This window comes from Triturus cristatus, chromosome 11 (assembly GCF_964204655.1).
Source record: "Triturus cristatus chromosome 11, aTriCri1.1, whole genome shotgun sequence".
Taxonomy (NCBI): Eukaryota; Metazoa; Chordata; class Amphibia; order Caudata; family Salamandridae; genus Triturus; species Triturus cristatus.
This window is the reverse complement of record NC_140594.1, coordinates 76,240,698-76,312,786: the sequence shown is the minus strand read 5'-3', so window position 1 is coordinate 76,312,786 and position 72,089 is coordinate 76,240,698.

Genomic DNA, 72,089 nt, shown 5'->3' with positions numbered 1-72,089 from the left:
GTTTTGTAGGTAAATTCTAGCCATTTCAAAACAAATGTGCACATATTCTAAAATAGCATGACAAACCTCAAAACACTTTTGCATACCTTTTTATACCTTCTATACGAGAATTCTTGAAAAAAATGAAACGTCTGCAACTTTGTTTTAGAAATGTCAAATATTTGTGTTGGATGCCACATACATAAATTACTGTTATTATAATGAACGATCAAAATAGCATAATTTCCACTTCTATGTTAACTCTACAAATGCTACTTGAGTTATCCCAACCTTATAAAACGAGGGAAAAACTCACTCTGCAACTTCCCTTTTTCAAATTGTTTTAAAATTCAACAAACGTTTTTGAAATAATTCTGCACACATACGCAATTTTAAACATTTCTGCACTTTGTACAATGGAGTCAAAATAAATCTGCATATTTTTCAAATATATTTGCATAGGTTTCTACATAGTTTTAAACATAATTCTGTAAAAATAGTTTTGCTGAATTATGCTCCTGAAATCATTCTACACATTTTTTAAATAATTCTACATATGTTTCAAATGAATTACTCGCACCTTTAATATGGGGCTGATTTTCAGAATAATGTATGCTTTGAAAAAGTATTGTGCCCACATTTCTAAAGAATTTTGTATGCATGATAAAAGAATTGTGCGGATTTGAAAGGATGGTGCTAACATTTTTAAATAATGATGGGCGTTATTCTATAACTAACATCTCCTATTTACAAACGCCAGTGCCTGAATAAGAGACCTTCTGTGGTTTTGAACACTAACACATAATACCACCACAGAAGTTCACTTACTGGCAATAAATATACACTACACACAGAATCATTTATTTTGCAATGTAGTTAAATCAAATAATCACAGGATCATCAATGGAGGTTGTAGTTATTTGGCTACATTGAGAGCCTATAACGACCTCTTTTGCTGGTCCTGTGGGAAGCTTAGAAATGCTGCAGCTAACTGGGGTGTGAGCTGGCAGGTGGTGGCCACAGCTGTAGAGAGAAGACCTCTTTTTGGCAGTACCAGGAGAACTTTGAAAGAAGTCCCTGATACCGGTCTCAGTGGTCACTGACAATTAGGAGATGAAGAAAGCTTCATGAAGACCGAGTGGTGAGATGACGACGGAAGAAATGTCCAAGCCCAGCCAGCGACCATCATCTCCGACACACACCCCGACAGGGCAGTTGTCTGCGTAACCAAAGGGATGAGTCCATGGACTACAGGTCCTCGATCACCCCGGCAGGGTAGTTATGGTGCTACCGGTAGACTGGGTAGATCTAATAATGAATTGTAATAATTCTTCATATGTCATTTTTAGCTGATTTCTTCAAGTTCCCAGAAGGGTCAAAAAGGACCAGCAAGTTTACCAAAATGTTTCTGCCCTGAATCTGGGGTCCCATTTCAGTGGAGACCTTGAAACTGCACTTTCCTTGCCTTCCAGGAGAAGAGGTGCCTTGAACCTACACTGGGGGAAAAGATCTGACTGAATGCTGAGTAGGGGTGCTGTAGGTGCCCAGTGCATGAAGAAGATGCTGCCTAGAAGAGGAGGGATGAAGGGAGCCAAGACAAGAACAACTGAAACCTTCCCACTGCATCTGCATCTGCATCCCAGGGAAGGAAGTGCACCCCCTGGCAGTGTGGGGAGGCTTTGTGAACCTGGTGCCTCTGGGGCTCACCAAGAAACAGAAGTGCTTGTGACTGCATGGTGCTCAGGAAAACACATTTCACAGGTTTCCCACTGAAAACAGTGCTTGTGATTGCTCTGTGCTTAGAAAATGTCCCTATATTCAGCTTTATCCGAAGAACCAAAGCGCATTGAAGAGGCTTAGCGCTAAGCTTGGATTGCTTACCACGTTGCACGGTTGCTTCAATCTCTGGCTCCTGATCACTGCTGTGGTTTGGGGTGGGCTCTTTGCTATGAGTGGGTGATGGGTTTGTGTATGGACCCGAGGAAGATTTACGAATAAATGTCCACTAGACAACAATAGGCATGAGAGGGTTATGGCTTGTTCATCATGGATACTGCTCTGCCTGCCTCCATCAGGCCAAGAGTGCACATGTGCACCAGACACAGAGGTCAAAGACCATGGCAATGTTGGCTGGGTTGGAGCAGAGTCCGCACAGTCTCACTCATTAGGCTGATTAGCATCAGACCCCACCAGGAGCGGTGCAGCCTCCACCTGGTGCCGGCACTCGCAGGACCAAGGAGAACTAATGCTTGGGGCGATCCACGCTCTACTTACCCAGGATCTTTGGGTAGGGGAAGATGGAGCGCAGAAGACTAATACAAGAATGGTGCCCAGAAGGGCGATTGTCCCAACTTGCATTGTATAATCATACAATACCTTTGCCAGAGAAACAGCCTATGTTGTTCCCCCTCACACCAATTACTGCATTGATAATTGTGGACCATTTTGTGTGCTCTATTATATTGTGTAAGTATTGTGTTAGGTTTCATTAGTAAGGTACTTTTTATTTTCAAATAAAAGCAGTGACTGAACCTTAATTTCTTCACTGTCATTAGATGTCTCATTAACTTCTGAGTTTCTACCAAACACCACCTACCAGAAGAGACCTTGGACTGCTTGACTTCTCCACCCTCGGGGTCTAATGCAAAAAGGGGTAAACTTTGTGCTAAATCTTGGATCCAACACCAAAGGGGTGAACTTTGTGCTCAATCTTGGATCCAACACCAAAGGGGTGAACTTTGAGCTCAATCTTGAATCCAACACCAAAGGGGTGAACTTTGTGCTCAATCTTGGACCCAACAGCAAAGGGGTTAACTTTGTGCTCAATCTTGGATGCAACATCCAAGGGGTGAACTTTGTGCCCAATATTGGATCCTACACCAAAGGGGTTTACTTTGTGCTCAATCTTGGATCCATTTGTAAGGTAAAGCCCCAGTGTACCAGCTGTAAAGGCTCCCACTGTTACAGTGTGACCCTAGTAGTCCCTCTCTGCCTTACGACTCCTAAAGGATTTCCCATACATGCACAATTTTGACTGTACTGTGTCATCAGTGTAAGTATATACAAGCAAATATAATTTTACTGTTATTGACTCCACATCTGTTTACCTTGACAATCGAGTGGTGGCCGATATTGTGGATGCAAAATGTTGACTACAATATAGTTAACCCGTCCCACAAATGTCATCTAGTAAAAAACATATGCGCATATCTCATGAACAGGGACAGCAATAAAGATCAAAAGCAACAATCTGTGGGTGCTCAGAGTGGATACGAATAATGCGTAGTCAGATCCTGTTGGTTAGAGTGGACGGAAGATAGCCAACCGAGGTTGCACAGATACTTCAGTCCTGGAGTTTTCGGCCATTCTTGGCCTCGCAATTCAAGAACCCCGGCATATTATGAGTATTGTTAGGGTGGAAAATTGACAACTTCCTGTTTTTGTCTGGCCACTTGTCAGCTGGATTATACTATAGTAAATTCAAGCACTAAGACATAATATTCTGGCTGTCAGGATGCAGTCTCATCTTTTCATCTCTGTGTGCAGCATGTAGGCGAAAGTGGTCACTGTGGTGATGATGCTTTTTGATGTTGCAAATGCAGACAGAAGAGCTACAGTGGATTTTGAATGCACAGCCTGTGCTTTGATATTGGGATCTGTGATCTTCAGCAACTTTGGCCCATCTTTGTAGACTGTTCTCCTAGTGGGCCTATTCAAGCATACCTCTGCAAGAAGGAGGGAAGGAGATGATAAAAAAAGATGGCTCAAGTCCAGCATTCCCCACACAGTCGACTCACCGAGGAGCAGTTACTGTGTCCCAGGAGTGATTACAAGGATAATGCAGCAACTGAGTGAGAAGTTTAGAAAGACTAGTCTAGTTTTTGAATAACAGGTGACTACAAAGTAACATAATTGCCACCTGAAGCTGACCTTATTGTGCTGCCAGACATGACTATGACCAATATAGTGTATGTTTACGCTATATGAATACAACATACAGAGATACATTTGTGGGAGAAATGATAGAGTTAAAAAACAGCAGATGGCTTAGCATCACTTACTGCAACGTGAAAGGGACTATGGGCCATATGTATCATTCAAAATTACAATCGCAAATGCCGAAATTCGCAGAATTTCTGCGTTTGCGATCACAATTTAGCTAAGTGGGATGTATGAAAGGAAAACATCCTCGCAAAATAAGGAATCGCAAAATTTGCGATTCCTTATTTTGCAATTGTATTTAAGGAATCTCAAATTGCGATTCCTCAAATGCAATGTAAGAGGCCCAGAAAAAGTGCAATTTGGTCTTAAGGAATCGCAAATTACCACCAACTTCAAGTTGGTGGTAATTTGCGATTTCTTTGAAAAATGCACTTTTTTGCATTTTTCAAAGTGCCATGTGGCACACATACATGCCCTTAGGGCATGTATGTGTGCCACATGTGCACACTTGTACATTTCAGGGGTGCAACAGGGTGTCCTTTTGACACCCTGGCAACCTTGAAATTGCATTCTCAATTTGCGATTCTCTAATTGAGAATCGCAAATTGAGAATGTCTTCCCCTTCATTCCTATGGGCCTTTAGGCCCATAGGAATGAATGGAGAGGTATTTCTTAATTGTGAATTGCAATTTGCAATTCGCAATTAAGGAATATGTAGGATTCGCAAAATTATTTGCAAATCCTACATACATAGCATTTTGCGATTCACAAATAGCGATTCTCTAAAAATCGCTATTTGAGAATCGCAAAACCAAAGTTTCATACATATGGCCCTAAGTGCTTAGCACGCTGTGCTGTGAAGGTTCTGCAGATGTTTTGGTGGATCACGAGGCATTTCCTATTCAACTCCTGTAACTGCTCTCGCAGACTCCTTAACAATTTAAGTATTGCAACTATACTTCCTTACAAGATTTAAGTTGAAGCAATACCATGCTTTTTGGGATGCGCGATCATGGGCTACTTTGGGTTAGTCTCTAGAAAAACCTTACCAAGAAGCAATGCTAAGTCTATAACTTTGGATGTATTCTTGGCCTTTGTTGGCCTACCAAACCCACCCAGCACAGATGTCGCAATAGTATTATCAGTTCATTCAGTGATCACAGCTAACAAACTGGATCACCAGGGTTGGATGATGGGGCATTCCCCACACCATAAGAAACAGTCTGCTGATTCTGTCCGGTGTCTCGGGCATGATGTCACCAGTCCTGGATAAATTTTCACCATTCATGCTGAGGAGAAATAAATACAATATAGGAAGTTGAGGTGTGTGTATTTAAAACTGGGATTTCTGTTTACCACATTAGTGTATTCCAGAATCCACATCCATTTCTTATCAAATATGTCTGCCTATAGTCTCTGCTCCTATGTTGTCCTAAGTGTGTCCGTAGGTGTGTGAAATGTGGGGGCTAAAGCTCTGTGCATAAGCGCAATGGACTTACATTGTACCCCATGAGTCAAAAGAGTAGACAAAATATCTGTTAGAGCTCTATATGTCAGGAACTGGCCAGTGTGCAACGCATATGTATCTATGAGGTCTTCAAATTTAAGCAGCAATTCAGCATTACAGAGGTCTCCCAGACTGGTAATCCTCGCCTTTGTCTGGGGCTGAATAGCAATGGGGTTCTACCATGATCACCAGTCTAAGCAAAGCCCACAGTGGGAGTTTGGGGTAGCAAAACCCATCCTTTTCAGGTATCTGGTGGTGATCTCTGGTATGTGTCTCTTGTTTTGTCTTGCTTGTAAGAGAGTCTCACTACCGAAACAGAGTCACCGCGCCCATTCTTTCATGGTCTATCTTTAATGTTAACCATCTTGACATCCAGACCAACTGGGCAGCCACATAGTAGATCTCAAAATTGGGTACTCCCACCCTGCCCCAATTTAATGGTCACTTGGCCTATTCCATTGGGATAAGTCTTCTCTGGTGACCACATACGAGATCGGTCAGAATAGATCTTGAAAGGATGATCTTGGTAGGATCAGAGAGAAAGCCATGTATTAATACAACCTCAATTTCAATATAGGCCACAGTCGGGGAAGCCAGATGCGGAATGCACTTGATGCATGATGTGCAACAGGTGATGCTAGATAATATGATTATTTTTGTCTCGGAACGAATCCGCAATGATGTTGACGGACCAGATCAGGCAGGTAGAACAGCAGTTGGTTCGCAATAATTTTACCTAAGATTTTACATTCTGCAGTGAGTAATGATAGTGGCCTATATGACCGGACGACTAATGGGTCTTGGTCAATTCCAGCACTCCTACACAATAGGTCTCTGTATACATGATGTGGAGTCGAGGGGCAAGTTGTGTTCTGTAGGTAGTATGAGACTCAGGGGATTAGTCTGGTGTTTTTTCTGGGCCAGTTGATCTATAGCAACCTTAATCTCCTGTATATCCAAGCCTGAGTTGAGGATACCCACGTCTGAGTTGAGGATACCCAAGTCTGAGTTGAGGGAAACTGTTTTGTCAGGTGTAAGTCTCTGCAACTGACTGAGGACGGAAAATCAATTATAAGTGTGTCGTGGGGGACTTCAGGGGCATCATATAAAGTCTTGTAATAGCCAGCAAACACCCTATTTATAACCGCCTTTATCGTGGCAAAAAGGCCAGGGATCTTCCACACCCCACTGATTGGTTTGCATGCAACCTCCTTCCTCACCAACCACGCCAAGAGTCAACCCGCCCCATCACCCTCCCACGTTACCATACTTGGTTCTCGTAATAGTTTAAACATCAGAGAAGTTCCATTAATGTCTGGTTGTTTTTGGTTATTTCCAGGAGTTTCGTCTGTTTGTCAGGGTCGTAACTATGGAGATTTCTAAAATATGGATCTGTTGTTCGGCCTCCATGACTTCTCAAACCACAGTCTATTTTATGGTATAGAAGGTCTTAATACACAATTCCCTTATAACAGTTTAAAATGTGTCTCATTCCATATTTGGATGGGAGGTGGTGCCCTTGTTTTCTTGGAAATAACAGATTATAGCTTTGCATATTGGAGACCTACTCCAAGTAGGCACCGCTGGGAGTAGCTTCCAAACACTCTCGATCACTCAGGTGGACTTCACTTCACAAGTCTGCTAAGTTCCATCAAGTATCCTCGAGCCAACTGTCTGCGTGTAGGTGCCTGAAGCAATGGCTGGGAAGGATCTCATTACAGTGGAAGACCAAGTTATAATCTACCCCCCAAAGCCAAAGACCAGGGGTCCACAGAGCGTCCAGGCATTTCAGCGGTCCGGCGTTGGGTGCGTAAGCTCTAGTGATAGTGAGAGGAGCACCATCTAAGAAGATATTGCAAGATGTTATTAAGATTTTGGTGAATGTAGTAAAATCAATTTTAAAGAGAGTGATTCAACCTTTCTGTAGCATGATTCCTTACTATTAGTACTTTGAAGGAGGGTAGGAAACCTCAAAAGTGCGTGGGTCATAAATACCAACTTTTAGGTTAAATGTGCATCTAAAAACTTTTCCAAACTAAGGGTAAATGGGCTCTTAAAGAATATCCATGCTCTGGTAGACTATTTTGCTTTAGAGGGTTATTAAATTAGTCATTGAGTAACAGGACCATGCTCACCATGCAATCTTAGCAGAGACAGCCAATCAAATGAAAATATAGAGCAGACCCTGTATTCCAGTTGCAAGTCATAGATTAGGTACTTTTTACAGCCTTAGTAAAATGTCTGCTTGTTTTGGATCTATCCAACAGTAACTGTTCAGCTTGTTTGGACTTGATTAAAGCTACTCACCCAAACGTTTCCTTCCGGCGTATAAGCCAATGAGATTGTCCAAGGCTTGATGTAGATCATATGAGTTTAGTCTTCTTTAATGCAGGAATGTTTAAGAATAATTTGTCTCAGCAGTCAAACAGTCATATCAGTCACTCAGGGTGAGGTCACTGTGGAGTCTCTAGACAACATGCATATCACTAGATTAAAAACAAGCCACACTCATTAAAAGACAGTAAAACGTCATGTATTTAGTACTTGTAACTCGAATAAATAAATCTCATCTAAAAGTTAATTTGACCAGGTATCTCAACCAAGCCTGAGTGGTGTGAGTGATCCTTTTCCTGATTGATCAAAACTTAACTGGGCTGCAGGGCCTATACCCAGAGGATCAACTACCCCAAAAGACCTCCTCAGGACACTGCTACGGTGGTGGTCATTGGGCATCTCAGTTTTATAACCTACTAGACAAGGCTGCCTCTTGTACCCCAATTGTATGCAGCGAATATTACAGCTTTTGTTCTGCTTCACACTCTTAAAAACCAAACATTTGTCTAGGTTTGTTGCTTACAATTTCTAGGTGAACATTTCACTGTAAGAAGATGCTGTGGTGACCTTCTCTAACTCCCCTCAGGACAAGATTAACATCAAAGCAGAGCTGAAAGAGTTTGCTTGCTGAGGTTTTTCTGGATTGAAGATTAAAAATAGCTAAAACAGATGCTATGCCCAATAATAGCTTGGCATATGTGGAGAGCAGCACTAGAATCTGAATGTTGAGGGATAGGTGAAAGTTAATATTCATCGTCAATGAGGACCCCCAGGAGGAAGAATTGTGCTTCTAGAGGGCTGGACACCTCTAGAATTGCTTTTAGCATCCTGACTATGGTGGGCCAGTATCTTGCTATTGGGGGCGTGTGGGGGGGGGGGGGCATTCTCATAGTGCAAGTATGAATGTGCCCTCACTTATCCCACAGCACAAACACTGTGGATTCTGGGCCCTGCCCATTTTGAATAGTCTACTTTTATTATAGTAAAACCTATGAAGTATTTTAAACATAATTAGTCAGTTTAGATTTAATGGCCACCTCCCAGGGATGCATTAGGGCCGCTTCCCAGTCGACGTCTCCCATCAGTGCATGCGCTAGTTGGAGATATTTCTATCGTTGTGTGTGATGCAGGTCATACTCCATTTGCAGGGTTTCAAAGGATTTCAGCCTGCCTTTTTCTATTCGGTCCTCCACAATGGATATCCCATTGGTGCCCCACCCTCGAACCTAGTCAGTTTTCCTACTTTGCTCCACATATGCCCTTTCAGATCATGTTTTCCTTGTGTCGCCATACCGTGCAACCCCATGCTCCTGTTAGCTTTATCCCAGGCTTCCAGTGTTGCATGGGTCGGGCGAAGCAGGCGCTGTCAAATTTTCCTGCTATAAAGGTAGTGTCCTTATGAGTTGACTTCTCTTCTCTGCCTCTCCAGCCTCGTTGCTGGGTCTGTTCTCAAGGCAAACTCCCATTGGGTTATCGTCTGCGACACCCACCAGTAGGCCTGAATGTCTGGCAGAGTAATACCCTTAATAGAGAGTTGTAGGGTATGACCAGCAATCCTGGGCCACCCCATCCTATAGAAGGCTGCGTGTAATCCTATCTATCCTATCAAAATATGTCTCTGGCACATTAAGTGGAGTGTTTTGTAGGATGTATAACAGTTTCGGAGTGTGATCATTTTAAATAGTGCCGGTCTCCTCAGTAAGGACAGTGGCTGTTGTCTCCACCTATCTGCATCCGCTGCAGTAAGAATATAGTGGCTTTAGTCTGCATTTGCTTTGCAAAGCAGAACACTGTTAATCAACCTATCCAAAATCCAGAAGGAATTGTAACAACCCATCTGGGAGATGAAACTCCTTATCCCCCTCCCTTCCTAGACAATTTAGAAGTAGAAGCTTCACAGCTGTGCCACCCAGATCGCAGAAATGCTGTCCCACATATTTTATTTAGCACAGAGAACCATTTTCTGCTCCAACGCACTACTCTCTCTTCAGATCAAGAGTTTGGACCATCTCATCCCCATAGCGTATTCTTCATTGACTGGCCCTCCAAGCCTACATCAGGTTTAAATTCGATCACATGACCTATAAAAATCTTGACCGCCACCAACCCTTCTGCCTGGAGGACAACAAACATTCTCTCACTGTGTTATTTTATGTTATGTGGATTTGTTAGTTGAAGAGCCAGGGCTTCAGCTTTTTGCAGAATTCACTAAGTGAGAAGGCCCTAATGTGTTGAGGGCGGTTGTTCACGCCTTGTGTGCATTATAGGAGAATGCTCGATTTCCTGTTCTGCTTTTTTGGATGCCGGGGTTGTGTACGAGTGAGAGAGTGGCTGAATGTAGGTGTCTGGTGGGTTGGTGAAAGTGCAGAAGGTTGTTCAGGTATGCTGGACCAGTGTTGTGCAGTGTCTTGAATGTGTGCATGAGGAGTTTGAATTGCCTGCATTTGTTGATGGAGAGCCAGTGCAGCTATCTAAGGGATGGTGAGATGTGGGTACACGGTGGGAGGTCGAAGATGCACCTCGATGCGGATTCTGGACGATATGGAAACAGTGTAGGAGATGGTTGGAGATCCTGGCATAGAGTGCATTGCCATAGCCTAATCTCCTTGTTATGAGGGCTTGTGTGACGGTGCATTTGGTGTGCAGGGTTATCCATTTGAATATCTTGCGAACAATGCAAAGAATGTGGGAGAAGGGGGAGCCAAACGCGTTGACTTGCCCTGTCAAGTTGAGCTTGTCATCCAGGATGATTCCCAAGTTTCTGGTGTGCTCGGTTGGTGTGGGTCCAAGCTCTGTGCAATGAACCCTGAGGGACTCCGCAGATCAGAATCTTGAATTCCATTTGTGTCGGGTGGTAGTCTGACCTGTGCTCTTTCTGTGAGGAAGGAGCCTATCCATTTGAGAGAAGGTCCTTGGATGCCTATGTCATGCAGTCTTCTGACAAGGGTGTGGTGGGAGACTGTGTTGAAGACTGCAGAGAGGTCGAGTAGGATGAAGTCTGCTGTTTCTCCACAGTCCAATATAGTGTGGATGTCGTCTGTGGCTGTGATCAGTGCTGTTTTGTGCTGTTGTTGCTCTGGAATCCTGATTGGGTGTGGACCAGTAGGTGGTGTTCAAGGTGGCTGGAGAGTTGTCTGTTGATGGCCTTCTTCATCACTTTGGCGCAGTAAGAGGAGGAGATAGATGAGAAGAAAGTTGCACGGTTTCATTGGGTCAGCCGATGGCTTTCTGAGGAGGGCATGGACTGCTTCATGTTATCAGCCTTCTGGAAAGGTGGCGGATTTGATGGAGGTGGTGATGATGTGGGTGAGGGTGTTGCTGATTGGTAGTCCTCCCATTTAATAGATGTGACGGGGGTATGGATCTTTTGGGGCCCCAGAGTGTGCCGTTTTTATGACTGCTGCAGTGTCTTCTTCTTGAGAGATTTCCATTCAGTGAGGTGTCCTTCTCAGTTGGTGGCAGTCAGGTTGGTGATGAGACCTTTAAGCTCTGATTGTTGTTCGAAGTTGCTGTAGATCTTTTCTATTTTGTGGTGGAATAAGTTTAATAAGTTGTTATCCTTTGATGGGGTGAAAGTGTTGGTTGCGGCCTTGGGGTGGTGAATTATTTGATGATTGAAAAGATCTCCTTGTTGGAGCATGCATGCATTCGGTTAGTGCCCTTTGTAGTTCTCGCCTAGGCGTCGTTTGCCCTGTCTCTTCAAGACATCCTGTATTCAGGATATGGGCATGAAGCAACACCCATCTTTCTAATTGGATCATTTTACTTTCCTATGTAAATGATTACTTTGTATTGGTTATTATGGCCACTAGTCCCTCCTTTTTTTACTTTTGTAAACTCCCATGAGGACTGCCCCTCTTACAAATGGTGTTACTGATCATGTTATGTATTAGTGTCTGAGCACTCTTTTTTTCGTTTAACGCTCGTTCCCCCACTTTGGCTACAGCTGCTTTGGAGGTCGCGCTTTATTTTACGCTTTATATTTACAAAAAGCACTCGCCACATGCCACAACGTCACTCGTTAACTTAAAATATGGTGGCAGCACCTCTTCTGTGACCGCTTTATGTTTACAAAAAGCCCTTGCCACACACCACAACGTTGTGCTTTAACTTTTAATTATGTTTATTTTTAGAATGCACAGTCCTTCCGCAGCGCGAGATAACTCCCGAGGTAGCTTCCTGAATGAGGATGCATAGCCTACCATGAATTAGTGCCAAGATAGAGTTGTTATCGATTACCTGACTAAGCGTGTGAAACACAACCACCAGTGGACACCTGTCAGGGCGAAGACTCACTTCAACTACTGGGGGAGTATTTCATGTTTAAAGGTTGAGAATTGTGGTGCGAAATTCGCATGACTATTTTACCCTTTCTTTTCTCTCCCGTTATTCACTACTTTTTCCTTCTGATCCTGGCGAAAGCTGCTGCACCTTCGCTGCTGCACTATGCAGAAACCTGTTGACCAACACATATCTATGACAGGTTGAATTCCCTCCTCTCATAGTATTTAGTTTTTATTCCTAACCTATGGAGGCCCCAATAAAACTCTCTGGCCTACCCTAGAGTTAGTTTTATCTTACACACATTTTGATCTTGCTGACCACACTCTGCCTACATCATTGGTTTTAGGAAACCTCTTGTGAACACATTGAAAATATCCCAGAGCTCCTCCCTCTCAGAGAGGGGGTTGTAGCACACATTCCAACGAGGTTGTGATGTGAGGAGGTTTGCCTATGATGAAGCATGCCACTCACGGGTGGGTGAGGGGAACCGTCCTGTAAAAGGGATATCCCAGATCCTTTAGTCTCTTATCTCTCTGTGCCACACCGCCCTTCACATTTAACATGGCAGCTGCGCGCCTTTCTTTTGTGCTGCGACTCAACTTTTAAAACATTCTTTAATTTTTGTCAACAACGCGCCATGCCGCGTTTTAACTTTAACAATTGCACCTGTGCGCCTATTCAGCAGATCACCATCCCTTTAACATGCATGCTGTCCTCCCAGCTCGCTCTTCCAATTAGCCACTCAATGTGCCTTTAAATATGTCTAACTTACGTCTTGCTGCAAAGACTACCCGCATCACATACCGCAGCTGCTTTTCAGCATTTTCAACACCAAGAGCTCTAAAATTCACAAATGCGATACCTAGTGCATTGCACATTCTTGTTTTTTAAGTCTCTCAGAAGTTGGTGGTAGTGTCTGTTTGCGGCCTTGTAGGTGGTTGTGGCATCGACATCAAGGCTATTTCTTCATGTTTAGATTCTTGGAGGTTGTCTGTATTCCAGCTGGCTCGTTTGTTGGTTCTTTGTTTGTTACTTTGGATGGGCGCTAGGGAGTCTACGAGGTTCCTGACCTCTTTGTTGAAATTGGTTACGTCTTTGTCGAGGTTTTTAGTGGTGTTGGGTTTAGCGGTTAATTTGTAAAACAATAAGCGCTGGAGCTCTCGTCAGGAGGCAGCTTGCACCAGCCCATTTCTTCTGTTAGCGCTGCCTAAAACAGCGCTTTTCATGAGCACCCTTTAAGGATACATACCATAAATGCATGTGTCCTTAACTGGTGCTCATGAAAAGCGCCGGTGTTGATGATTAAGTGCCGGTGCTGAGCAATGGAAACCAACGGCTCAAATTAAGCACTGGTTGGGTTCATCCGTTTTGGGGGCTTTGAGCCAGCTTGCCTCTGTTATTTTGCTTCATCTCCAGCTGGGTAGGTTGGTGCTTGTGGGTGTGTTGACTTACGGTGAGATGATTTGGAATTGAATGAAGGAGTGGTCGATCTATGTGAGCTGTAAGGCGGAGTTGTATGTTATCCTGTTGCTGGTGGCAAAGATTGGATCCAGGGTATGTGACTGTGATGCGTGTACGGTCTGTGATGACCTGTTTGACAGCCTCTATGAGCAATGGCTGTCTTAACTCTACACAGCCCTGGGTACTTGGAATTTACATCTCAGCAATATCTGATCTCATCTCCATGAGAAGCCTTCCTGTTCTAGGCCCTTCTCTAGACTTGTTGTCTCCCAATGTGTCCAGCGTCTTTGTCTCCTGATTTGCCTAATGATTCCTGATGGCCCAATATGTCACCTGATGCCTTTGGATATCTGTCAATCTTCCCCTTTCTATGAACTTTCAACGTATGTGCTAATTATGCTCTATCCTCTGCATCCTCTCTTGTTAGGCTGGTAACACGCCCTCTTGAACTCACATCACGTGCAACCAGACACAAGGTTAAACCATGGTCCTTCTAGGCCAGCAATGTCCAAACAATTTATAACTATGCAAAGGGGGAGGGAGCACACTACCTCTCATCTCAGCACAGTTTACCCCGTTGCATTTTGGTAAATACAGTACGCTTACTTCAAAGTTCCTGTAGTTTTTCATCAAAGTTGATGCAGGAAGTGCTGTTATCTCTAAACACACGTGTTTCTGGGTTTAGCCCTTCACCAGTAGAGAGCAGAAGTAGTAAAGAGCAGAGAAAAGTCATCAGGGGTTGCTGAAATGCTGCCCAAGTCTTTACGGGTACAGTACCGCTCCATAGGGAATCCCAGGTGAGCTTGTCAACTCGTTGGTCCAAGGGAGCCTTTTAAACACAAGGGGGGGAGGAAGCACATTGCCTCTCATCCCAGCAAAGTTCCCCCATTTGTGAGAGGCTGGGTTAGTATATGGTGCTCAGTTAGGTAAGTGTAGTACCCTGCACTAATCCAGACAACACATATGGTGATTGTAGTGGTCCTAGACAACCTTGGAATGCTCTCTAAGTGGTAGCTGTGGAGAGCAGCCTTTAGGCTTAGTCCAGAAGGAGTGTAAAGCAGCTTGTTTTACCAGTACTTAATTTTATGGTATAGGTTGAGAGAAAAAGAATCACACAGTGTAGTTATAAAAATATGTATTTTATTACAAACAGTCACTAACACAATTGTACTATCTCCTACCCGGAGATAGAAACACAATACACACAATACTTAGGAAATAGAGCATGTAAGTAGCACAAATACACAGTGGTCTCCAGAGGGGAGACCAAACCATGTACTAAAATAGTGGACTGCGAACCACAACTCAAGTCAAGAATGGACCGAGAAAGACGTAGAACTGTTAGGGACCCAAGGAGCCACCCAAGGTAAGTATCCAGTAACTCCACGGAGGCTGTGTGCAGAGTGGGAACACGTCCGCATGATCAACACAAGTCAATGTGTTAGTCACGATTGCACTTTTAAAGACCTTTCCAGCAGACCCTAAAGAAACTCTGTGGAAGATGGAAGGTTGGAGAGTCACCCCACCCGTGGATACCCCAGGAACCAGGTTACCTACACCAGAGAATGGAGGACTTCAGGACAGATGCCGCTGGAGAAGACGACGAAGGAGTCCGGTGGAACCCAAATGTGGATTCAAGATGAGAGGTACCTGCAAGCAGAGGAGACAGATTCTTTGCCACTCAGAAGTGACCAGGAGGCACGGAAGACAAATGCCCACCGATGTCGGAGATAGAGGAGAGGTTGACGGTGCCCTTCAAGTTGCAGCTGTATGGTCCAGGCAATGCTGTGGAAGAGCAGGAGCCATTTACGAGCTGTCCCACGTCGGATGTCGAGTGGTAAGGGGTCAGTGTTTGGCAGGGGCACCAATAAGCCTCGGCAGCGTCAAACAACATAGTCGATGAAAAACGTGCAGTGTCGAGACCAGCAAGGTCCAGGTGACTCACCACTACCAGGTAAGACAGAGAAGGCTCCTTGCAAGCAGGGGAGCCCACTTGAACCAAAGAAGACCCTCAAGGGGACCCACAGGACGAGGGCATAGGAGTCGAAAGAGGACCTTGAGCAGCTCACCAATGAAGAAGGCCCACGGTGAAGAGGAAGCGGTGAGGGAGAAGATCTTGGCTACAGGAGTTGCATGAGGTTGGAGCTTCTTGGAGCCCAAAGATCTGTGGAGGAGAGAATCAACAAGCCTTGGCAACGGCAAGTCAACGCGGTGCACAGGGATTCCAGCAATTCCGACGAGGGATACTGGCCTCAAACTCGGTATGAAGACAGTGCAGGCCTTGAGGGAGTTGTAGAACCACCACCTGTGTTGCTGAGCCTTTCAGAGTCTGTGGGAGCCCAGGATCAGCAGAGCAGTCAGCTGCGTTGCGGGGAGTGACTCCTTCACTCCAAGAGAGTTTCCTTTGGAAGCCTTGGATGTCCACAGGCCTGGTGAAGAACCTGTATGGAGCACGGGCACAGACATTGCTGAAGACCAGGAGGATGACAAGACCAGGAGCAGCAGGAATCTTCCTCGGTGCAGTCTCGGTTCCCAAAGCGAAGTCCAGCAAAGTCCAAAGTGTCCAGACGGTCGAAGTTGAAGTGTAATGTGATCTGAATCCTGTCCCACAACAAATCTAGGAACGCACCTACAGGTAAGCCCGTCAGGACCCTTATGAAAGGGTTAGGACAATTCAGGGGTTCCTCCCAGAGGAATTGCTGGATAGTGGGGAGGATACTCCCATGTCCTTTGTCCAGTGTCGTGCCAGAAGGGAGGCCAACTGATCACTGAACTGGTTTGAACTGGAGTATGCAAGGATGGCACCAAATGTGCCCTTCAAGCAGTCTCAGTGGCGCTGGTAAGTGCCCCCACCCTGCCCCAATACACTAAACCCTGTCTGGGAAGTGGTCACACCTCCCTGTGACAGGATATCTATTGTTCTGCCTTTCCTTGCTCGAGCTTGGCTCAGCAGCAGGAGGGCAGAAATGTGTCTCTGGCCGACAGCAGCCTAGCTTGTTGTCTGGTTCTGAAAAACTGGTACCAAGAGCACTGAGGGCCTCCCGAAGAAGCTTTACTGTGTATGGAATCATACCTCCTTGTGGGGGTATGATTCCAACATGTTTGATACCATACATGACAGGGTTTGTTACAGCCAGTTTAGAGGTGATCTTCGCATAATGACGCATGACCACTCTATATGTCGTAATGGCTTATGCACTTACAAACCGGGAGAGTGGACTCCGAAGGTTGTAGGGGTATCCTCACACTTAGGACCCAGCACCCTGCCTTCAGGATGAAAGGCCTGCTTTAGGGGTGGCTTATAGGTTTTAGGTGTAGTGACCTCAGATATAGGGAAACCTATATCTGTCGGAGCTGGTGCTAGCACCAGCTTAGTCAGTCTGCAATGGCAGGCCTGGAGTCACAATTTGAGGGTTGTCTCATAGGTGGCATAATACATGCTTCAGCCCATGGTAGACCTCTGGTGTACCTATGCCCTGGGTACCTTAGTACCATATACTAGGGACTTATCAGGGTACACCAGTAGCCAATCTGGAGTGTACCGAAGTAATCACCATGTCCAATTTAGGGAAGAAGCAAAGAGAATGGGGTCCTGATTAGCAGGATCCCAGTCACACTAGTCAGAAAATATAATGACACCATCAAAAAGTGGGGTTAAAGCAGATCCTAATTTCCTACACCATTGCATTCTGGTAAATGCAGTACGCTTACTTTAAAGTTTCTGTAGTTTTTCATCAAAGTTAGTGGAGGTAGTGCTCCCTAGACATGTGTTTCTGGGTTTAGCCCTTCATCAGTACAGAGCAGAAGTAGTAAAGAGCATTGGGAGATGCACCTGTGTGCCCGTGAGAGGAACAGAGACCTGAGAGGACTGTGGAAGCATTCTCAGCAACCCCTGATAACATTTGTTTTTAATCTCTACTGATGAAGGATAAAATCTAGAAACACATGTGTCTAGAGATGAACAGCACTACCTGCAACAACTTTGGTGAAATACTACTAATAATATTAAAGAAAGCGCTATTTGTGAACTGCCTTCATCATGATGCAAAATGGCGACCTTTGTTGGGATGTGAGGTAGTGTACCCCCATCCCCCTTCAATTGATAACTATGATTTGTCTGTGAATGCAGAGCCAGGAACTGATGAACAAATAAACTACACAGATTTGCATTTGAAGAAAGATCCAACACTGCACATGCATGATGGCCTCACTTAATTAAACCTCAGCGCTTAACAATACCTCTTATGACATTTCATTGTGTAGTTTTTTTATTTATTTATGTGTTTTCTAGTTTTCTATAGCACTCTAGCTGCTGGAAGGAGTACTAGGGCCCTTACCTCGCTAGTGTTTGTGGAAGAGCTTTGCTTGGCCATGGGTAAGGAGGGAGCCATTGTTTGGGACTAGTCACAAGGAAAAGGCTAGAATGAGGTGAGGATGTCGAGGTAGTGGAAGTAGTGGTACTGACATAGAATCAGAGGCACACAATCACCCAATGTAATACAGCGACAAGTGCTCATCATCATATTCAGGGTAAGCTACGCACACAAAGCCTTCACACCACCCAATCTTAAAACATACAATGCACAGATAACAAACATGCTAATGCATACAAATACGCGTGCTTTCCTAAGTCCATACACAGATCTTAACACACTGACACAGATATAATTGTTTGTGTCACAGTTATAATTCAGATACAAGTACACACAGATCCACTTAGACTTGTATTTCTAACATAACATCTTAAAACTAAATAGCAGGGTTTTATTGTTACCCAACTTAATGGTATTAATTTTGTCAACCTCAGAAGGAGGAAAAGCTGAGTGAACCTCACAGATACCCAGAGTGGATACTGTGCCACCATATCCCGATGAATTTCAGCATTCAGCCTCAGGCCATAGGCAGACACATGTGTGTGCAGGCATGCACACACCTCAAACAACTTCAAAGTGCTTACAAATGTATATATTCACACATATACCAACGCACACAAGCTCATACACACAATCAGACAAAATATGTGCATTTCTAATCACAATAAGTAATAGGCAAAGCTGAACAAAATCACACATAGATACAGTTAAACAAAATTGCATTGTCACATAAGCACAACATCCCACAGAAACACAGGCACACACACACAAGTACACAACATAAAAATATACACTCAATAAAAAACAATGCCATACTCCTCCACACCGAACATGCAGCTTATTCAACTTACATGTTCACATATGTGCATACATATATGCTGACAAACAACAAAAACAGACAAAAAATATATATATTCAGAACCAGTAACACATTCACACAGACACACAGACAAACACACACTACATTATGCAGACCAAGAACCATACATGCCAGCACACTAAAAAACACACAGACAAAACACACATACACAAGCATGGAACAGTAATGCTTGCCTATGTACACACAATCCTACTCATACACACCCCAATGAACAGAAAAAGAAGCAGTACACAGTACACAAAACATGCATGCACACTAAAAACACAACCAGAAATCCTAAGACTGACACACACTGACTTAGTGACACAAATCCATACACAAACAAACGCATCAACCGGCCTGTTAAAGAAAGGGGGCAGCGGTACCTCTGACCCTGCCGTACGGGGATGGAGTCTTTGGACCACCATCCCCTGACTTCATCATCCCGCTGACCCTGGACCATTGTCACCTGCTTTCCTCATCCTGCTGACCCTGGACCACCATCAACTGCCTTCCTCATCCCGCTGACCCTGGACCACGGTCAACTGCCTTCCTCATCCCGCTGACCCTGGACCATCGTCACACGTCTTCATCATCCCACTATCCCTGGACTTCCATGACCTGCCTTCCCCATCTCGCAGTGCTGACCTTGGTGCAGAGCTCTGTGAAGGCCACAGATCCTGCTTGTTGTATACACATAGACACCATTGCTGCTCATACAAAGTACAGTCCAACCAAACATATGTCCCAGAAGCATAACATACACATGGTGCGGCAAGAGTTGCCACCTGGTTACCAACAATATCTGCTTTATAACGTCTTCGACTGAGATCTTACTCTCCCATCCATGAGGCCTTGAGAAGGACAAACATTGTTATTCACACTAAAGCGCCTCTCGCACAAGTCTTCGATAACCTTTGTTGAGCGCTGCAACCCTTTGTTTCTTTCCTGCTAAGTTGTAAATGACTCTAAGAAAGTTGGTCCCTTCATCTGTCTTTGAACACTATACTCCACTCTTAACTTAATTATCAGGAGGCGTTGGTTTGATATTTGTGAGGCAGATGATCTTCCTGCAAACCAACCAGATTCCAGAGTACACCTGCATATTTCAATAACATATCCCTCCCATTATCTCAAGACCTGCCCTTCAAAGCCCGAGCATGAGTGGTCTTTCAGTCTCACTCACTGTGAGGAAGACAACCATTCAGTCCAGTTCTCCTGATGACCTTTGCCCAGCTTGGGTCATCTAGCCATCAGCACAGATGCTGGCCGGTGTGCTGTAATAGGTGAATTCTTCTTTGTAGGACAGTAGATTGGAAGAAGGCTTGTATCAACCTTCATTAGATACTTCAGGGTGAAGCCATTATTCTCCTATTTCTCTTCTCCCCTAATGTGCAAAGGCAGCAGACAAAGAAGTGAATTCTCAGCTTGCTGAATTTATTATGGTTACATCTCTTCTTAATGTATTGCTCGCAGGTTCCCGACCCTTTGATGGTTCAGAAGTTGCGCTGGTCGTGTGCTCTCAATGGCCTCCAGATGACTGCAGAAGAAGGTGGTCTCCCAGTTCTGAATTTACTTGACCTGTCAGCGGCCTTTAACACAACATGTCATGATACTTTGTTGGAAAGGCTTCTTATCGTTGGGGTCAATGGGAAAAACATGGATTGGATTTTTTGTTTCTTGACTATTCGAAGTGAGGCGTTGTCTTTATCCCCTTTTAGGTCATATCCTAAAACTCTGTGTCCCCAAGAGTCTCACTTATTGTACGTTGATTCACCATATCTTGTATGTGCTTTACACATGACATGCAACTAACTTTGAAGTTGAATGGAGAGAGTAAGGTGGCTCAACATAACTTTCACCCCTGCCTCAAAGGAGTAGCTGAGTGGATGGCTGGAAGCTGCCTCCAGTTGATGTCTGATAAGATGGAGGTCCTAGTAATAGGTGGTGGTGGTGAAAACTCTGGGGATCCTATTTGATGATGAGCTCGCCTTGCAACAATCAATAATAAACTTCCTGCTAAACCTATCTACATTTATCAATGACATTAATACAACATGAACTGACCTGAAAAATTATTCTTTACATTTTTATTTCACTTTACATACTTTATTTTGTAACAAATTTTCTTGTGTTTATATATTTAATTTTTACATAAACTTCCTTTATGTACATTTTGTACTTAAAAACTCATACATAGATTTCTCAAACAATACAACAATGAATACAATGGGAAGATAGGACAATACATTACAATACGATGTTTGATTCAACACATTTTATGTAGAAATGAAATATATAAACGTAAGAAAATGTGTTAGTTTGATGTAACTTGTGGAATAACTTTTCAGTCAGATGGCTAAGTTACCATAGCTCTGTAACCAGATGGACAGAACTGTTTACATTGGTCTGAGCTTGTAAGATCTGCATGGTGAGCTCCAGTCTGACAGATTTGCTCTCAGATTTTTGAGCCATTAAAGTCTATGTAACATGATGAGAACCTCTGCTATCAAAGGCCTATAGAATCGTTGTAACCTGGAGGATAGCTTGCTGCCACAGCCTCATAGCCCTGAGCAAGAATCATCTGTGTACCATAGGGGTTGACACTTTTCAGATGCCCTATATGGTAGCCATGTTATCCTAAAACTGAGTCTGTATTATCTGTGCAACCTGAGTCTGTAAGGTAACCACAAAATGAATGTGAAACCTAGCGGATTATTATGAAGCTTGAATCTGTTCTATCTATGTGACATGGACTAACTCTGCTGTCTGAAGTCTAATCCTGAACATCTGTGAGGCCCGTGATGCCACTCTGTGGCCTATGCAGTTGCTGCATTACATCTCTAGGCTCCACTGTTATGTTATGTTATGCAGATTTGTAGAGGAAGCCATCACCCAGGAGGGTTTCCTGGGTCTGAGATAGTGTGAGTCTAACCAAAACTAGGGCCTCGTGGGTCCACTTGAAAAGCCAGGTCTTCAGCTTCTTGCAGAATTCAAGAGGTGAAGAGGAGGCAGTTATGTGTAGTGGCAGGTCATTCCATGCTTTGGGAGCAATGTAGGAGAATGCTTGACCACCGGATCTGTTTTTCTGTATGCGTGGGTTGTGTGCAATCAGGATTCCGGATGACTGGAGGTGTCTGAAAGGTTTGTGAAAGCAGATGTGATTCTTAAGGTATGCTGTGTCAGTGTTATGTAGTGCTTTGAAAGTGTGGGTGAGGAGTATGAATTGTGTTTGTGTGTCTATGGGGAGCAGGTGGAGCTCCTTCAGGTGTGGTGTGATGTGAATGCAGCATGGGAGGTTGGGAATGATTCTGGTCACCAATTTCTGAATGGTCTGCAGCCTTTTGATGAATTTCTTTTTTTATCTCGGCATGCAGGGTGTTCCTGTCTTGCTTGTGACAAGGGAGTGCGTGATTACTTTCCAGGTGCTGATTGGGAGCTACCTGAAAATCTTCTATAGCATCTTCAGAGTATGAAAGCATATGGCGGTGATGGCGTTGACTTGGACGATAGCATCGAGTTTGCTGTTGATGACGATCCTGAGGTCCTTGGAAGATGTGGTTGAGGTAGGTATTGGTTCTAGCTCTGTTGGCCATAAGGTGGAGTCCCATTGTTAAGTGCTTTTCCCAAATGGATGCCTTCAATCTTGTCTGTGTTCAGCTTCAGACAGTTGGTCTTCATACAGTGGCTGATTTGGCTCATGTAGTAATTGAACTTGATCTGGGTGCTGGGCGTCTTGTCCATGAGGGAGAGAATAAGTTGTGTGTGTCGGCAGCAGATGAGAGGATGTTGATGTCGTGAGAGCAGGTGATGCTGGCAAGAGAGATCATGTATGCTTTGAAGACTGTTGGGCTTAGGGAGGATCCTTGCAGAACTCTGCAGATGAGGACGTGGATGCCCGAGATGTATGGTGCCGGGTTGGCTGACAGGGTCCTTACAGTCAGAAAGGAGCAGATCCATCAGAGGGCGCATACCTGGATTTCTATGTTGAGCAGGGATTGGATGAGTATGGGGTGGGAGACAGTGTGAAATGATGCAGAGAGTTCAGGGAGGAAGAAATCAGCTGTGTCTAGTGAATCTCATCTGTAGAGGCGATGAAGGCAGTTTCCTGATGTTGTTGGGTCTGGAACCAGAATGAGTGGTGTTGAGGAGTTGGTGGGCATTGGTGAGGCGACTGTTTATGATTTTCTCTAAGATTTTGGCCCGGAATGGTAGAAGGGAGATCAGTCTGTAGTTGGTGAGCATTGAAGGGTCCACTTCAGCATAGGGATTATAAATGCGTATTTCCAAACACCTGGGAAGGTTGCGGAGGAGGTGGAGGAGTACAGAATGGGTGTGAGCATGGTGCTGATAGGTTGCAGTCCAATGGAGTAGGTGTGGTGAGGTCAGGGTTCCAATAGGGCTCCTGTATGGATGGACTTCATGGTGGTGGCGGTTTCTTCTGGAGTAATGATGGAACATGTGGTTAGCACCAGTTGTTTGGATAATATCGGGAGGTGTTTGCCGAGTTCTGTTAGGTCCATTTGTTGGGTGAGGTTGCTGCAAATGGTGGTTGTTTTATTACTAAGGAATTGAGAGAATATCACAGATTTACTGAAAGGGAATGATCAAGTTGGAGGCAGCTGCTAGCGAAGGTAAATCCTTGACAATGGTGAAGATTTCTTTGCTTCTGTTGGTGCTGGCAGTGATGTGGTCTGCCAGTACAGCACGTGTATTGTTCCGTATTATTTGGTTGTGGCGTCTCAGGGCAGATTTGAAAGTGATCCTGTCTGCATTGTACCAGCTAATTCTCCATTTGTGCTCCAGTTGTTTACAGTGGCGTTTTATCAGTCTGAGTTCCTCCATGTACCAACTAGCCTGGGTCTAGATCTTATTTTATTGCTGTGTTTGGGAGGGGCCAGGGAGTCAGCGCAGGAGGTGATCCAATTGTTAAAATTCTGTATGGCTTTGAGGAGGCTGTTGCTACGTTAGGGTGAGTGGGCATTGACAGTAGTGTTCGAGTCTTTGTCAGTGATACTATTCCAGGTTCAGCAGTCTGGTCTTGTGGTGGTGCATGTGCATTGGACTGGCATGGGGATGCTGAACTTGACGAGGGCATGGTCTCTCCAAGACACTGGTGTGAACTCATTGACTTTGATGCAGTCGAAGGTGGTGAAATAGAGTCCGGGTGGTGTCAGGCAATGTATGTATGTCCCTTTACTCGTTGAGTTAGGCCCAGGTTCCAAGGTCTTCGATGAGTGCTTTTGAGTTTGTGTGGTATTCCAGGTGAAAGATTTGGTCTCCGAGCAGGATGAAATTGCTACCATTCAGGGAGAGCTGATAGCGTTCTTGTTGATGATGGCAGTTCCGCCTCCGGGCTTCGGAAGTCTGTCTTGTCTGTCAAGCTTGTAGCTGGGGGGAATGGCTGTGGCAATGTCAGGTACTGATGCAGGATTCAGCCAGTTTTCCGTGACGAAAAGTAGGTCCGGGGAGTTGTTATGCAGCATTTTCCAGATCCATTGGATATCTTCACTGTTTAACCCTGAACCTGTATTAAGATCTTCATTGCATTGCTTTGCTCATATGCAAGAATTCTGTATCTGAGAAATGGCACATTTTTTCCATTCGAAGCCTGTATTTTCTCAAATCAAAGCATGTGACATATCACCCCAGATAGCTCTACCTGGAAAAAAGTTTACCCAGTATGTTTATGAATGTATATAGTTCACACAAAATGGTTATGAAAGCTAAAATATAATTGCCAGACTCCCAGTTTGTGTTCTATGTCGAACATTAGAGTCCTTATTCCCTACAAATAGGCTATATGAGTATTATGTTATGGGGATCTATAATCTAACATGTGTTAATCTAAGTGGCCCATTTAGTGTCAGTGGTAATGGGATAACTGCGCAAATTTGGCATGTGTTTCATCCCTTCATTCCTCACCTCATTTACAATCTTGTCTGAGGTGCATCTATCATCACACGCCAGTAAACAAAGTTGGAAAGGTCTGCCCTAGCCATGTGTGCAGTATTGTTGGGCACTTTGGCTCCGCCATGTGCGGCCTAGTGATTTTGGGTGAGAAAAATTTACCAATGCTGGTCAGGAAGTGGGTTGAAACTCAAAGTGTGTCAGAGACGTTGGTTTGACCTTTCCACAAAACAAACTCCAGCTTTAGAGTTTTGGTTTCGGAAAATGTAAAAAATGCCAACCGTTCCTTTATTGTGGGTTTCCACTGAAAGTTCTCTTGCATCGTCATCTCATGTGCTTTCGGGTGGTCCAGCTGTGGCTCAAAAGACCTTGCAAGTCTTCCCAATAGGGGGATCCAAAATGGCTGCCGAGACGCACTCTTGGCTAGGTTTCAAGGACTCAGCGACTTTAATGATTATGGGCATCCATCAAAAATGCCCATGCCCCCTCCCCCCCCCACCGCAATGACTTTAACAGAGTCACACTTGCCTCACACCTGGAAATGAGAGATTTACTATAAAAACAAACAGTGACCGGTGGCCCGAACCCCACTCCTGTCCTGTGTACAAGAGGACCCCAGAAGCAGACAGAAAGTGCCTGTAACCAGGCAGAGGGCAGTCAGCCACCCCAGTCAGGCATTTGCCTGACTCACCACGAGCTCAGGCAGGGCCCAGTGCGGGCATAGATTATGTGGGCTGTTTTGCTAATACACATTTCCATGTGTTGCCTGATATTCGATCCGCCTTCCTTCACGACTGAAAGGACGAGTCTGTCCTCTATGTTTCGGTAGCCTCCCTTCCCTGCACACTGGCATTTCTTTTCCCTGAGCCATGCCACAACCTCGCCACCAACCCCTCCATCCTCCTCCCTATTGTGAAGGTGAGAGTCAGGCTCCCATGGCAGGAATTTTAATTGGTTTGCTTTAAGATGAAAGCGAGCAGGGAAATAGCGTTTCTGGGGCTCCTTGTGGTTTTATATGGGTTGGGAATGACTGGAAGCGAGGCTCTGCCTTGGCTTGTTTGAGGCTTGGTGTGTTGTGTTGACCCATGGCTGCAGGAGGGGAAGTTCAGAATAATGTTGGAGAGAGACCCTCACACCCATAGGTAGCCCTTACTTTGTAAAGCTCAGGCAGTCAAGCAAAAAGGATTGTGCTGCAGTCCATTTTGGCAGTAGGGCAAAAACAGTGGAATATGATTTTGAAACCCTTGAAAAACGAATAAGCTTCAACTACAAAAGATTGCCTGCCTTGGAACCTTTGCAAAGTTTTAGTTTCGCAAAAAAAATATTAGCTAAAAAAAATTTCAATGGCAGATTTTTTCTGCAGCAAAAATGTTCTGCAATTGAGTTACAAAACTACTGCGAAAGGTTTAACTTCAAAAAGATTTGCAGTAAAAATGTACATTTAATTCCGGCGTGGCCTGACCACATATTAGACCCAACTCGAGGGTTTTCCTGTGGATAAACCACTGAAAGGGCAGGCTCGGAAAGGAAGCATATCCCAGATCTATCACACCCTTTTCAATAATGCCTCTGTTAGCTTACCCTACAGTAGAAATGGGAGGAATGGGCGGATCCTCAAGATGACCTCAATTGGCGACTTGCCCTTATAGCTTCTGAGAAATCGCCATATCCTCATGACTCAGACTGGTGTACCTGAACTACCTACACATGACATACCTCAGTCCTTGGCGGTTTTGGCACGCTGGCAAAATCGAACACCCTACTTCTTTCCCTTGTTCATGCACTTTTAAACGGGATACCCAGTTCAATCCTGCCCCATCTCAGATTCCCTCCATGCATGTCGAACAGGAAAATATTAACGCAGCGCTTATAAACGCACCTTCACTAGCCAAACATAAATATGAGATATCAGATTTCATAAAAGACCACAATCTTGATATACTCTTCATCACCGAAACATGGACTGACCCTTCGTCTGGACCCGACCTTAGGTCTGCCACCCCTGATGGTTATTTAGCCTTTAGACAAGCTAGACCTATTAAAAGAGGAGGTGGACTAGCGATAATTTATCGCAGTAAAATTACAGCTAGGATGGGGACCATCCCCTCTTTGGCCTGTGAAGCCCTTAACTTCTCCATCATGCTTACCCCTTCTCAACCTTTTAAGGGCATTCTGCTCTATCGCCCACCAGGCTCCCGGGCAGAGTTTCTTTCCACCTTGGGAAATATGCTGGAGCCTTTAGCAGCCGAATCCATGTTTACCATTTTAGGCGACTTTAATTTTCACCTTGAAATCTTTTCCGACAACGACACCAATTCATTGCTTTCAGAACTGGAGGCAGTAGGCCTCACGCAATTGGTAACCAGACCCACGCACTCAGCTGGTCACACCCTAGATGGCCTGTTTTCTAATTGCCAATCTATCTCCTTGAAGAGCATCCTACCACTGGTCTGGACCGACCACTGTGCGGGCATATTTAATATCCAAAATAACAAGAAAGCTATAGGAAATTCCATCTGTCACACACCTGCACTGTTTAAGGCATGGAATAGCATAGATCCGCAGCTTCTTAAATCACACCTGCTCTCCACGCAACCAGATTCCTCACCAGACCCTAATCTTGCCTCATAAAACTATTCGAACTGGCTGCACAAGGCATTTAATCTCTTGGTCCCACAAAAAAAAGTCTCCAATAATCGACGTACCCCCTCTGCTCCCTGGTTTTCAGAAGCCCTCGGACTACAGAAGCAATCATGTAGAAATCTTGAGAGACATTGGCAAAAAGACTACAATGATAACGAAAAAATTCGCTATAAAGAGGCACTCATTAGATACAAATTGCTCATTGTACAGGAGAAAAGTAAATATTATATTAGACAGATAGAATCTGCGCAAGACTCTAAAAAACATCTATACCAATTAGTAGCTAAACTTTCAGGACTAACATCGAATTCCACCTCAGCCTCCTCACAGGATCTATGTGACTCACTTGCCAGCTATTTCTTTGAAAAGGTCAATGACATCTACACCAACTTCTCCTCTCAACCCAAGATAGATGGTCAGCTCTCGAATCACGACATCCCTGAACCCTCTCCTTCCTTCTTAGAATTCGATAGCACATCACCAGACCAGATCACACATTTAATTTCCATCGTCAAATCAGGATCTGCCACTGACCCCTGCCCACCTGCCATTCTGAAACTCATTGCAGAGCTCATTGCGCCAAGCCTCTCTAACATCTGCAACGCGATGTTTACGACAGGCATATACCCACGAATCTGGAAAAAAACAATCATCAAACCTCTGCTAAAAAAACATAATCTTGACCCTGATGACCCTAAGAATTATAGACCCACAGCTAGCCTGCCATTTCCAGCAAAAACCTTTGAAAAGGTTGTGAATACCCAACTATCTAAATACATCGAAGGTCACCATCTCCTGGATGACACACAATTCGGTTTCCGTAAGGGCCACGGTACCGAGACAGCGCCTATTAAAGCATCAGAGGATATCAGGATGATACTAGATCAGAGGGGTGCCGCTGTTCTTATACTGCTGGACCTTTCAGCGGCATTCAACATGGTCGATCATGCTACCCCGATCGACCATGTCACAAATATAGGTATCAGACATACAGCTAGAGCCCTTCTGACCTCCTTCCTTACCAATCGCACTCAATCAGTGAGTCTTGGCACCTTCAATTCTCCACAATTGACCCTCCCGTGTGGTGTACCGCAAGGATCTTCACTGAATCCTACACTATTTAACATCTATGTGTCGGACTTGGCCAAAGTTATCAAAGCACACGGGCTGGGTCTTACGTCTTATGCCAATGACACATAATTGGTGCTGGCAGTGCATAATGATGGCGGTGAAGTAGCAGCCAGCTTCCAGAAAGGCATTTTGGCCATCAGCATCTGGATGGCCAACAACTGCCTACAACTTAACTCTGAGAAAACAGAGGTAATGATATTTGGCAAATTACTGCCAGACTGGTCCTCCTCCTGGTGGCCGTCCTTATTGGGTCCCCCTCCACTTCCGGTAACCAAGGTCAGAAACGTAGGCGTTATATTTGATGACAAACTGTCCTTCGTTCCTCATGCTAATTCTGTGGTCTCATCCGCATTCTATAAACTGAGAATGATAAAAAGTTCTTACCTTTTTTACCTCTCAGTGCTGGAAAGACACTAGTAAGCACATTAGTCATGTCAACTATTGATTACTTACAAAACATAAGGATCCACCTCTAGGAGAAGGAGGGGGGGGGAGAGAAGAACCTGGGTTCAGATATCTAGGGTGGTGGAGGGTGTGTATCCTACTGTGGTTGGACACAGACTGTGTTTGTTTGAATACCCCTCACACACCAGAATTGTCCTTGGTGTCATGCTTCATCATAGGGGTCTTCCCGCCCCGCTGCGGGACGGGGCGTGCTATGACTTGCGACTACGCGGGAGCACTGATAATGTAGTGCTATGTGCAATGCAAAAGGGAGGGTCTGAAGTGAATGTAGGTAAGTGTATTAAAAAGGACCTAGCCTCTTTAGACGTAAAATAGGTCAAGGGAGGCTGGTACTGTTAAAAAGGTGGTGCGGAGATGTCCTGCGTAATGTGCGGATACTCCTAGTAGGTCAACATGTTTCGATGCAGCAAGGCATCTTCGTCAGGACAAGAACAAGATCCCTCCTGTATAGATAACGTGTACTTATTTTAATGATTATTGAAAATAAGTGAAAATGCAATTAATAAAGCAGTAATATGCAATACCTAATGGTATGCTTGTATGTTTATGTATATGGAAGGACAATGCCTCATGAACCTTTTGAACGGGTGGATAGGTCGAGGTAACTCAATGGTGCCCTTTGAAAACCCTGGCTCGATGTGAGTCCATCCCGCGTGAAGAAGTGGTATCACCTGGATCGTACCACTTCTTCTTCTTGTTCTTGTCCTGACGAAGATGCCTTACTGCATCGAAACATGTTGACCTACTAGGAGTATCCGCACATTACGCAGGACATCTCCGCACCACCTTTTTAACAGTACCAGCCTCCCTTGACCTATTAAAGTTTTTACGTCTAAAGAGGCCAGGTCCTTTTTAATACACTTACCTACATCCACTTCAGACCCTCCCTTTTGCATCACACATAACACTACATTATCAGTGCTCCCGCGTAGTCGCAGGTCGTAGCACGCCCCGTCCTGCAGCGGGGCGGGAAGACCCCTATGATGAAGCATGACACCAAGGGCAATTCTGGTGTGTGAGGGGTATTTAAACAAACACAGTGTGTGTCCAACCACAGTGGGATACACACCCTCCACCACCCTAGATATCTGAACCCAGGTTCTTCTCTCCCCCCCCCCTCCTTCCCCTAGAGGTGGATCCTTATGTTTTGTAACTGATTCTGTGTGGAGGACGTATCCACCTTCTATGCCCGTGGAGGGCTTTACCTCTACACTCCCCAAGCTTGTTATTTATAACTATTGATTACTGCAATGGTCTCCTCATTAATGCACAGAGCAAAGTCCTCAATAAACTACAACTGGTCCAGAACTCAGCGGCCAGAATCTTATCAGAAACCCCAAATACAAATCCATTTCACACAGACTTCGACAGTATCATTGGCTCCCGATAAATAACCGCATTAAGTTCAAGGCCCTCTGCATTGCATATAAAGCTTCGCGCAACTCTGGACCATTGTTCTTGAATGAGGCCCTAGGTGCCTACATCCCTAATCGGGCCTTACGCTCATCCACAGCAAACTTGCTAAGGGTCCCCCGTACAAAGACAGCATCGTGGGGTGACAAACGATTCAGTGTCGCCGCGGCCAAGCTGTGGAATTACCTTCCAATTCACATCAAAGCTAGCCAGACTTTACTTGCTTTCAGAAAAATGACAAAAACATGGCTTTTCAGTCAATAGTCTATTGTTTTTGGTTCTTGCTCGCTGTCCCCAGCGCCGAGACCCCCATGGGTATTTGCGCGCTCTATAAATTGTATAAATAAATGCTTAGTTGCGACTTCTTTCACGTGACCTGGCAGTGTCTCCCGATTGATGAGTACTGCCATCAAATTGAGGAGGCCTTGACTCTGGTTTTGGGATGATCAACCGATCTGTCTAAGCAAGCCCTCTTAGGGGTGTTAGGTGACCTGGACGACACCCGCAGGGAACAACACCTGGCGGGTCTGGCAACTGGGATGGCCAAAAAAGGCATTGCTCGGAAATGGAGAGCAGCCAAACCACCCACATTATCCTGATGTCAGGAGGGAATGGACTTGTGTGAAAAAGTAGAAGTATCCATTTACACTGCTAGGGGCTGCCTCCAAAAACATGCCAGGATCCGGGCCAATGGCGGGAGCACTACGGACTTGGTCTTAGGTGATGATGTTTATAGCTGTAAGATTACTCTGAGTTGGCATCATGAGGGCAGTGTGTACTACAGTGCTATATGATTGTGTTCACTGTATAAAACCAACAAAAATCGTTTTTAAAAAAGTGCATTTCGCTCACATGTTTCTGAAACAAAAAACCTGGACGAAAACTAGCAATTGTTCACAGCAAAAGGAGCAAACGGATTTTGCCTCAGACGTGCCCCATCTTTCGAAATTGAAAACCAGAGACAAATTAGTCGGTCACGTTTGTTAAGCACCTCAAAGAGCGCAGACTTAGTGTGTCCCATATTTGACCTGCTATAAAACTACACTAGTGTCATTGCAACCTACGAGGTTTTACCCGGGTTAAAAACACCCCCGCGCTTGCAGTTTGTGTCTCTTCCCTTGAGTGACACCTGTTGTAATAATGGAGAATAGTGTGTGCAAACGGTATTTTCACCCGTTATGCATGTATTATTAATCACAACAGACTGTTCTGTACCACACCATACGGCCTGCCAGTAAGTGCCCATGTCTGGCAGTAAGTGCCCATGCCAGGCATTAAGTGCCCATGCCTGGTGGTAAGTGCCCATTCCTGGCAGTTAGTATCTAGTCTTGGCAGTTAGTACCTATGCCTAGCGGTAAGTGCCTATGCCTGGCAGTAACTGTCCATGCCTGGCAGTAAGTGCCCATGCCAGGCATTAAGAGCCCATGCCTGGTAGTAAGTCCCCATTCCTGGCAGTTAGTATCTAGTCTTGGCAGTAAGTACCTATGCCTAGCGGTAAGTGCCCATGCCTGGCAGTAATTGTCCATGCCTGGTGGTAAGTACCCATGCCTGGCGGTTATTGCCCATACCTGGCGGTAGGTGCCCATGCCTGGCGGTAAGTGCCCATGCAAGTACAAGAGTAAATGCAATTTGCAATGATCTCATAATAGGAGCTATCGTAAAAACAGGTGCAAATTGCATTTACTCCAATTTGTAACGCTTGTAATCAGGTTTAAATGACTCCCTAGGTAATGTGACCAAGGCTAAGTCTGGAGCACAACCTCTTGCTTCATTCCTGTAAAAGAAAGCAGGAAAAATAATGCAAATTGGATGGACTGCATTTTTTGCACTAGTGCAAAACCTCATGTAACATGGCCCCAAGCCCCCCTGGTTCGTCAGCAATGGAGGGCACTTGAATTCACCTCTCGTTCTCTTAAAAAAAGGACATGGAAATGCTAATGTCTGTTGATACGGCTGAATTCTACGTAAGTCTAATATTTAGCTGTGAATGTTCTTGTAGTTTGCACACTTAAAAGATGACGCAAGTGTTGCCTTTATTTTATGTGGATCATTTGGAACAGAGCAAGCCCGGCCAGAATGCCATTCTGAGCGCTTTACATCTAGAAGGAAACATACGAAAAATATAACATTTCACCACAGTTTTTCAGCACCCAAGTTCCACCTTGGTGTGAAAATACAGCACTTTGCAAGGGCAGATCCCGCGAGGAATTTGACTGTGGAAGAGCGCACTTGTGAATGTGGGAAATTCACCAGTATTGTGGGCTTTCCTCATTTGTAAATTCGGGATGAGTAAAGGGACCCTGGGCGTTTCTGGGAGGGACGCTCTGCAAGAAGAGCTGAACACACAGGACCTGGACGGTTTGTGAGTATTCTTCACACACCCCTTGTTCAAATATCCCCTTCAAATAGTTTCCTCCCCGGAAATCCCCACAAATGTGCTCCTGACCACAGTGTTGTATAAAGGATTTTTGGGGCCCTGGCAAGACATATTTTGGGCACCCCTTTTCGGATATGTTTGAAGTTTATTATACATTTTCTGCTAATTCAAGCTCACGTGATGCCAGACAATAATGATTTGTAATCGGAGCAAATAAAAACAGCTAAAATATGTCTCGCCTGGTGTACAAAAATTCCTTAAAATGACACTGAGTAGGAAGAGAACATATTGAGAGGTAGAGTTAAGCACTTAGCGTGAGAGTGGTTGAAGTAAAGAACTAGGGGTGACAGATAGATCACTTTTCCAGGGCCACCTTGGAAGGAGGGGGACCCGGGCCAATTGCCCTCTTTGCACATTGTAGTGATCATGTCCACACGAGATCATGTAGTTCAAAGAGAGTTTATTCAGGATAATTACAAGATCATAACTAGACCCCACCAGGAGCAGCCAGCATGCTGCTCAGCCTCAGCCCAGCCAACTGTGGTTATTTCAAGATACAACACACATGCCTTAAAACGTCGCATAATATTGCCTTTTCCAGACCGTTTTTCCCCGTCGCTGCTGCCCCCGCGGCCCGCCACCCCAGCACGACCAGTGCGACCTTCCCAATCCAGCTCCCCTACCCGCTCCCGCCTCCCAGCTGTCCAGCTGTCCAGCCCTCCCCGACCCCTACTTAATGGCGGCCGCTGCGGGGACAGGAGAGCAAGACCACTGACTAATTGTCAGTGAAATTGCTCTCCCTCCCTCGCAGCTCCACCATTATGTGAGGCCTTCCCCGGGCCCCTGCACTCTTGAGTGTTGGTGTTAGAGGCCCTCCTCCAACCGCAGATTTCACCTGCGCCTCATCCCTGGTGGTCCAGTGGACCTCTGTCTCCATTCTCTTGCTCAGCTTTTTCTCTCCTTTTTCACTTGTTTTTTTCCCTCACTTCTATCCCCCCTTCACTCTCCTTCTGGGTCTTTCCTCCGTTTTCTGTCGTTTTCCCCTCATTTCAAGCTCCCCCCTTCACTCTCCTGCTGTGTCCTCTGTGTCTTTCCTCCACTCTTTCTTGCACTTTTGCTGTCTTATTTACACTTTTCTCTCTCTTTTTGCCTTTTTCAGCCCTTTTTTCCCAGCCGCTGCTGCCCCCGTGGCTCTTCCCCCCAGCACGACCAGTGCGACCGGCCCAATCCAGCTCCCCTCCCCACTCTCGCCTCCCAGCTGTCCAGCCCTCCCCGACCCCTACTTAATGGTGGCCACTGCGCGGCCGCGCAGCAGCCGCGCCGCCGGCTCACCAAAGGCAAGCCCGTCTGCGCCCGTCTTCGAACCGACTGCAACCAGCGCCAGGAACCCTGGATCTCTGCACCGCCAACGCTACAACCCAGCGGCACTCCACACTCTCAATCCAGGCCGCAACAACAACTGCAAGCTAGCATCACCAGCCGACACTCACGGACCCTTCAGCTGTCACCGCTGCCGGCACATCTGCAGCACTGCCAAGACCACGGACCCCGCGCAACACGCCCGCAAGAACACAACGAACCGAAGATCCTGCAATGCATCCTCCTCAAAGTCTGATCACTCCACAAACACACCACCAAAATCTGGGACCTCCTCGACAACACCACCCCGGACGTAGCATTCTTTACCGAAACCTGGACCAACACCACCTCAGGACCGGACATCGCCATCGCCATTCCCCAAGGATACAAGATCTCCAGGAAGGACCGCCCCACCCACCCGGGAGGAGGAATCGCCATCATCCACAAATCCACCCTCCGCCTGAGCACACTCCCCGATGAGCCCACAGACCTGATGGAACACCTTCACTTAAAGATACTGGCCAGCCCTACCTCCACCCTCCGAGGAACCCTCATCTACCGACCCCCTGGACCCCGCTGAATTTTCGCTAACTCCATCACAGACATCATCTCCCTGCATGCCATCGCGTCCACCAACTACACCCTACTGGGAGACCTCAACTTCCACCCCGACAACCAACTGGTCTCCAGCACCACATCCCTCCTGGACAACCTCCACAACATTGGACTCCACCAGATCGTGACCGAATCCACACACTCAGCAGGACACACCCTCGACCCCCTCTTCACAACAGGAAACTCCATCACCTTCAGCCACAACATCGAACTCCCATGGACTGACCATCGATGCGTCCACTTCATCTTGAGAACACCCACCATCCACAGACACCAGCACCTGCTCCCACAAAGAAACTGGACCAGAATCACCGACAACCAGCTAACCTCATCACTCAGCAACTCCACCCCAACCATCGCGGAAAACGATGACCCCAACACCGCAGCCCGAACCCTGCACAGATGGATCTCTGACAGCGCCAACACCATAGCTCCCCTCAAGAAAAACAACAACACCCACGCCAAGAAAGCTAGATGGTTCACCACCGAACTTTGAGAGTCCAGACGCACTTGCCGCCGCCTCGAAAAGGCCTGGAGGAACACCAAATCCACAGAAGCCCACAACAACTTCAGAGCTGCCACCAACGCCCACCACCAACTCATCAGAAAAACGAGGAAAAAAGCGATTGAAGACAGAATCTCCACTCATGCACACAACAGCAAAGAACTCTTTAACATCATCAAGGAGTTCGCCCAACCCACCAGCGAGTCCACGACATCCCTCCCTCACAAGACGTCTGCGACAAACTCAGCACCTATTTCCACCACAAAATCAAGAGCATCTACGACAACTTCGACGAAGACAACCAACACACTGAACCCTCACCAACCACCCCCGACACCCTGAAGCCAGCGATCGACAACTGGACAGCCCTCACCACCGAAGACACACTGAAGACGATGAAGTCAATCCACTCCGGGGCCCCCACGGACCCCTACCCCCACCACATTTTCAACAGGGCCGCCGACACCATCGCACCCATGCTCTGCCACACCATCAACCACTCCCTGGCAACCGCCTCATTCCCCAATGACTGGAAATACGCTGAGATCAACCCTCTCCTGAAGAAACCCTCGGCGAACCCCACTGACCTCAAAAACTACAGACCCATCTCCCTGCTCCTGTTCACAGCTAAAGTAATCGAGAAAGCCATCAACAGTCAACTTGCCACATTCATCGAAGAACACAACATCCTTGACTCCTCCCAATCCGGCTTCAGAAAAAACCACAGTACGGAAACCACCCTCCTCGCCGCAACAGACGACATCCGCACCTACTGGACAAAGGAGAAACAGCAGCCCTCATCCTCCTCAACCTCTCAGCGGCGTTCGACACAGTCTCTCAACGCACCCTAATACGCAGACTCCACGACGCAGGTATCCAAGACAAGGCCCTCGACTGGATCCGCTCCTTCCTCTCCGGCAGAACGCAGCGGGTCAGACTCCCCCCTTTCCTCTCTGACCCTACACTTACCACCTGCGGAGTCCCCCAGGGGTCTTCCATCAGCTCTAAGCTCTTCAACATCTACATAGCTCCGCTTGCCCCCATCGTCAGAACCTACAGACTCAACATTGTGTCATACGCAGACGACACCCAACTCATCCTCTCTCTATCCAACGAACCCAACACCGCCAGACACAACTTTCGAGAAGGCATGGAAGCCGTCGCCAAATGGATGAAAAACAGCTGCCTACAACTAAACATCAACAAAACGGTAGTACTCATCATGGGCCCAAACCCCGACGCCTGGAAAGACACCTGGTGGCCGCCCTCGGAAGCCCGCCCACCTCCACGGACCACGCACGCAACCTGGGAATCATCCTGGACTCAGAGCTCAAAATGGACCGCCAGATCAAATCCGTCTCGTCCTCCTGCTTCCACACCCTCCGCCTCCTACGTAAGACCTTTAAATGGATCCCCCTCCAACACAGAAAGACCGTCACTCACGCCCTGGTCACCAGCAGGCTCAACTACGGCAACGCACTCTATGCCAGAATAAACAAAAACCTCCCCGCAAGCTACAGAACATCCAAAACGCCGCTGCAAGACTGGTCCTCAACCTGCCAAGACACTGCCACACCTCCCAGCACCTGCTCACACTCCACTGGCTCCCCATCGAAGCTAGAGTCACCATCAAGATGCTAACCCACGCTCACAAGGCCCTCCACGATACCGGACCAGCATACCTGAACAGCCGACTCAAATTCCAGGCACCCCAAAGGACCCTACAATCAGCCCAGCTCTCCTATGCCGTGGTCCCCCGCACCAGAAAGACCAAATCGGGAGGCCGCTCCTTCTCCTTCCGCGTGGCCAGAGCCTGGAATGACCTTCTGCTCCACCTCAGATAGACAACATCGCTCCCCATCTTCGCAAGAAACCTTAAAACCTGGCTCTTCGACAGACCCCCTCCTTGATGGACTGGAACCTGCGACCCCCCCACCCATCCCCCAGGGCCTTGAGACCCTTACGGGTGAGTAGTCGCGCTTAACAAACACCTGATTGATTGATTGATTGATTGACTAGTGTGTTAAGTCCACAGCCACCTCAAACATTGTCCTGCAAAGGGACTAGAAGACCACGCTGAAGGCTGTATCTACTTACATTACAACCCTATAGCTGAGCCATTGACATGCTCCCAGCCCAAGAATCCCAGGATTTAGGGCATCATTACGATGGCAGATGGACTTGAGTCCGTCCGCCATCAATGCCGGTACTGGGACCGCCAACCTGCAATGTGGCAGTCCCGCCAATGCGGTCGCATCATGAATTTTTAACATTGCAGCGGGTGCTGCTGGCTGCAGCACCCACCGCAATACTAACAAGCATTGGCATAGCCAATAGGTCTCGCCTTTGGGACCTTATAAGTGTTTAGCCATGCAAAAGTTGCATAACTAAATACTTATAAGGTCACAAAAGCGAGACCTATTGGCTATGTCAAGCGGCCGTGAAAGTGATCGCGATCAAACATCAAAGCGGCCGCGAAAGTGAAAGTAATTGCGGTCAAGCGCCGCGCGCGCGCCCGCGCACATGCACTGTAGCTCTAGGCTGGCCTGGTAGCACTTTTTGGAGCCCTCTCAATAAGTCTCTCCAGACCAGCTCATGCGCTGGGTCAGGCGAGACCTAAAAATGTATGTTGTGCTTTTCCCTGCACTACTTGTCAGGCACCACACAGGGTCTGCCACCTGGTGCAGGGAAATGTAGGGGGGTACCATTTCCGTGCACACTCACTACCCCCAACACAAGGGGTCCCACAACGGGCCCCAAAATGCAATCCCCGCCAGTCTGCGAATGGCGGTTTCACAGCCATACACCGGCTGGCGGGGATGCAGCATCGTAATATGGCGGATGGCACCGTCACGATATTGTAGATATGGGATGGGTCTGCCAGGCAATCATAACGATTGCCTGTGGCGGACCGTAGTGGACGGACTTTGCGTCCGCCAGCACACCACCCACCATAGTAATTTGGCCGGCGGAGAAATGGACTCACTGTTGCATGTGCAACAGAGACAGCTGTATGCCACAAATAATGCTGTGTAGAATAATAAGTACAACGGAACACAATGTAACATCTGTCTTAATATCTATGAAAGACACACTTAGGGAACATAACCATATTGTTGGCTTTGTAGCTGAGGTAGTGAAGAAACTTGCAAGAAGGCAAGTTGAATTTATTTCAAGGAGGAGACCCAGCAGTCTAAATCGCTCACTTAGCCAAATGTGTACTTCAAGTGACACAGAGTGTGTCTGGTGATGGTGATGGAAGGAGTTTAATCATGTGTATAGGAGTAGGTTGTAATGTAGTTGAATAAACAGCATACACAAGCTGTGCTAGAGGTAAATTATGTTTTGATGAGTGGTTAGTATTTGCACTCTTTATGTTAGGTACAGATACTGCTCAGTCATTTATATGTTTTATAGTGAGGTTTTTATTTATATATGTCGTACTCCATGCAAAAGTGATCGTTATTTATTTATTTATACATAACTATATTAGGGGTGACTTATTGAAATTTAAAAGGAGGTTTTAGGCCTGTTAGAATGGTTCATATTGACAGTTAGAATTTGTACTTTAAAGCGGCACAGTCAGGTTGATGGTGCAGGCCTGCAGTCAAGTTTTGCATTATCACTTTAGTGGTGTCACATTCGGTGCTGCAGTCCACTAGTGACATTTAACTTACAGGCCCTGAGTACACCTTGTACTTTAAACAGGGGACTTATAGATAAGTTAAATAAGCCAATTAGGTGTATATCAATTCAGAATGTTTTTAGGGGTCAGAGCACATACACTGTTCAAAAACCAGCAATAAAATCTGGAAAAAAGTCAGGGTGACCATGCATAAAGAGGCATTTTCCTACAATTATCTTTAACAAAATACAAATAGCAGGTATATTTACCTAGTAACTGTGACAACGTGTAGATTTTAAATGTGCTAAGCAAGGTAACTTGCCATCTCTTTAAAAATGTTTTATATACAAGTGGGTTCTGAATTGAATGAAGTAATTATTTTAAGTGGAAAATAGATACAAGATACTATAATAGGTGAGAAAAGAATGGGTTTATTCACGTGTTTTGTGGGTGTGTGTATTTGGTCTGCCCTGTTCACAGGGATTACTCCACAGCACACACAGCACCAGGGTGTTCAACTTCAATATTGTTGCAAAAATACTATAGTTATTTTATAGCATAACTGAAATATCATGATATAAAAAATATGTTGGGACATTATATCGCAAGAAAAAATGTAGGGGCTGATTATGATGTCGTTGGGTGTCCCACCGACATCTCTAACCGCGGTCAGACGGCTGCATTAGGATGCGGTTGGTCTGATCGCATTGGCCCAGGGACCGACCAACAGCTTCCAACAGGCTCAAGGAGCCCGGCGGGCGGTCGCTACGATCGCATTCCCCACAATAGAGGCGGTGCCTTCTCAGGCACCGCCGTGGAGATTATGATCCACCTTTCTGCCAGCCATTTCACATTGGTTCTTCCAACGTGAAAAGGCTGTCGGAAAGGCAGAGCCCCTGTTCCCCCGTGGCCCTCTGCTATGGGCCCTGGGGGGGTACCTGTGGTGCCCCCCTAAACATCCGGCATCATGGGCCCTTGCCAACCTAGGGTTGAAGCAGCTCGTCAACACGCCCACCCACAGAGCGGGTCACACCCTCGACCCCATCTTCGCGGGAGGAACAAACATCCGCTTCTGCCACATCACCCAGCCCCTCTGGACCGACCACCACTGCGTCCACTTCATCTTCAACACCACCACCGCACCCAAACCCACCCTACACCCGCCAAATCAGAACTGGAACAAAGTCACAGAGGAGCACCTAAACACCACCCTCCGTGAATGCCCCCCCATCGCTGCGACGGACACGAACGGCACAGCCAGGAAATTTCACCGCTAGGTCTCCCGCTGAGCCAACAGGCTCGCACCCCTCTGCACCTCTCCAAACTATGCCCACTGAAAGCCGCCTGGCTCACCACAGAACTTCAAGAAGCCAGATGCTCCTGCAGACGCCTAGAGAAAACCTGGCGAAACCTGAAAACCACTGAAGCACGGAACGACCACAAGAGCGCCCTGAAGAAATACCACCAGCTCATAAGAGACACCAAACGGACCTTCATAAGAGACAAAGTCCAGACCAACGCGACCAACGCCAAGGAACTGTTCAACGTCATACAGCAGTTCTCAAAATCCACCTGCTCAGCCACGGACGTCACTCCCTCCCAGGAACTCTGCGACAAGCTCAGCTCCTATTTCCATCTGACAATCAAGGCCCTCTACGACAACTTCAGAGAACCAACGACAAGCACCACCCCCTACCCACCGCCACCGATAAGCCAACCATCAGGTCCTGGGATCCCGCTACTGTCGAACTCATCACAGCGACCATGAAGAAAACCCACTCAGAAGCCCCAACGGACCCCTGCTCACCGCACTTCTTCCACAGGGCCGCCACTGTCATCGCACCCGAACTAGAACGCACCATCAACGCCTACCTCAGATCAGGCATCTGCCCAGACGACTGGAAACGAGCGGAGGTAAAACCCCTCCTCAAGAAACCATCGGACGACCCAACGGACCTGAAAAACTACCGGCCCATCTCCCTCCTCCCTTTTGCGGCCAAAGTCACAGAGAGACTCGTAAATGCCCAGCTGACTGCCTTCATAGAGGACAACTCCATCCTGGACGCCTCCCAGTCTGGATTCCGCAGCAACCACAGCACCGAGACCGCCATCCTTGCCGCCACTGACGACATCAGCATGCTACTCGACCAGGGACACACCGCGGCCCTTATCCTTCTAGACCTCTCCGCAGCCTTCAACACCATCTCACATCGCACTCTCGCAGCCAGACTGCACGAAGCAGGAATACAAGGAGCCGCCCTCTACTGGATTCAATCCTCCCTCTCTGTCAGATCCCAGAGGATCCGACTCCCTCCCTTCCTCTCCAAACCCATGGAAATCAACTGCAGAGTACCCCAGGTATCATCACTCATCCCCACGCTCTTCAACATATACATGGCCCCCCTCGCCGCCATCGTCAGACAGCATGGGCTCAGCATCGTATCCTACGCAGACGACACCCAGCTCAACCTCTCGCTCATTAAGAATCCCAAAGACACCAGACTCTGTTTCCAGGAAGGCATGAAGAACGTGGCAGGCTGGATGAAGGACAGCTGCCTGAAGCTAAACTCAGAGAAGACCGAGGTCCTCCTCCTCGGTCCCTGCACCTCCGCCTGGGACAACACCTGGTGACCCTCTGCCCTCGGGAGCCCACCCACCACTACAGACCATGCTCGCAACCTCGGCATCATTCTTGACTCCTCCCTTTCCATGAACCACCAGATCAACGCCGTCACCTCCACTAGTTTCAACTGCCTTCGCATCCTCAGCACGACGTTCAAGTGGATCCCCTCCGACTGCAGAAGGACCGTCACCCACGCACTCATTACCTGCAGACTGGACTACGGCAACACCTTCTACGCCGGAATCAACAAAACTCTTCTGCAAAGACTCCAGACCATTCAGAACGCCTCAGCTAGACTCATTCTTGGGACTCTGCGCCATGAGCACATGACCCAACACCTACGAGGCCTCCACTTGCTAGAGGGTCACCTTCAAACTCCTCACCCACACCTTCAAATCCCTCCACAACATCGGATCCAAATACCTCAACGAGAGAGTATCCTTCCACGTACCCAAGAGGAACCTCCGCTCCACGACCTCGACCTGGCAGAAACCCCCTGCATCCGCAGAAACAGAACCGGCGGGAGAGCTTTCTCCTGCATCGCAGCCAAAACCTGGAACAAACTCACTGTGAACATCAGACAATCCCCGACCCTGCACACGTTCAGGAAGGACCTCAAGACCTGGCTCTTTGACTGATCCGAAGCCGCCCCCCCACTGCGCCTTGAGACCCTCATGGGTGAGTAGCATGCTATATAAACCCCTGATTGATTGATTGATCATGTGACAGACATTGCATGGTGCCTGCCCCGGGGTGCAGGCATGTTTGAAAACATGCCTCTGTGCATCGGGGCTTGTGCTGTGGCCCTTTTCCGGGCCGCAGCACAAGCCTCTATACAAAGAGGCATGTTTCCAACCGCATCCACGGCGGTAGGATCCTAATTTGGCAGGCGGTACCACTGACTGCCTGTTAGTCAGTCCCATTCCCACAACGATTACGGTCGGGCGCTCGTCGGACCACCATCATAATCAGCCCCAATTTTTTTTAACTTTTGTTTTTAATTTTATTGCCCCTGTCATATTTCAAAACATACGCATTGCCTCCACATTATTTCAACGTATACAGAAAACCAGATCCGGCAGTCGAGCCTTCTCCTACATCGCTCCTGCAGCATGAAACGATCTGCTGCTACACATCAGAGCTTCCTCCTCCTCACTTCTTGAATTCCACTAGAAGGTGGAGACCTGGTTTTTTGAGAACTCCTACTAGAGCCTAGGTGTGTCAAGATTCACACCTGCTCAGCGCCAGGATACCCACCCGGGAGATAGTGCACTCTACAAATCTGCATAACATAACATTATATACAATTTTACTAATGTAATATTTTTTATTTATGTTTTTGATGGAAAGATGTTTTGGTAGTATAGTTAAAAAAATAGAAATAGATTATTTAATTTATACATTGATTATTTACATTTATTTCTACATACTTTTAAACTTTAATATTTATAAAATTGTTAAAATGTGGTTAAGTTAAGTAAAAAGGATTTTTTTTGTGTTTATAAAACAGGTTTTTGTATAATTTACGGTTTGAACCGAATAGTCTCAAGGCCACTTTTTTAAGGTTTGTTTTCACTTTTTAGCAAACTTCTATAAATTGCACAATTTAAATACATTTTTATAAATTGATTTCTTTAAGTTTATTGAAAAGTAAGTTATTATTTTATAACAAAATGTTTGTTTGTATAGTTACTCTGGTTTATTTATGTTTTGTTCATTTTTAGGTAGGTAGTTTGAATTTTTTTTTAGTGTTGCTTTAATTTTTAATTTGAGGAATTTAATTTAGTTGTTTTTATATTTGTTATATTTGATATTTTTTTATTTTGATTTAAGTTTATGATTTTAAAATACTTTTCAGTTTAGTTTATTTTGTAATTTTAATTTTATTGTATATTTCTGGTTTAATATTTTTATTATGTATTGCACATTTTAATTTTAATATTTTTCTGGAGTTTTTAAGAAACTATCCCATCATATTTCACATATCCACTCCCGCCTGGCCAAGATGATCGACATGGAGATAGCTCCAGACCCACTAATAGCCTTGCTCGCATATGTTCAGGACATACCAAAGAGTTTCCGACGATTCACTGCATTTGCATTGCTCGTGGCTAAGCGCAAAATCGCTCTTCACTGTGGGAGCAGATACCCACCCACTGCCAAAGCACACAGCACAAACACACTGGCTGAGCAGGTGCTGAAAATGGCATAACATTAACATGGACAGGATACTACACTGTGTTCTGGCAAATGTTTTGAGGTAGGGTAGGGCCTTGGTTGTTAGGGAATAAAAGCATGTTGTTGTAAATAAAAGCACTTTGCTTGTAAGCATTTAATGCATTTGCTTAGTCTGTTTGGATTTTTTTAAATTTAATTTGTTGTAGGAATTGTTCTATTTATATCTCTTGGTAGCGTTGTTCTTTTTTAATATTTCTAAGAATTGGCATAGTGTAAGGTGGCTTTTTGAAATGTTCCTTCAAGGAAATGTGCTACCCTCCCACTGCTTTATTTTTATCTCTTGTAAGATTGCACTGTCACATATTCTCCACCATGGAATTTGAAAGTTTCGAGGCGGCCAACTCACGTGCGTTCAATAGTGGAGAGAGTTTGTGTTTGTTTGTTGGTAGAATGAGGATTTTATCTGCATGTCATAGTGTTTTGTCACCTCTTGGACATAGGCTAAAGGTACTAACTTTTTAATTTCATAAGCAAATTGAGGGTCTGTGTCATAATCTGTGCTAAGTATTGCCTACAAATAGTTTGCTTAAAATGGTAGTAGCACCTATGTATAGCTGTGTGTAGCTACACTTTTAGAAATAGTGGCCATCATGGCCTGTTCAAAGTCTATAATATTTTTGGGTGGGTTGTAATGATTTTTTTGTTTTATTGTCAAGAGCTTGCTGTATGTTGCACTTTGCTTGTTTGGCAATGCATATACTAATGGGACATTAGTGGTATGGCTCTGGCCTTGTATATTTTTGTCAAAATAGTCAGCAACAAGATTTAAACACCCCAACCATCATGAGTTTTTGGCACCGGGTTAGGGTTTGTAGTATTTGTAGCATAGACGAGATTTGTTTAGTTTGCTATTTCCATTGTCATGCGTTGACTCTTGGTTAGTGTGTGTTACTTTTACATTTTCAGGGACTCTGTTCCTAGCTATGTCTGTCGTGCACTAGGGGTGTGCCTTGCTATCCTTCAGATTCTTCTTATTAGTCTTTTTCAGTTACCTATGACTGCCTCTGGAACATGGGAATTATGTCTGTAAGAATAGTTCCTGTAGGTGATTGGGAACTAGTGCTTGTTTCTCTTAAATTCAGCAGATTTCTAGCTTGTAGTTCTGTACTGTTTGGGGTGATTGTCTTCCATCACACGTTCTATATCAGAAGAACAACAGTATTCGCTGTAGCGTAAAAGAGTTTTATCCCTTTCGTGAAGTTATGTTGCAATTTCAAACACTATATCTGTGGGCTAAATGACTTAAAAATATATATGTTACATTGTATGTATATACATTTAGATCTGAGAAGGAATCCCTCTGAGATCTGGAGGGTAGAGAGACCCCTTTCACAATCAGAAGGGATTTGGGGGATACGTTCTCCCTTTTTAATTAAACGTCCAACTTAAAGGTATCCCACCTTAAATGTTGTTTGTGATCTGTTCAGGGGAGGGGAAAACTAGCCCTAAATATGACACTGCACTACTAAATGAGGGGAAGGAAAGACTTCCTTTTCTTTAAATAACCCTCACACACTATAGTAGTGTCATATTTCATCATCAGGTTCACCAAGGCTCCTTAAGATTAGGGTGGGCTCAACCTTCTTTCAGTGGGCTCTTATGAGAAAAAGACCAGGGGCTTAGCAAGAGGTTAAAATTCCATCCTTTTATTATTGGAGCGGTTGGGGATGTTAAAATTACAAAGTATGTGGGGTTTTAGGTTTTAATGATCCTATGACCCTGTATCATACTGTAACACTGTGTAGAAGTAGTGTGGTCAAGGAAAGGCTCACTATACTCAGTACTTGAGTTTGAATGTGCTTTATTATTGGCAACACAGGAAATCACAATAATTCTTCGTCTCTTTCTTGTTTTCCTTTTCTTGCAGGGTCTTTTACTTCTGATCCCTCTGTTGAGCCCCATTCCCCGTTGTCCCTCGGACAGAAATAAAAAAAAGGCTCAGGTAAGTGTATTATATTATACTTTACTTAGGGGGGAAGATGTGAGGGATAAATAATAGTTGTGCTAAACGTGAAGGGAAGGGATGGAGATTGGAGCAATCAAAAACAAATAGAGAAAGTTTGTTCCTTTTTGATTTCCTTCCTTCTCACTAATTTTCCTTTTTTTTAGGTCTCGCCTGACCCAGCGCATGCGCTGGTCTGGCGAGACTTATTGAGAGGGCTCCAAAAAGTGCTACTAGGCCAGCCTAGAGCTACAGTGCATGTGCGCGGGCGCGCGCGCCACGCTTGTCGCGATTACTTTCACTTTCGCGGCCCGCTTGACATAGCCAACAGGTCTCGCTTTTGGGACCTTATAAGTATTTAGTTATGCAACTGTTGCATGGCTAAACACTTATAAGGTCCCAAAGGCGAGACCTTTTGGCTATGCCAATGTTTGTCTTTTCTGTGTCCCTTTAACCCCTCTGCCTCCCCTCCCATCCCTCTGTGTCTCAGCCCCTTTCCAAATGCCCGTAAACGTCCACGCACCTGGAAGAGCCACGTCCCTCCAGGGCCGTGGCGTGGTGATTCCACGGTTGCAATCTGGTCTCTCTCTGCTTTGGCTTTTCTTCCTCCTCCGGGTGCAGGCGTTCTGCTTGCCGTCAGACTGCGACGTTCCCTGGGCTCCGGTTCTCTCTTCTCAAGGGCTGTTGGGTCTTCTTCTTTCGTTTGGTCTGTCTCGCTGGTTTCTTCTTTTTGGGATTTCAGCCCCCGCACAACTGATCCAGCCACTGACAAAACCGACGTGCTCTCCGCGCCGCCTTCTTGAAGCGTGTCGTCGTCCCTGATGTCCGCCCTCAGCTCCGTCTTAAAGGGGCCGCCTGCTGTTTCGCAAGGAAAACCCGAAATCCTCCCCCTAAGGTTTCAAAACATTGGTGATTCATCCAAAACAGATATGAATCTGTCCGACACACTTAGACTTAATCTTTTTTTTTATTTTCAAACATATATCTACATACAAATAATCATAAATACAATTAATTTTATAAGTATTTGCTTCAAAGGTACATAAAAACAAATACATACATGTAGAATAATAGCACAGTATTCAAAACAGAAAGGAGCCCACTTAACGTGGTAGTCCAACACATGACATGATTATGGAAAAATAAACATTGGTCAGACAGCCAGACAAAACAATTTTAAACACTAAACACAAAAGAAAAACAATACATTAAACAAATAACCAATCAGTAATACAATGATTCCATAATTAGTTGGAGACAAGGCACAAATCAGTAGAACAAAACGCCGACGCGCGTATTGGAACACTGAAGCACATAAACGGTTCCTTCTTCAGGGCTAGAATATGTATTACATTCCGACATATCGAGGCATCTGTATGTCATGTGGAAACCACCGGATGTGTGGTACAAGGGGCTCAATATTAAAAAGACACAATACGTCTATTGCCGGTAATGAAGGCTCAAAGGTAAGATGTAACGTGCTGCCGGGATATCAAGAGGGTCCCAGGGCAGGTATCACAATGGACATCATGGAGTTAGGGTCGAGTGCATAGCTCAAGGGACCGGATACAACTGTGGCATCTGCGGGTCCAGAATAGACTCAAGGATAAAAATAGAGGAAAAAGAAGGGTCTACAAGGTGTCTTTAACCATTTAACAGCATACGGGGTATCATAAAGTATAGTATGACACGAATCACAGGCATCTAGTGCCTCGGTCCAACCGGCCACACAATGAGAGGTCCGGAATGGCGTCCGCTATCCGTATCGTCACGTCGATCAATACCCGTCCCCTAGCTCAGTGGTGATCCAGCCACCGACAAAACCGACGCACTCTCCGCCCCGCTTTCTTGAAACGTGTTTTCATCCCTGACGTCCGCCCTCAGCTCCGTCTTAAAGGGGCCACCTGCTGTTTCCCCTTTCTCCGCTTCTTGCTGACAATAAAGCGGCCAGGCGGGAAAAGGGGACTGTGAATACAGGAGGGGAGAGATGTATGAAGGGATGACATCGCATTCCTTCTCCTCTATCCCACCATCTAATACAAGAGCTATCTGACACATACCAACATGTTTCAGCCCTACACTAAGGCTTAGATGGGTCTGGGGCTTACATCTGAGTGATACGGTATACCACCACTGGTCCGTATATCGTATTGCGCTATTTTTTATGTACACATTATGCATGCAACCTTGTGTATGCTAGGGCAGTGAGTATACTTGCCCTTTTATTCCGTCAGGGTCCAACCTCTAATTGAAATTTTTTGCACAGTTGTCATATGGGTTACTTTATGACATCCTGCGAGATATTATATTCACATCGTGAAGGTTCTCACCCCTTGCATGCATCACCCAATGCATGCCAATATGGTTGTGATCCTGAAACTCTTATCTTCACCACCAATCCAATGTATATGGAGTATTAATGTGCCAGACATTCTTTCACAGCTCAATTTGTATCAAACATATAGAACTTCTCCTTTTTTTATACATATAGGAGTAGAACGTTGTATTTTACACAAACTATGCGTTTTCGTGTCTTAGTGTTATTCTAAAGATATCGTACTGTTATCTTCCAACATTCATATAAGGCGTTGCAATAATTTCTCTTTTGAGGTTTGTTTGTGTCCGCACACACCTCCGTTGCCACCCTATTCCATACATTCATGTGATATTCATATGTATTGTTTATAGTTAAGAACCAGACATATTGTTTGTAGTTAAAAAAAAACATTAAAACACTAACTTATTATATCTCACACAATAGCTTTTCATTTTTAGTGAATATAAGAGGTTTATCCCCAAACACCCTTTTTCATAAAGAACTCAAAGGTAATTCTGGCCCATGAGGACAGACCATGCCTCACATGCATCACAATCACATGTAAGGGATACCCATCATATGCTTTTGGTAGTCAGCATACGTCACCCGCCTTTTGCAAAAAATCATGGGTGCCCACGTTTGCAAGGCTTGGCCACCACTGTGCATAGTGCCATGGATGCTGACAAAAGGCTAAGAATAATCACTTTATGCCAGAAGTGCCCATTATGATGAAGGCCTCTTTATTGCACAGCCCAGAAAGACTTATATATACCAAGTAGAGCTTTTGTTATGCAAAATGTAATGTATTATGTGTGCTATCACCAGTGGTCCCTAGGCGTGTGACAGTATAGAGAAGCATATTGAGTACCCTACTGTGCAGTTAAATAGCAAAGACTTGATGAAATAGCCACGTTTTGAGTTGAGAGCAGAATGTGAGTAGAAATCACAGAACTTGAATCGGCCGGAAGAGAAGTCCATAGCCAGGGATCAGATGCACTGCTGTATTTTGGATGACATGGACCTTCTGTAGGATATATTTAGGCAGATCAAAATACAGGTAATTTGCAAATTCAAGGTTAGATCCAGCCAATACTCTGACTGCAGTATGCTTACAATCCAAAGATAATAACAGAAGGAACGTTAAGGTAGTAGGTGCAAGATGATATGACTAGGAACAGGAATAGTCCTTATTTCGAAAAGCCAGGAAATATCCAACCAAAGATCACAGCAGCCAATCAACACAAGAACCTCAGTTTTATCCCCATTCAGTTCAAATATTTTACTTCCAAGCTAAATTGGAGTCTCAAGTTGAGAGATGGCTACGTCTCCCTTTATCCATGGCAGGCAGAATTGCTATCATTAAGATGATGATTCTCCCCAAATTTTTATATTTTTTTAACAATATCCCCATACCACTCACTCAGAGTTTCTTTGCCACATTGCGATCCCATCTTGTCAGGTTGGTATGGGGCGGCAAACAGTCTCGCGTCCGTTGGAAGATACTCACTCTTCCGTACGACAGAGGCGGAATTGGAGTGCCGGATTTTTATTTATATTACCTGGTCGCACAGTGTGGCTATGCCTTTGCTTGGTACCACCCTGATGCACGGATCCCATTTCTGCGTCCGGAGGCTGACTTTGTTCTTCCTGAGCGCTTGACAGCTGTCTTACCTAAAGGCGAACCCAGGAGTCCGGTCGACATACAAACGGTCTCGACCACTAGCTGGGCATGGAGTAGGCTCCTGCGTTACACGGGCAATTCAATTTTATATTCCTCGGCTCTTCCTGTGCCAAATGCTCGTTGGCTTCCCATAACAGGCGAGAAACTCGTGCAACGCACATTGACTAAGTTTGATATTGCTAAGATAGGCGATTTGTACCCTGGCGGGCACATATTCTCGGTCTCGGAGGACGCACGCTTCCAGGACGCTACATTCATGGATAAATTTGTCCTCAGTAGATTTTATTCAACAGTAAGGTCTACGATATTGGGCTTCCCTTTAGAGCCAGCCTTATTTGAGCCACTGACTCTACTCATGGAGAAGGAAACAGGTGCAAACATAATCTCCAAACTGTACAAACTGTGTATAGCACGAGTTCCCAGTGTGTATGATAGGCTTCGTTTGGAGTGGGAGTCCGACCTGGGACATCTTATTTCGGATGACCAGTGGTGCGCCTGCAGCAAGGTTACCAAAAACGTGTCGTTAAATAGTCATCATAAGCTCTTACATTATAAGTTTCTTCGTAGAAGCTACATGACACCTGCAAAACTGCCTAAGATCGACCCTGAAAGGCCCCACATATGCTGGAAATGCGGCGCGCCACACGCTGATTTCGCCCACATGACTTGGACATGCCCACGCATACATACATACAGGGAACAGATGCACAAAATATTGGGGGATATTCCTGGGCTTACTCTGGTTCCTATTCCGCATTGTTGGGTTACACGGTCAACTTTCCTAAAGCAGTCCGGAGGCTAGCATCCCTGGGTTTCCTTCTGGCAAAACGAGAGATCGCACACACGGCTGGCTTAACAGTTTGGCGTTCTGCAGAACAAACAGCGAGATCTATTCTAGCCTGCTTCCCAGCATAGCGCGCCCTAAAGATATCTGGGGCCCGTACAAGGCGTACATTGCTACCCTGAACGATGCATCTCCATCCCAATCTAGCTCAGGGATTGTTCCCACGGGGATTGGTTAGCTCCTGTGGTCTGAGCACTGACATGTCAGGCAGGGCATTGTGTGGCATGGAAGTGTTTTGCCCGCTCCCCCTTCACCCGGCCCATTTTGTTGAGCACTCTAGAGTTTAAGTCGCACTAGTTTGTGAGTACTGTTTTGCCACCTTGGGAAATATTGGAGGGGACATAACTACGCAAATGGAGTTGTGGAGCTTCAACTGTAATGTGATATGTTGCACAGCATGTTATATTTCTACTCTGACGAGATACTAGTGTATATTGTAAGTTGAGACAGATGTGATGTCACTGATATGTTTATCATATAACAAAGACGATTGTAACAACTGATGAGAACTTGTTGTTGGTTTGGTAATAAAAGATAAATAAAGTTTTTTAAAAAGTATTTGACTTCCAATCCAATTAAAAAAAGGTCTGTGGTCTGATCAAATTCCAGATGAGAGGAGGGGTTATTTTCCAGGCAAGTTATAAATTGAGTGTTGTCTGCATACATATGCCTATTTTCCTTTCTTTTCTAACATGCTATCAGGAGGAATGACATATGTTGAACAGATGGGGGAAGAGAGGAACCTTGTAGAATGCTGCAAGTAGCAGATCATTGCTGGCCAATAAAGGTGTTCAACTTTACTGCCTGAGTCCGGTGGGTCACAAAGATTGAAACCAGTTCAACGCTGAACTTCTGAGACCTACTGCAGCAATTTGGTCAAGCAAGATGATGTGGTCAACTGTATCAAATGCTGTGGACAGGTCCATAGGACCAAGACACTCGCCGGACCCGCATCCAAGTCTAGTCTTATGACAAGCTAGAAGCACCAACTTGATACTGTCGACCGGGCTAAATCCAGCCTGTAGAGTTACCATGCAATTACTATCCTGCAAATGGCTGCCTAATATACGTGTGTAAAAGAAAAACACAACCATTGAGATGAAAGTCTAACATGCATGTAATGCAAAATAGCAATTTGCAAGCAAAGATATTGCAAAGCAACTGCGATTTTAACAGACCAGAGATTTTGCCCTAAATCAGCTGGTGCATGTAATTCTAGAATCAATGCATTAGTTAAAAGATATTCTGAATACAAGTGAATAGAAGTGGGCACACGTGGCTGACAATGAAACCAACCTATATTCATGATTGAGCAGATGACCAGTGGCGGCTCCTCGACTATGGGGGAGGAGAGTGCCCCCCCGCCTCATCAGCCTCAAACTTTAAAAATAAAATGATAATGGAAGTGTTTATTATTTTTTTCTTTTTCTTACAATAGAGGAGGCTTGGGGGTGGGGCTGTCATGAAGATGGAGTGGTGGACAGGGCACTGTTGTCTGTGCACATGACTGTGACAGCTGGCCAAACCGTCATGCGCCCTGAAGCTCTCTCCAACCCGAGCTGCATTGCCGGGTTGGAAAGAGCAAAGCACAGGCTCCTCGTCTCACTAGGAGCACAAATCCTGGGCGCTCAGGCCAATCCTGACGCTGCTTTCAGCAGCATGAAAGCAGAATCAGGATTGGCCGCAGGGGATTCTACAAGCCTGTGCTGGTGAGGAGAGTGCAGAAGAGGGAGATTGGGCGATGCAGCTGGTAACTTATTTATTTTTGTGTGTCTCCTTTGTTAGTAGTCCATCACCCCCTTCCCCCTCCCGACCCGCTACTCTGCCGGGACACTAGTAACTACTGCTGATGACAGGATCTTCTCACAGAAAGAATACTATTTTCTAAAATTCTTGCTTCGTTGTGCCAATCCTCAGATTGATGCAAAAACAACAGTTGATGGACAGAATGCATAACAATGTCATACATTCACCCCAGTACAGAGATCTGGGCCTAAATCCATCGTTGTTCTGCTCACCATGCCATCCCAGTTTGAACCCAGCCATATGCAAATCAGTCTTGACCCTGTGCCTCATGGGAACAGTCCAGCCCGAACTGCCAAGCCAGGTCCTCCCTGGACTGGAAACAAGCATCCTAGGACCGGTTTCGGGGTTTCACCCCTCTTCAGCCAGAATAGCTTGATTCCAGTGGCATGGAGAGCACGGGACCACGTCTGGGCATACCCGTCCCACTCGGGGTGACATATGCAAAAACAACAATTGATGGACAGAATGCAGAACAATGTCATACATTCACCCCAGTACAGAGATCTGGGTCTAAATCCATCGTTGTTTTGCTCACCATGCCATTCCAGTTTGAACCCAGCTATATGCAAATCAGTCTTGACCCTGTGCCTCATGGGAACAGTTCATCCCGAACTGCCAAGCCAGGTCCTCCCTGGACTGGAAACAACAATATAAGACCGGTTTCGGGGTTTCACCCCTCTTCAGCCAGGAAAGCTTGATTCCAGTGGCAAGGAGAGCACGGGACCCACGTCTGGGCATACCCGTCCCACTCGGGGTGACAAATGCAAAAACAACAGTTGATGGACAGAATGCAGAACAATGTCATACATTCACCCCAGTACAGAGATCTGGGCCTAAATCCATCTTATTTTGCTCACCATGCCATTCCAGTTTGAACCCATCCATATGCAAATCAGTCTTGACCCTGTGCCTCATGGGAACAGTCCAGCCCGAACTGCCAAGCCAGGTCCTCCCTGGACTGGAAACAAGCATCCTAGGACCGGTTTCGGGGTTTCACCCCTCTTCAGCCAGAATAGCTTGATTCCAGTGGCATGGAGAGCACGGGACCCACGTCTGGGCATACCCGTCCCACTCGGGGTGACAAATGCAAAAACAACAATTGATGGACAGAATGCAGAACAATGTCATACATTCACCCCAGTACAGAGATCTGGGCCTAAATCCATCGTTGTTTTGCTCACCATGCCATTCCAGTTTGAACCCAGCTATATGCAAATCAGTCTTGACCCTGTGCCTCATGGGAACAGTCCATCCCGAACTGCCAAGCCAGGTCCTCCCTGGACTGGAAACAAGAATATAAGACCGGTTTCGGGGTTTCACCCCTCTTCAGCCAGGAAAGCTTGATTCCAGTGGCAAGGAGAGCACGGGACCCACGTCTGGGCATACCCGTCCCACTCGGGGTGACAAATGCAAAAACAACAGTTGATGGACAGAATGCAGCACAATGTCATACATTCACCCCAGTACAGAGATCTGGGCCTAAATCCATCTTATTTTGCTCACCATGCCATTCCAGTTTGAACCCATCCATATGCAAATCAGTCTTGACCCTGTGCCTCATGGGAACAGTCCAGCCCGAACTACCAAGCCAGGTCCTCCCTGGACTGGAAACAAGCATCCTAGGACCGGTTTCGGGGTTTCACCCCTCTTCAGCCAGAATAGCTTGATTCCAGTGGCATGGAGAGCACGGGACCCACGTCTGGGCATACCCGTCCCACTCGGGGTGACAAATGCAAAAACAACAATTGATGGACAGAATGCAGAACAATGTCATACATTCACCCCAGTACAGAGATCTGGGCCTAAATCCATCGTTGTTTTGCTCACCATGCCATTCCAGTTTGAACCCAGCCATATGCAAATCAGTCTTGACCCTATGCCTCATGGGAACAGTCCATCCCGAACTGCCAAGCCAGGTCCTCCCTGGACTGGAAACAAGAATATAAGACCGGTTTCGGGGTTTCACCCCTCTTCAGCCAGGAAAGCTTGATTCCAGTGGCAAGGAGAGCACGGGACCCACGTCTGGGCATACCCGTCCCACTCGGGGTGACAAATGCAAAAACAACAGTTGATGGACAGAATGCAGCACAATGTCATACATTCACCCCAGTACAGAGATCTGGGCCTAAATCCATCTTATTTTGCTCACCATGCCATTCCAGTTTGAACCCATCCATATGCAAATCAGTCTTGACCCTGTGCCTCATGGGAACAGTCCAGCCCGAACTACCAAGCCAGGTCCTCCCTGGACTGGAAACAAGCATCCTAGGACCGGTTTCGGGGTTTCACCCCTCTTCAGCCAGAATAGCTTGATTCCAGTGGCATGGAGAGCACGGGACCCACGTCTGGGCATACCCGTCCCACTCGGGGTGACAAATGCAAAAACAACAATTGATGGACAGAATGCAGAACAATGTCATACATTCACCCCAGTACAGAGATCTGGGCCTAAATCCATCGTTGTTTTGCTCACCATGCCATTCCAGTTTGAACCCAGCCATATGCAAATCAGTCTTGACCCTATGCCTCATGGGAACAGTCCATCCCGAACTGCCAAGCCAGGTCCTCCCTGGACTGGAAACAAGAATATAAGACCGGTTTCGGGGTTTCACCCCTCTTCAGCCAGGATAGCTTGATTCCAGTGGCATGGAGAGCACAGGACCCACGTCTGGACATACCCGGCCCACTCGGGGTGACAAATACAAAAACAACAGTTGATGGACAGAATGCAGAACAATGTCATACATTCACCCCAGTACAGAGATCTGGGCCTAAATCTATCATTTTTTTGCTCATGATGCCATTCCAGTTTGAACCCAGCCATATGCAAATCAGTCTTGACCCTGTGCCTCATGGGAACAGTCCAGCCCAAACTGCCAAGCTAGCCTGGCTGAAGAAGGGCTACATACCCTGAAACTGGTCCCAGGATGCTTGTTTCCAGTCCAGGGAGGACCTGGCCTGGCAGTTCGGTCTGGACTGTACCCATGGGGCACAGGGTCAAGACTGATTTGCATGTGGCTGGGTCCAAACGGGGGTGGCATAGTGGGCAAAAGAACGATGGATTTAACCCTGATCTTTTGACTGGGGGAGAATGTTTGCATTGTCGGCATTCCGTCCATCATTAGTCTGCTGTAACACTTTTTGCCCTAAGTGGGATGGGTATGCCCAGACGTGGGTCCCTTGCTCACTGCGCCACTGGATTCAAGCTAGCCTGGCTGAAGAAGGGTGACATACCCTGAAACTGGTCCCAGAATGCTTGTTTCCGGTCCAGGGAGGACCTGGCCTGGCAGTTCGGTCTGGCCTGTTCCCATGGAGCACAGGGTCAAGACTGATTTGCATATGGCTGGGTCCAAACAGGGGTGGCGTAGTGGGTGTGAGAAAGTGCCATCTTTCTTGCATGGTATGCCCCCCCTTTTTGCTAAATTGCTGAATGTACTTCGATTGAGTGTACCCTGGGTTCCTGCCAATCAGGTGCCCAGGGCCTATGTTCCTTCCTTAAACCACACAAACTCCAAATTGGCAAACCCTAGCCACATGTCAGCCCCTAGTAAATGGTACCCTAGGTACCCAGGGCCTTGTGACCAGGGAAGGCCTCTAAGGGCTGCAGCACTCATTGTGCCACCCTCAGAGGCCCTGTACCCTTACACACACACTGCCCTTGCAGGCTGAGTGTCTGGGTGCAGGACAAAAACAAAGAGTCGACATGGCACACATCACTGTGTACCATGCCCATCACCTACACTGCCAAGGCATATGTCAGCCACCCCTCTAGCTGGGTGCATTACGCCTATGGTGTGGGCACAGGAGCAGGAGCCCTGTGCCCCTACAGTACCCGGGTCCATTCCTGGGCACTGTAAGTGCAGTGCTGTCATTTAAGATTACATGGTGCGGAGAGCTTGTCAAACACGAGCTCCACAGCACCATATTGGCAACACTGAAGCCTGGGAAGTTTGGTATCAAACTTCTCAGCACATTGAACCCACACTGATGCCAGTGTAGGATTTAATGTACTAAGCACCCCAGAGGGCATCTTAGAGATGCCCCCTTACAACTAACTTACAATCCACGTCTGCTCTGAGGCTGCCCAGGCTGCCACACAGCAGACACGTTGCTGGACCCCTGGGTGGGAGAGCCCCTGCTCTCCCGGGCCTGCAACAATGCACATCCTGGGTGAGGTGAGAAATCTCCTCCCCCAGGATGAGCAAAGGGAAGCTTCAAAGGCATGCCGCCATTTGGAGTTTCCCCAGGCCACTGCAACCCCCCACTCTGGCGGGAAGCTTGGCCGGAAACCCCATACAAGGACAGGGGATGTGCCAGCCTGCCCACCCCACCCCTCAGGTGGGGGAGGCGAGGTGAAGCACATCTCCGGGCTCTCGCCATCTTGAAGATGGGAGGCCCTACCCTATCAGGATTAGGCTACTGCCCCCCTCCCACAGGAGAGAGGCAGGATAGGGGGTGTACCCACCCCAGGACAAGGACCCATTGGTCCCTGGCCTTCACCTACCTGTAACACCCCTAAATCTAGTATTTAGGGGCACCCTGAACCTTCCTTCCTTAGATTCCAGATAGAAAACGACAAGAAGAGCAAGAAGAACAAAGACCTGCCCTGCAGCTGCTAAAAAGAGAAGAAGACACCAACTGCTTTGGCCCCAGCCCTACCGGCCTGTCGACTCTCGAACCTGCAGCGGCGCGGCATCCCTCGTGGCCAGCAACCTCACCAACCCCGGAGGACCTGGCTACCTTTTAGCTCTAAGCCCCTGGGACTCCCACGAGTAGAGGCTCTACTCAAGAAACCTATTTTTAACCCCTGGCAGCAGCCCGGAACCGCGGACCCAACACACTCTGCACCAGCCAAGCCTGGCCAGTGCCGGAGTGGACAAAGACCCAGAGGACGACCCCACGGCGACTGTGACCCAGAGTCCGGCACCCAAGGACCCCCCTCGACATCCCGGAAGAAGCCTGCAGCCTCAGAACCAAGTGCCACCCCAGCCGCGATCAACCAGAGGGTAAGATTCCCGACGTCAAAAGGCACCCCTGCACCCGGCGCCCTGCGACCCCCTGTGCCCAATCCCGGGGTACCCACCTAACCTACAACTACCCAACTTACCTCTTGAAGTGGTGGTGGCACCTGAAACATCCTCGTCCCCGAGCCTGCAGCCTCTTTCCAAACCGGAACATTCCCATTGATTTCCATTGAGCGCCCTAAGGCTCAAAAGCACCCTGCACCCAGCCGCCTGAGTGGCCCTGGCAGTGCCCTCTCTACACTAACCTACTTCCCCACTTGCCCTGAGTAAGTGACCAGGAGCCCAGCTCCCACAGCCGCGTGGCTTGCCAGACAGCAGCCACCAACCAAGGCCCCCCTATCCCTCATAGGATAACATTGGGCCCAACTCTCTCTGCACCCGGCCGTCCTGAAACCGCTGAGGGTGAACCAACTGTACCTACCTGACACTGGGGGACCCCTGAGTCCATGCCCGGAATTTCAACACTACCAGTCGAGTACTTACCCTTAAACCGCTAACTTCATTTTCCTCATAGGGGAACATTGACTGGCTTTTTCTTCAAAAATCTTCTAAGTGTGAACTTTTCAAAACTGCAAAAATTCACCAAAAATCAGCCAAGTGACAAAAACGAATTTACTCACCTGCTCCTAGGTGAGCTCCCAGTGCTGGATCTTGGTGCCCAGCCCTGACTCTGAAAAGTGTTCACAACTATACTTACCTCTAACTCATTTTTCTCCCATAGGAAACCATTGTCTGCTTTTCTGTGAAATTTCTTCTAAGTGTCTACTTTTGCAAATTTGAAATATTCTTTTAAAATCGTACCATTTCTGCAAACGAAATTACTTACCTGCTTTTGATAAGGACCCCAGTCCTGGGTCTAGGCACCCAGTCCTGGATTACTAAAGTAACGATAAAGTACTCTACCTGCAATTTGAATTTCTTGCCATAGAGATCCATTGAATGTTTTCTGTGAAATATTTTCTAAGTGCTAACTTTTGAAATAGCTAAATATTATTTAAAAATCATTACAGTTATTAAGTCGACTTTCATCACTTGATTCTGAATACTGACCCCAGGCTGGTTCTAGGAGCCAGACCTGGAATTCCAAAAGTAATCTGAAAAGTAATTTATTACAAATAACCTGAATTTACCATTGAGCTCAATGCATTGTTATGTTTAGGAAATAGGATTGTTTATTGCAACCAACTGTGACTGTTTACACAAATTTATTGCTTAAAACAAAAGTATTTATATTCAACCTCTCATTCTGAGAAAGTATATTTTTACCCCCTTTGTGGTTCTAAAAATAAAACAAGCATATATTTTATATATATAAACCATTGGCCTAGAGTTCAGTTATTGAGTGTGTGAAACCATTTGCTGACTGAGTGTATACAATAAATGCTTTACACTGTCCTCTGGCACTGCCTTACTGCTCGACCAAGCTACCACTTTTGAGAGTAAGGTCATACCTAACTTTGACCTCTATCAGCCTCTGGGGGACTGTGGACTCTGTGCACCCTGTACCTATTAGGGATCAGTATATACAGAGCCACTTTCTCACATTGGTGGATCAGCGGTGGGATACAAACTTGCATTTGTTGGACTACTTGGTTACCATCTGATCACACGACAGAACTCTTAAAAATTGCCTTTAGAATTCTGATTGGTTTTTCCAAAATTACTAAAAGTCTTGCTAGGGCCTTGCTTAAGTCCCATTAGAATTTTAGAAAAATAAAAGTCACTATAGTCAGGGTAGAGGGTTAGAACTGTCAGGTTAGAATGTCTCAAACAAACCCAGCTATTAGTGATAATAATAACATGGACCTGGTGGAGGAGCTCGACCTCACACCTTACTTACACTTGTCTTTCAAGGAATTGAGGTCCTTATGTAAACTCAAAAACTTACAAATGGGTCAGCATCCAACCAAACAAGGGCTCCAGGAGCTCCTGGCTGAGTATGCTAAAGACCACCCATCTGAACATGGTGATGGCCAGTCAGATGAGGAAAGGGAAACAGGGAAGGAGGACAGCAACCTCCCCATACTATTCCCTAGGGAGGAGATGGCACCCATACCCTCCAACTCAAGACATAGCATCTGGGCACCTAGAGACCACACAGGTGGCTATGGTCCCAGAGACAACACTGGGGGACCCCCCAGTGAAGAGGACAGCCTTGTGAGGCTGGCCAAAAGAATAGATCTAGAGTCCAGGCTCCTGGCTCTAGAAAAGGAAAGGAGAGAGATGGGTTTAGCACCCATCAATGGTGGCAGCAATAATAAAAACAAGGATAGGGAGGAAACTTCTGACCTTAAAATCCCCAAAGGGATTGTCCCTAAATTTGAGGAAGGTGATGATATCACCAAATGGTTCACAGCCTTTGAGAGGGCTTGTGATATCAGGAAAGTAAAGAAACCTCTCTGGGGGGCACTCCTGTGGGAACTGTTCTCTGGTAACTGCAGGGACAGGCTTCTGACTCTCTCTGGGCCAGAAGCAGGATCCTATGACCTCATGAAGAAAGCTCTGATTGAGGGATTTGGATTCACCACTGAGGAGTATAGAATTAGATTCAGGGGGGCTCACAAAACCCAGACCCAGTCCTGGATTGATTTTGTAGATTTCTCAGTGAAGACACTGGATGGTTGGTTAGCTGGACATGGTGTGCAGGATTTTACTGGATTGTACAATTTATTCATGAAGGAACATATTTTGAGTAACTGCACAAATGAAAAGTTGCATCAGCATTTGGTAGACCTAGGTCTAATTTCTCCCCAAGAATTGGGAAAGAAGGCAGACCACTGGGTCAAGACTAGGGTGACCAAGACAACCACTGGGGGTGACCAAAAGAAGGTGGTCACAAAACCTCCTCAGGGGAAAGGTGGTGAGAATCCCCAAGATAAAAAGTCTGAGTCTTCCAAAGGGCCCCAAAAACCTGTTCAGGTGGGTGGGACCCAAACTACTCCCTATGTGCCCCAACCATATAGGGGGAAGAACTTTGATCCCTTAAAGGCATGGTGTAATACCTGTAAGAAGCAGGGACACCTAACTGTATCTTGCCCCCAAAACAAAGCCCCTAAGGCACCCAGTACAGCCACTCCTGGGGCAGCAAGTATACAAATGGGATCAGAGGTGTACCCTGAGCAAATCTGGGAACACACTGAAGCAAGTTTAGTCTCCTTGGGAGAAGTGGAGTTTGCCACTGTGGCTGTGTGGCCCCCCAACTTAAAGGAATACTTACAGTACCCCTGGGTAAATGGAACTAGGGTAGAAGCTCTGAGGGATACAGGTGCCAGTGTCACTATGGTGAAAGACACACTGGTTTCCCCTGAGCAATACTTGATTGGGAAGTCTTACCCAGTCACCAACGCTGACAGTGTCACCACTAGTCATCCCATGGCCATGGTAACATTAGGCTGGGGGGGGGGTTACTGGCCTGAAACAGGTAGTGGTCTCTCCAAAGTTGCCAGCTGCATGCCTGCTTGGAAATGATCTGGAAACCTCAGCCTGGGCTGAGGTTGAGTTAAAGGCCCATGCAGCCATGCTGGGCATCCCTGAATTGGTGTGTGTGCAAACCAGAGCACAGAGCAAGAGGAAGGGTGAAAAAGTAGGTTTGGAGCCTGGAATAATGGCCCAACCAACCAAGAGGAAGGGCAAGGAGACTGGGGGACCAGCTTCGGTACAGCCAAACACTCAGAACCCCTCTCCCCCTGGAGAGGATGTAGATACCCCTGAGGGAACTGAGCCCATGGAGCTTGACCCTTACCAGGTTGAACTCTTGGGCCCAGGGGGACCCTCTAGGGAAGAGCTGTGCCAGGGCCAGCGAGACTGTCCCACTCTTGAAAGCCTGAGACAACAAGCTGCTTCAGAAGCCAGGGGAGACGTCAGTGGTACCCACAGAGCTTATTGGGAAGAGGGATTACTGTATGCTGAGGCAAGAGACCCCACTCCTGGAGCCACCAGGAGGGTGGTAGTGCCACAGAAGTACAGGGAGTTCCTCCTAACTTTGGCTCATGACATCCCCCTAGCTGGACATCTGGGGCAATCCAAAACTTGGGAAAGGTTAGTGAGTCACTTTTACTGGCCCCAGATGCACCAAAAGGTGAAGGAGTTTGTCAGCTCCTGTGTTACCTGTCAGGCCAGTGGCAAGACAGGTGGCCACCCAAAGGCCCCCCTCATTCCACTACCAGTGGTGGGGGTCCCCTTTGAAAGGGTAGGTGTGGACATTGTGGGTCCACTTGAACCTCCCACAGCCTCAGGGAACAAATTCATTCTAGTAGTAGTGGATCATGCTACTAGGTACCCTGAAGCAATTCCACTTAGGACTACTACAGCTCCTGCAGTAGCCAAGGCCCTCCTGGGTGTCTTCACCAGGGTGGGATTTCCTAAGGAGGTGGTTTCAGACAGAGGTTCCAACTTCATGTCTGCTTACCTAACACACATGTGGAAAGAGTGTGGAGTGCTGTACAAGTTTACTACACCCTACCACCCACAAACCAATGGCCTTGTTGAGAGGTTCAACAAGACATTGAAAGGTATGATCATGGGACTCCCTGAGAAACTCAAAAGGAGGTGGGATGTCCTGTTACCATGCTTGCTTTTCGCTTACAGGGAAGTGCCACAGAAGGGAGTAGGTTTCTCACCCTTTGAACTTCTGTTTGGTCATCCTGTAAGGGGACCACTGTGTCTTGTAAAAGAGGGCTGGGAGAGGCCTCTTCAGGAACCCAAACAGGACATAGTGGACTATGTGCTTGGCCTAAGGTCCAGAATGGCTGAGTATATGGAAAAGGCATCCAAGAACCTTGAGGCCAGCCAGGAGCTCCAGAAGCACTGGTATGACCAAAAAGCTGCACTGGTTGAATTTCAACCAGGGCAACAGGTGTGGGTTTTGGAGCCAGTGGCATCAAGGGCTCTCCAAGACAAATGGAGTGGCCCTTACCCTATCCTAGAGAGAAAGAGTGAGGTCACCTATCTAGTTGACCTGGGCACTAGCAGGACACCCAAAAGGGTCATCCATGTGAACCGCCTTAAACTCTACAATGATAGGGCTGACATCACCATGCTGATGGTGACTGATGAAGAACAGGAAGCAGAGAGTGAGCCACTCCCTGACCTCCTATCCTACAGCCCAAAAGATGGGTCAGTATATGGTGTGATTTTCTCAGACACCCTCTCTGCCCAACAGCAGACTGACTGCAAGCAAGTCTTGCAACAATATGCTAGCCTGTTTTCCCTGACCGCTGGTCTGACAAGCTGGTGTACCCATGATGTGGACACTGGTGACAGTGCACCTGTCAAGAACAAAATCTATCGACAGTCAGATCAAGTCAAGGAAAGCAGCAAAGCTGAGGTCAGCAAGATGCTGGAGTTAGGGGTCATTGAGCCTTCAGAGAGCCCCTGGGCTAGCCCAGTGGTTCTGGTCCCCAAACCTCATCAACAGGGTGAAAAGAGAGAGATGAGGTTCTGTGTGGACTATAGAGGGCTCAACTCTGTCACCAAGACAGATGCTCACCCTATCCCAAGAGCAGATGAACTGATAGACAAATTGGGGGCTGCCAAATTTCTCAGTACCTTTGACTTAACTGCAGGGTACTGGCAGATTGGCATGGCCCCAGGAGCAAAAGAAAAGACAGCATTCTCCACCCCTGATGGGCATTATCAGTTTACTGTGATGCCCTTTGGGTTAAAGAATGCCCCTGCCACCTTCCAGAGGTTGGTGAACCATGTCCTGGCTGGGTTGGAGTCCTTTAGTGCAGCTTATCTTGATGATATTGCTGTCTTTAGCTCCACCTGGCAGGATCACCTGATCCACCTTGGGAAGGTTTTAGAGGCTCTGCAGAGTGCAGGTCTCACTATCAAGGCGTCCAAATGCCAGATAGGGCAGGGCACTGTGGTGTACTTGGGCCACCTTGTAGGTGGAGGCCAGGTACAGCCCTTACAACCCAAAATCCAGGCCATCATGGACTGGATAGCTCCAACAACCCAGACCCAAGTCAGGGCATTCCTTGGCTTGACTGGGTACTACAGGAGGTTTGTGAAGGGGTATGGGTCCATTGTGGCCCCCCTCACAGAACTCACCTCCAAGAAAATGCCCAAGAAAGTTAACTGGACAGTTAGTTGTCAAAAGGCTTTTCACACCCTAAAAGAAGCAATGTGCTCAGCACCAATTCTAAAAGCTCCAGATTATGCCAAGCAGTTCATAGTGCAGACTGATGCCTCTGAGCTAGGGATAGGAGCGGTCCTATCCCAGACCAATGATGAAGGCCAAGACCAACCTGTTGCTTTTATAAGCAGAAGACTACTCCCTAGAGAGCAGCGTTGGAGTGCCATTGAGAGGGAGGCCTTTGCTGTGGTTTGGTCCCTGAAGAAGCTGAGGCCATATTTGTTTGGCACTCACTTCCTAGTTCAAACTGACCACAGACCTCTCAGATGGCTAATGCAGATGAAAGGGGAAAATCCAAAACTACTGAGGTGGTCCATCTCCCTACAGGGAATGGACTTTGAAGTGGAACACAGACCAGGGACTGCCCATGCCAATGCAGATGGACTTTCCAGGTTCTTCCACTTAGACAATGAAGACTCCATAGGACAAGGTTAGTCTCATCACCTTTCGTTTGGGGGGGGGGGTTGTGTGAAAAAGTGCCATCTTTCTTGCATGGTATGCCCCCACTTTTTGCTAAATTGCTGAATGTACTTCGATTGAGTGTACCCTGGGTTCCTGCCAATCAGGTGCCCAGGGCCTATGTTCCTTCCTTAAACCACACAAACTCCAAATTGGCAAACCCTAGCCACATGTCAGCCCCTAGTAAATGGTACCCTAGGTACCCAGGGCCTTGTGACCAGGGAAGGCCTCTAAGGGCTGCAGCACTCAGTGTGCCACCCTCAGAGGCCCTGTACCCTTACACACACACTGCCCTTGCAGGCTGAGTGTCTGGGTGCAGGACAAAAACAAAGAGTCGACATGGCACACATCACTGTGTACCATGCCCATCACCTACACTGCCAAGGCATATGTCAGCCACCCCTCTAGCTGGGTGCATTACGCCTATGGTGTGGGCACAGGAGCAGGAGCCCTGTGCCCCTACAGTACCCGGGTCCATTCCTGGGCACTGTAAGTGCAGTGCTGTCATTTAAGAATACATGGTGCTGAGAGCTTGTCAAACACGAGCTCCACAGCACCATATTGGCAACACTGAAGCCTGGGAAGTTTGGTATCAAACTTCTCAGCACATTGAACCCACACTGATGCCAGTGTAGGATTTAATGTACTAAGCACCCCAGAGGGCATCTTAGAGATGCCCCCTTACAGCTAACTTACAATCCACGTCTGCTCTGAGGCTGCCCAGGCTGCCACACAGCAGACACGTTGCTGGACCCCTGGGTGGGAGAGCCCCTGCTCTCCCGGGCCTGCAACAATGCACATCCTGGGTGAGGTGAGAAATCTCCTCCCCCAGGATGAGCAAAGGGAAGCTTCAAAGGCATGCCGCCATTTGGAGTTTCCCCAGGCCACTGCAACCCCCCACTCTGGTGGGAAGCTTGGCCGGAAACCCCATACAAGGACAGGGGATGTGCCAGCCTGCCCACCCCACCCCTCAGGTGGGGGAGGCGAGGTGAAGCACATCTCCGGGCTCTCGCCATCTTGAAGATGGGAGGCCCTACCCTATCAGGATTAGGCTACTGCCCCCCTCCCACAGGAGAGAGGCAGGATAGGGGGTGTACCCACCCCAGGACAAGGACCCATTGGTCCCTGGCCTTCACCTACCTGTAACGCCCCTAAATCTAGTATTTAGGGGCACCCTGAACCTTCCTTCCTTAGATTCCAGATAGAAAACGACAAGAAGAGCAGGAAGAACAAAGACCTGCCCTGCAGCTGCTAAAAAGAGAAGAAGACACCAACTGCTTTGGCCCCAGCCCTACCGGCCTGTCGACTCTCGAACCTGCACCAGCGCGGCATCCCTCGAGGCCAGCAACCTCACCAACCCCGGAGGACCTGGCTACCTTTTAGCTCTAAGCCCCTGGGACTCCCACGAGTAGAGGCTCTACTCAAGAAACCTATTTGCTATCCCTGGCACCAGCCCGGGACCGCGGACCCAACACACTCTGCACCAGCCAAGCCTGGCCAGTGCCGGAGTGGACAAAGACCCAGAGGACGACCCCACGGCGACTGTGACCCAGAGTCTGGCACCCAAGGACCCCCCTCGACATCCCGGAAGAAGCCTGCAGCCTCAGAACCAAGTGCCACCCCAGCCGCGATCAACCAGAGGGTAAGATTCCCGACGTCAAAAGGCACCCCTGCACCCGGCGCCCTGCGACCCCCTGTGCCCAATCCCGGGGTACCCACCTAACCTACAACTACCCAACTTACCTGTCGAAGTGGTGGTGGCACCTGAAACATCCTCGTCCCCGAGCCTGCAGCCTCTTTCCAAACCGGAACATTCCCATTGATTTCCATTGAGCGCCCTAAGTCTCAAAAGCACCCTGCACCCAGCCGCCCGAGTGGCCCTGGCAGTGCCCTCTCTACACTAACCTACTTCCCCACTTGCCCTGAGTAAGTGACCAGGAGCCCAGCTCCCACAGCCGCGTGGCTTGCCAGACAGCAGCCACCAACCAAGGCCCCCCTATCCCTCATAGGATAACATTGGGCCCAACTCTCTCTGCACCCGGCCGTCCTGAAACCGCTGAGGGTGAACCAACTGTACCTACCTGACACTGGGGGACCCCTGAGTCCATGCCCGGAATTTCAACACTACCAGTCGAGTACTTACCCTTAAACCGCTAACTTCATTTTCCTCATAGGGTAACATTGACTGGCTTTTTCTTCAAAAATCTTCTAAGTGTGAACTTTTCAAAACTGCAAAAATTCACCAATAATCAGCCAAGTGACAAAAACGAATTTACTCACCTGCTCCTAGGTGATCTCCCAGTGCTGGATCTTGGTGCCCAGCCCTGACTCTGAAAAGTGTTCACAACTATACTTACCTCTAACTCATTTTTCTCCCATAGGAAACCATTGTCTGCTTTTCTGTGAAATTTCTTCTAAGTGTCTACTTTTGCAAATTTGAAATATTCTTTTAAAATCGTACCATTTCTGCAAACGAAATTACTTACCTGCTTTTGATAAGGACCCCAGTCCTGGGTCTAGGCACCCAGTCCTGGATTACTAAAGTAACGATAAAGTACTCTACCTGCAATTTGAATTTCTTGCCATAGAGATCCATTGAATGTTTTCTGTGAAATATTTTCTAAGTGCTAACTTTTGAAATAGCTAAATATTATTTAAAAATCATTACAGTTATTAAGTCGACTTTCATCACTTGATTCTGAATACTGACCCCAGGCTGGTTCTAGGAGCCAGACCTGGAATTTCAAAAGTAATCTGAAAAGTAATTTATTACAAATAACCTGAATTTACCATTGAGCTCAATGCATTGTTATGTTTAGGAAATAGGATTGTTTATTGCAACCAACTGTGACTGTTTACACAAATTTATTGCTTAAAACAAAAGTATTTATATTCAACCTCTCATTCTGAGAAAGTATATTTTTACCCCCTTTGTGGTTCTAAAAATAAAACAAGCATATATTTTATATATATAAACCATTGGCCTAGAGTTCAGTTATTGAGTGTGTGAAACCATTTGCTGACTGAGTGTGTACAATAAATGCTTTACACTGTCCTCTGGTACTGCCTTACTGCTCGACCAAGCTACCACTTTTGAGAGTAAGGTCATACCTAACTTTGACCTCTATCAGCCTCTGGGGGACTGTGGACTCTGTGCACCCTGTACCTATTAGGGAACAGTATATACAGAGCCACTTTCTCACAGTGGGCAAAAGAACGATGGATTTAACCCAGATCTTTTGACTGGGGGAGAATGTTTGCATTTTCAGCATTCCGTCCATCATTTGTTTGCTGTAACACTTTTCGACCTAAGTGGGATGGGTATGTTCAGACGAGGGAGGACCTGGCCTGGCAGTTCGGTATGGATGTTCCCATGGGGCACAGGGTCAAGACTGATTTGCATATGGCTGGGTCCAAACTGGGGTGGCGTAGTGGGCAAAAGAACAATGGATTTAACCCAGATCTTTTGACTGGGGGAGAATGTTTGCATTGTCAGCATTCCGTCCATCATTTGTTTGCTGTAACACTTTTCGCCCTAAGTGGGATGGGTATGCCCAGACGTGGGTCCCTTGCTCACTGCGCCACTGGATTCAAGCTAGCCTGGCTGAAGAAGGGTGACATATCCTGAAACTGGTCCCAGGATGCTTGTTTCCGGTCCAGGAAGGACCTGGCCTGGCAGTTCGGTCTGGACTGTTCCCATGGGGCACAGGGTCAAGACTGATTTGCATATGGCTGGGTCCAAACTGGGGTGTCGTAGTGGGCAAAAGAACGATAGATTTAACCCAGATCTTTTGACTGGGGGAGAATGTTTGCATTGTCAGCGTTCCGTCCATCATTTGCTTTCTGTAACACAATCGTCGAATTGAGGCTAAGCTTACTCCACAGTTCAGAAAATGTGCAGTTGTAATGGCTGCAGTGCATTAGAAATGTAACTTGGCAGGCATGTTAGGACTTTAGTAGCATAAAAACGACATCATTCAATAATAACATGTAAGTACAAGTTAAGGTGCACAAAAACAATGGTATTTTCACAATACATTTAATGATATTTAGGCACAGATATAGATTAATTTTACTCTGTTACATGGCACAAGCCTTTTCAATATTTTATCAGTTAAGGGGAGAAGCAAAATCAGATGGAAACACTGGAAGTGACAGGTATCTGCTACTCAGGATATACCAGTGACATAGTATGCCTTAAATGTCCACATCATGCCAAGAAGGACTACCTTGCCCCAGAGACTCAGAAATGACTAAAACGATCACTATATACCCTGGAAGTCTTCGATGTTCACAGAATGCCAAGGAGGGCAGCCGAACGATCAGAATGCCCATCTCGGTCTCTAGTTATTCATGTCGCCCCAATCTTCCCCTCTCTCTCCTTCAAACAGCTCAGTTTCTCGGTTTCACTCGCCTCCGTTTTCCAAGCTTGCCACTCGGCTGCATCTTGACCTCTCTCTCCGACCTCCATCTTTCTGTTTCTTCCATGTAGCCACCAAACTAATATTTCTGACCCACTGCTCACCCTCATTCTATGCTCACCATTGCACTCTTAGCACATTCTTTTCTATTTCTCTTTTCTTTCCAATTACTTACTCACTGGTCTCCTTCTAATATATGTCCTGCCTCTTTCACACTAAATCCCTACTTTGCCTCCATCCACCCTTCTCATTCCCTTGTTAGCCTTTAAGTCAATCTTGATTTATTTTCATGATTCACTCACGTTTATTTATTATGTTCACTCTTCTTCTTTCCTTCCCTCTTTCTCCTCCCTTCTCATGCTTTGTTGCTCTTTTCCCTTCTTTCCTTGTTTCCATCTTTTTCATTTTTCATATTAACATCTCTACATTTTTCTCCAGCATTTCTTTCTTTAATTGTGTTTATGCTTATTTCTTTCATCTTCACCGATTTGATTCTTTTTTACCCTTCTTTACTTCATGCTTTCTCTTTCTTGGTTATTTCATTTTTCTTCCCGGACACCTTTTTTATTCAGAAGTTATTTGTTCTTCCTACCTTTCAACCTTTCTTTCAACCATATAACTCTTTTTCTTTAAATCCTTTCAATCTTTCACACTAATTCCAATTGTCTCTATCACTTCATTCTCTTTCTCATTTTCATAATTTTTGTTTCTCTCTCTCGCTCTCTTTCATTGTGTTTGACTTTTTTTTATTTCAACAAGTTTTATTACACTTTTTAAAAAAAAAGATACAGGAACACGTTAGTAGTTCTGTAACAGGGTTTGCATCGCTACATCAAATTGCTTTTGTCCATACAATTCTGTGCATACCCTACCTGTGTTACTATTCCAGAAAGAAAGGAAAATAGAAAGGAGCATGAGAGCTAAGGGGTGAAAGAAGAGATAGAAAACAGGCACGCGAGAGGTACAGTGCATAAACATTTCGTCTGGCATTGGATGTGACCATTAGAGCCCGGGTACATTCTTGTTGGGGTGGAACTTCACTTGGGGTGCCAGGATGTGGCCCACCACGTTTTCATGGGGGCATTGTGTTTGACTTTTTGTTCAGCTATTTAATGCTGCTTCTGTGCAGTGGTATGTATGATCTGTTGGGAGACCTGCGTCTCTGGTCCAGATCTACGGTGACACGAACTGCCACAGCAGGCCGAGTGGTAAACCCTACTGAAGATGGTGACGCAGGAACTTCACAAAGACCTTGTCTCTGTGTTTTGCCAGTTCACTGTAACTGAAGGAGAACTGCACTGCTGCAGTCTTTGCTATGTCATTTTAATGTGTGATTTAACTTAGCACTCTGAGCATAATTTGGGGCGCTTCTCCAGTTATGGGATGGTAGGATCCGGAGGAGTCTCTAGGGGCGAGTTGATGTTTTTGTGGAGATCAAACAGCCAGTGTTACGCCCTATAATAGATGTTCATGTACAATGAGAGGATATTAACCACCTGGGAGAAATGGTCATTATCTAAGCTGAGAGATCAATCTGCATGGGGGCTGCATTCAGGGGCCCCTTGTATGTCAAGAATGGTGCCAGTTTTGACTTGATGCTTGCTGTATCAGAGCAGCACTGCTGTAGCATAGTCTGAAACCAGATGTAAGGCCCTGTAGGATGGGAGAGATGGTTGCTTTCTTGGTTACGTAGAGATGATTTAATTATGATTTTGAAGAATGGTTGGTTTGTTATGGATCAGTAGGTGGAAGGGCCTCGAGTAACGGGATCGTTCTAGTTTCTATTGCGCATGGAAAGATGCCTTGTGTAAGGGATGAGTTGACTAACCCGAGGGGTGTGAGTGCTTGTCTGCAGAGGGGTTCAAAGATGGTTGATGGGAGAATGGCAGCCCCATTTGTGGTGGTAAGGTTGTGAACAAGTTCTGCATGAGAAGCCACATTTAAGGCAATCCTCCTCAGTATATTGCATAGAGGGATGGGAGAGACAACAGTATCTTGCTTTGTGAAACTGATCCGGTCTTGCTTTAGGGAGTAATGGAGATTTTCCTAGATCTAGTACAGAGGAACGCTAAGATTGTATTATTTATTACTACTCCATGCAGCAATAATAGTTAGAATGCAAAGACATGATGATGTCATCTCAAGTCCACAGGTTCCTCTGCCAACCAGGAACAGCCTTCTTTTTGCCTGTGGACATCAATGGAAAACACCGGAAAGCTAACAAAACAGAAGTGTGTGCACGGAGGCGTGCTAAAGGCACCAAACAAGAAGAGAGGGAATACTCCAAGGAGACACTACAATGAGACATAGGAAGAGCATAACAAGAGCCAATCTATCTGCAGCCAGGAGCAGCAATGAGGTATGCACAAGGACCCTCTTTAGACACTGATGACATCATAATGTATCCATATTCCCTCCATTATTGCTACTGGGAGTCGTTTGTAGTAGTAAAGGCATGGTGTATATTTTACTGCAATATCGTCTTTCCTTAAAATAGAGTGCTTCCTATGAAGTTGCCACTTGAGTGCAATATTCGGGGAATTATCGATCACTTAGATAATGACCTTGATGGTTTTGAAAAGGCAGCATCATGGTTGGCTTGTGCTGTAAGTGGTGTCAGTTATGGAGATGAGGCTTCTGTGTAAAGAAGATCAGTTTCAATGTTTGCTTGTGGTGTTTATTTTCTTGCTTATAGATCATTTGCTGTTAGTGAGTCTTTGGGCACAGCAATGACTTCATAGAGTACATCAGTGGGAGGCTGTGAATTGTTGACATGTTGCCTTTCAGGATAAAGCTGATTAAGTTCCCAGTGGAGTCGATCTCGGCTTTAGAATCAGCTGTACTTGCCAGGGTGATGAGTTCTTGCTTGGGAGTTTTCAGATGCTAGCTCATTAAGGAACTAACTGAGGGTTTGGTGGGGTTTGATGGACAGTGGTGGATAGCTGGTGTCCAGATTACCTATTGTAGAATGGCCTTGGATGGCTCTTTGATTTGTTTAAAGCCCTTGGTGTTGAACAGATCAGTGGCGCTTATTTCGAAGTTTTGGTGGAGAAATGATCAGAGAGACTAAGACACTGTTGGAATAGATCATGAACGAGGCACTGAAATGGTCTGTGACTTCCTCGATGAAGGTTTTGATGGGATGAGGTCTCCAAAGAGGCATGGTGGTGGCCTGAGATACCGAGAGGGGGGGTGAGCTGGTGAGTAGTTATTTATTTAATAGTGCATTTCTTGAGCGTACATGGCCAGGACTAGTATGGATGACTGAGGGGACAGGGAGCTGCGTCATTTGTGAATGGGTATTAAATGATTTTTTTATCGCAAGCATACACCGCTATGTTTGGGTGGTGGCATATTTTCCTTTTTTAAATGTTTTCTTAAAATACATGTAATTGCCCATCACACCAGACTGCTGAGGCCGGATCTACTGGCTATGCCAATGCTTGCTAAATCTTGAAGTTCACGTGTGGTAAATAATTTAATTACCGGGACTTAATTTGATACAGAATCTTAATAAAATAGCTCAGTAAAATAAGAGGCAGAATCCGTGATATTAGAGGTTAGGAACGGACTTTATTCCAATGGACGATTTCGAAATCGTGGACTCCAGGTTCCATCACCACGGAGGCTCAGGAAGTGAAGTACATACTTTATTAATAAGTAATCACTTTTATACAATAGACATTACAGTGAAGCAAATGCAGGAGGCGTAACAATTGATAGCAGAGATAGAACATACATGCGTAGCAAAAGTGGGCGTAACTGGGTGTAATTAAAGAACGTCATCAGGTATGATGTCATAATAGGGTGGTT